The sequence below is a fragment of the Acipenser ruthenus genome, chromosome 6 (genome assembly GCF_902713425.1).
Source record: "Acipenser ruthenus chromosome 6, fAciRut3.2 maternal haplotype, whole genome shotgun sequence".
NCBI lineage: Eukaryota > Metazoa > Chordata > Actinopteri > Acipenseriformes > Acipenseridae > Acipenser > Acipenser ruthenus.
This window is the reverse complement of record NC_081194.1, coordinates 76906725-76978813: the sequence shown is the minus strand read 5'-3', so window position 1 is coordinate 76978813 and position 72089 is coordinate 76906725. Positions and strand designations below refer to the sequence as shown.

Sequence of the window (72089 nt, the reverse complement as noted above, 5' to 3'; positions counted from 1 at the left end):
ATTAAGCCCAGACTTCAGGTTTTAAGATTCATTGGTAGTAACTATACATTGCAGAACACAGCTACTGTAATGCAACAGGGTAGAGGCTGGATGAGAACCTGAAACTTCATGTTCTGTAAGCAAGCACTTTAACCACTGTAAACAAGAGCCAGGTTTTAAAGCTTGTAACCTTTTAACCTGCAGAAGTCTGTATCGGTAATGGCAGTACTGGACACAACACTGCCCATTACACTCGTCCACCCTAAACCTCAACGATCAGCCACAGCTATGAGAATCCAAGATCCTGCACAACGAGCTAGTGACCACACACTCCGTGAGCGATCATCTTAAGTACTGTTCAAAAGAGCCAGGCATGTTGGCATGAGCAGTTGTGGAGCTTTTTAATGCACCTTCATGGGTCAGAATCCATAACTGCAGAGCATCATCATGCAACACTGCCCATTAGATTGCTGTAATGTGCAACATTACACCAAACTGGAAAAGTGCTCTGCACCAAAGATCACCTTTCTTCCCTTCAGTCAGTCTATGACATTGATGCATTATGTTTGACGTCAAGATAATACTACAATTACAAAGCTAATTGTATTGAACTTCATGTTTTTGTGATGTTATTCTCTACACTCCGACCCCGTTGACAGGCAGCATGTTCCTCTTAACATCTTGTGTTTAATGTTGTGGAACGGGGCTAGGTCATGGCCAACAGATTCGCTTGGCCTCCAGCTGTTTAAGCAATGAAAACCACACTGTAGAAAGCTTCAGTAAGAACTTGAGGTAAAGTGATACCCTGGGAGCATGTGGTAATTAATTTGTGACTGTTTTAATCAATTAAGTGCCCAAGACGTGGGGAACAATAGCCTGCGAACAGTGCCAAGGCCTCCTTGCTTTGTCAGGGTGTGACGGGGTTGGCCATGTGGTGACATCAGGCCAGATGCAGGAAGAAAACAAACACAAAATACTGCGGTGCAAAAGGCACAGCGTGCGCCATTTATTTAAATCACAAAAATAAAATAAATATTTAAACAAAAACACTGCTCACAGAGCAAAAATAAAGGTTTAACAAAAACAAAAATCACAAACACAAAACACAAAACAAATGATCTAGGTCAGGCTGGGCAAATCGCCTTCATTGTTCCTAGATTATTTTTACTTTATTTTACTTTCTGTTTCATTTCCTTTCTCATTTCCTTTCTCATTTCTTTCTCCTCTCTTTCTCCTCCCTCTTTCTCTTTCTCTCGCTCCATTCTCTCCTCTGAACAACCCACCCAGAGTGCAGAGAGTTGCAGGCTTATATGCAGGTGACCATCTACTGATTAGCAACAATTAATTAACTCTGGAGATGGTCACCTTTTGCACAAGGTTTTTAACTAACTGGCAGAGGACGAGCTGCCGACCTCACCTCTACAAGAACACATTTAAAATAAAAATAACAAAACAAACACACAGCAATGCCGTCATATTTATAAATACATATAAATAAATCACAACAATAATAATAATAATACAGCAAAACAAATACAAAATAATAAATTGCACAGGGGCGGAGAGGTACCCTGTTCTAAAATAAACAAATAACCATGTACGGAAAAGAATTGGACACTCCAAATTGGGGAGAAAATCGGGGGTAAAATAATTGGGCACACTAAAAAATAACAAAAAACTTTTAACACTATAGAAGAAAAACAAGCTTTAGCAAACATAAAAGTGAATAATACATGGACACGTGTATATTTATGGGCCTTCCATTTAACAATTTGTTTTAAATCACATTTTTTGCTAGTGCAATTAAGGTTTCTTGCGCCAAAATGTGTCTCGGTATTTTAATTCTCTGCAATGAAAAGGCCTTTGCTGAATCGTTTATGTAATGCTACATATTGTACTGCTGCATATGGTGAACTTCAAGCCCTCAGGCTGAATTTGGGGAAGTTTAAGGTACCTGAGTCCTGTACAGGCCTTTAAAAAAAACTGCACACAAGTACTCATGCACAAAGACTGTAAACTAAATGGCAGGAATGATTTAAACTTGTATGCTTGTTTAATTAAGTGGCTTCTCATAAAACCGTGTTTAATGGTAATGCCTGTCCAGAGGCTTGGGTGTTATAATCACAAACAGCTGTGGATTAGTTAATTGCGCTCTAACACAAGGGGCTGGGGTTTGCAGGGTTTGAGAGTTACAACTTAAATACATCCCAGTATACATGTAAAAGGTAGAGGTCTGCATATTTAATTAAAGCAAAGAGCTGAACACTGAACTGACAACTCTATTCATACTAATGAGAAAAGTGTCACCGAACAACGTACATTTAAGAGTGATTGAACTAATCATCAGTAAGTATGAGATCTTTATTTCTTATTAAATGAGCTGGTACTACAATAAGTAACTAAATGCCATTTCATGTGAATAGTTAATTAAAATCAAGTAAGAAAATAAAAATATTTATAATAATATATTATTTGTACCATTTGTAAATAATAATATAAGACACAAGAATGCCAATTTAAAAAATATTTTGTTATTTTTTTTATATATATAATTCAATTCATGAAACAAATACATAGAGGGTCATGTATCAAGCGCTTGTGATACCATTAATGCCATAGTGCAGAGTATATGCCGCCCATAAAATTGCCACGTATGTATCATGACACTTTTGGCAAGTTAAGACCGTGTTAGCACAGCCAGCTATTTCATTATGTACAATTGTTTGTATTCGTTGTATAATAAACTTGGTTCATTAAGTTATCCTTTTCATTATGTATATTTAGTTGTATCCATCGTATAATAATAATATAATATAAAGTCAAGACACTTAGTCAACACGGGTCATTTCTGCCTCTCCAGATGAGCTGCCCAGGCTTTAGTGGGTTATAACCTGTACATTTTATTTAAAACACAGGTCAGCCCATTTTGAACTGTCATTTCTTCCTCTCCAAAGACCTACCTTTTGTTCAATTGAGGTAGCCCATTTGGAGGGGAGGCGCTATTTTTCAGATTAGTCTGTTAATCTGTGCTACCTGTAGCCCATTTTGAGCACCAGTGCAGCACATTTAAGTATTTAAAGTATTCATACATTTTCATTCATTTTGGGCCAGTTAATACATTCAGGATGGGGTAAAATGTGTGGATTGGCAGAGCTCTGCTTTACACTCCCACAATTTAGCGCTGCGTCGGTCGATCTTGATACATGTCCCCCATACATTTTATGAAAACAAATTCATACATTTCAAGGACCATTACACTTTTGCATGGACCATAAATCATTATAAACCATCTGTGAATTATACACAAAATATAATATTATTCAGGTTTTCAGCAGGTTGAGTTTCATATAAACTTTATGCCTCAGTGAGAGCGTCTCTTGCGTCTTTTGAGGTATCAAAGCAAGAATGGATTCCTCCTCTCTCTATCAAATTGAATCCATCAGCTCCAATGCTTTGAACCGTGAGAATGTTACACAACCTTGAATGATAGTTGTTCAATTCCAGTTTGTTAAAATGAATAGGTGTTTTGCATTTCAAAAGGAGTTCATTAAATAAATGAGGAAACACTCAAGACAAGATAACAATAACCTTAATAATGCCACCAAAGTAAGTGCTCCTGTTATTACACTCTGCCCCTTGTAGAAGTAAGAAATACCACACTTGTTCTCCGGGTATTTTTTTTTTTTACTCCACTAGGGGCAGAGTGTTGCTGGTTAATGGTTACACTTTGGTGTACCAGCTGTACTTGTACCCTATTCAATCTACATAAATAATACACAACCAATACACAAGCAATCACATTTTCATTATGTTTTTTAGTTAATGTGTAGGGTAGTAGATAAAGACATGTTTAAATGTGAAGAAGAATACAGAACATTAGTTAATAAAACGGATACCTCTTACCCATCCCAAATCATTTTTAAGCGCCCTCTATGATTTCATTAGGGAAGTCATTTGAAAGTTTTCAGATTGTTGTCACCAGGCTAGGGCCAGATCCCTTACAGTAGTGGCAAGCAGGAAGCAGGAAAAGGGCCAGTTAAAATCAATTTCTAAACCTCAACTTTCAAGAAATGTTTGCTGGAGTAGAAAGGAGAGTACATTAACATGAAAAAAACAGAAATACATATTTAATTCATATTTCAGTAAAAAAATAAAATGAGGATGGTTCACTTTAATATCAAGTGTAGATTACTCTGATTTGCTTGATCTCCTTTGGGACTATTTTAAGGATCTCAACAGCAGCATATCTTAAAAGCTATGTGACTAAACCCACTCTAAGGTGAGCCTACACTATAGTTGTTTATTGTATTACGTGGCTCAATGAATCACCCCTGGGGTGGAACACCAGCTGGGTTAATATGGGCTGCAGTATTTATATCTGGTTTTCATTTCAGTTAAATAATACAAAACCGCCGGTGTGTGCCTGGAATAACGGTTCTCCAGCAATAGCCACTATAAATCACAGAAAATCTCGTCTGCCACCTTTACCAATAAAACATATTTATTACAGCATTGAAAGAAATCATTGATACAAGGCAAAATATTTAGAAGTCTCGTGATTTGCAGGTAGAATCATAAACCCCTAATTGTTAGTTCTTGCTGGTATCACTATTTTGGTAGAAAGCCTTCAATGTGTTTTATTGGTCAATGTGGCAGGCAACATTTATCATGATCGCAAAGCCTGTCTATTGCACATTTTCATGGAAATAACGAATGTGTACTCAATGACCTTTCAGAAGCACAGTGCTTAAAAATAATCAACACCACATTTTCAGACTGTCCAACAGCATGTTAAGAGTTCCTTAATTTACTGCCTAGAAATTTCAAAACCAAATCACATTTTTTTGTTTTCAGGGGATTATATTGTCAGTTTTAAACTGGAACACTAAAGTGTTTTCACATTTTTTGTTTAGATTTAATCCAACATTTTATGACTTGAAGCTCTTATAAGAATGTTATAAACAGGAAAATCATACTAAGCTTTTCATTCTAGGCTCCTACTCACACGCCACAGAGATGTTGCTGTTTTCCCTATGGCTGGCAGGTATAGTTTACAGTGAGCTTGGCAGATATGATGATGGCCAACCTCTTGCTATTTGCCCTAAAGAGAAAACTTAGTGAAGAGCCATTGGTGTACAATCATAAAAATAAACGTTAGTTTTACCGTTAGCATGCCACATGTTGTTAACTAACAAATTGGTAGCACTAATATGGTACCATGACACTGCAATGGATTACCAATGTGTAAAGGTTCATACTAGTGTGATGCCATGGATACCAGTCTACCTATAGCTGGTAGTATTGTAGCAGCCCTTGTGTTTACTTTTTAGTACAGACCATTTTGTTTTGTTGTGACACTGAATTATCACATTCATTTTTGTAAGGGAAATTTTCTGCACTGCACATCAGAATCTGCTTATGATTAGTTTACTCCTCCAAAAAATACACACACATACAGTATAATGTTAATGTTAGCAGTGTAAAATGTAGCATAGGATTGTGTTGTGAAACGGTTTACTTTTAATGATCTGTTTGTTAATGTAAGTTAATGAACACAGAGCAACTAGACAGCTAAAAGTCTGCCTATACTGTATATACTGTATATGAAAAAAGGCTTAGTTTTCTTTTTTTCCTGCTAGTTTGGTCCCTAGGGGGTGTGACCTGAAAGTAGGAGTTACTGTAACTCACAACTAAATACACATGAGTGGCCTCACAGGTCACAAAGTCCAAGCCAAAAGGGAATGAATCAGCCACATAATATTATAGTTTATACAGTATTATTATTATTCCTGTTGCAGATGGAGGAAAGTACCAAAATAAATAAAGGGATGCATAAAGTAAGTTTTCTTTCACCTCATTAGCACAAGCAATATCATCACTGATCTTCTATCGTACTTCTGTTGAAGAGCTTCATCCTTTCCTTCTGTGTATTACTTCAAATTGAAGTATAAAACAGATCTCTCAAAGACAACTCTATAAATGAAAGGTTGCTGCTACTTCCTGGTATCTAACCATGTGTTGTATTCAAAAGTACTCTAATGGTCTAGCTGCAATTAAACCATTTGACCTACAGGAAAGGTTACAGGATGCAACAGTTTATCAATATTGTATATCAAAATACAGTTTATAGTGAGGACTAATGTTAATACATCACATAAGAGGCAAGAAAACAGCAATATATTTACAAGCCTCCTACAGTAGGTAGTACTTTCATGGTGCTGACTTTTACCAGGGACCTGGAAAATGTACTCACCATGAACGGCAGGTCTTTATACGTCTTACAAATATATTATTGTTGCAATTTCTTAAGGGGAATACAAGTTGCATTGCATCTGCTGCAAATTAATTAGGACCATTGTCATTTGTAAATAAATTCTAACAGAGGAAATGAAATACTGCATCTGTTTCAAAATGATACAGCTTTGAATTGTTGAATCTCTTTAAAAAAGTAATTACTGAGACAGTAAAAACATGCAAATGTTCACCTTGCTAATGATTCAAAATCAAATTATCTTTTTTCATTTACTGCAGGTTCTGCAGACACTGCTGTTCTTGGGATCTTTATTTGTCTGCCAAGATTTTACTCACATCTTATTAATTATTTTATGAGTTTTAGGCTTAATTATTTTCTGTTACATATCACAGGATTTTAAGTTAAAAAAATAATATATTGACCCACCATTGGCATGCTGCACTCATTTGACAGGAAAGGAGGTTTAAGGGAAATTAAGTTATGTTAAATGCTTGCAGATAACGCAATAAACAGTCTTGTCCAAGAGAAGAGAACATAAATCTATTCTCCTGGCAACCACTTCCCTGCAACATTCCAAAACCCTCTCTGCAACAGGATATGTAAGAGGAGAAGCATCCAGGCAGCACTGGAGTTGTGTGCATTTATTTAAAAATACATTGAGGTGCAGTGGGAAGTCAGATGGTGGTTAAAGCCTGTTGAAGAACATTCACTTCACTTGAGGCCCCCTGCTGCTCTGGAAGCTTGTAGCCCTTCCAGTGGCTTGTGAATTTAGGCTACTGAAGTGGTGACAGTTTTGACACCTGCTTACCTGCCTCTGCTTTCAGTAACCTGGTGTTTTGTAGAAATGTTGCTTGTCATCACCCTCATTATTCTGGATCTGAAAATAAATCATTGCTTACTCTGGGGTGCCGATGCTATTATCAAACCTATGTACTTCACTTCCGTGTCAGCAAGACAGATTAAGCTGCTTATTTAATTATTGTATATCAAATGGCTTAAATGTACATTATAGTTGGCTAAGGACATTCTTTATCATAGGTTATAGATCTGGGTGAATTGTTTATCTTCCTGTATGTATTTCACATGTATATTTATAAATATATAAATCTTATTATATACAATTTGTCCAGTTGTATTGAAACTTACTCAGGACATTATATATCACAAGCTATTGAGTGTAACAGGATCTGGAGGTGAATGCATCTGTCATCTGACACTTACATTTACAGTGCAAAGAGTGGATGTTGGTCTTGGAGATCTAGTATTTGCTGGTTACCGATAGCTCTATGTGTATTTACAGCTGTGGTGAAAGGATGTGTGTCTACATGAAACCACTGATAACATGATAACATTGTCTGGGGTGTGAATAAAGATTTATATCAGCATTTAAAAGGAATCATTTTGTTATTTTTGAAAAGCATTTGAATGTGTTTCTTTAGTCTTAGATTATTAGTAAAACAACAAGTTTGTCGAGTTGTTTATATTTTGTGTTTGAAGTTAGTGAGTACTAGTATGTAAACAGGTATATGTACATACAAAACTGTAAAAATGAAAGTCACTTGGTGGAGCACAGAATCCAGGTTGAGCTGCTGCAGCCTGCTGCTTTGCAGTTTTCTGATCGAAATGTTTCTGCCGAAGCGCTGTGGCTAGCTAGCTTCACCCAGCGACCGAGGGAGAGCCGCAGCAGTCTCCAGCGACCGAGGGAGAGTCGCATCAGTCTCCAGTGACCAAGAGAGAGCTGCACCAGTCTCCAGAGAGGAGACCACCTGCTGTTCTCGCCTCCACCGCTAGAGGGAGACTATTTACTGCTCCCGCCACCACCACCAGAGGGAGACTACGTGTTGCTCCCGCCTCCACCACCAGAGGGAGACTACGTGTTGCTCCCGCCTCCACCACCAGAGGGAGACTAAGTGTTGGTCCCGCCTCCACCACCAGAGGGAGACTACGTGTTGCTCCCTCCTCCACCACCAGAGGGAGACTACGTGTTGCTCCCGCCTCCATCTCCAGAGGAAGATTACCCGCTGCTTCTGTCTCCACTACCAGAGGAGCTGGAGCTACCTCCCCAGAGTCTGCTGCTGCCATCGCCTCATGATGGTCCGCTGCTGCCATTGCCTTCCAAGGAACCGCTCCTGCCCTGTCCTGCAACACCTGCACCACCTAGGGCTGCAAAGCCTGCATCGGCCAGGGAGGCCAGTTCATCACCGCCCAGGGGTGTCCGCACTTCACCACCTGGGGGTGTCCGCACATCACCGCCCGGGGATGCTCCTAGACACCCGTCGTTCGTGTCTGGACCTATGGTCGCTGGGCCTGGTCACAGCACCACTAGGCACAATTGGTCACCTGGTCTCCTGCTTCGCTCCCCCTGGTAGCCCAGACGTCTCTGTATGGTCGCCTGGGCTCGCACCTTTGCCTGGGGCTGCAGCCGACTGGTCCCCTGCCTGTGCTCCCGACGTCTCATCCACTGGGCCCGGGTCCCTGGTGGCTGGGTCTCGGTCCTGACATGAAGGGGCCGGACTGTTGGCCAACCCTCCCTCAAGGATGGGAGAAGGACAGTAGGGGACTTGAGGGAGAGTGGTTTTGTGTTTTAGGGGAGGTTGCTGTTGGGGTCATGTGTGCTGCACACAAGGAGGGGGATATGTGGCAGGGCAGGGCACTACTTGTAAATAGTGTTTTATTGTGTTTTGGTGGTGGTTGGCAAGGATGGGGTTAATTCCTATCTCTGCCAAGTACATGTGAGAATGTGGGTGTTCTCAAATGACATAATTGGTGCTAACTGGGAAAAGTGAAGACCTAGACGAGGCTGTTTTGAAATGTTGAATGCGGTTACTTATGTTGTATTTTTTATATAATTATGACTTCAGTAAAAAGTCAGGAGTCATATACAATATTGTTTCCACCTTTCTTGATTTATATTTAGTATATATTAATCTGTATGGTAATAGACACTGGTGAAATGTGTTCAGTATACACATGCTCCAATACTCTATGTATAGGCCCCAGAGGAATCTAACCACTGTAAACTGAAAAAGTACGTATGGCATATTATTTTGTTGGATTAAGCCTAATGATAATATACATTTGTTATCATTTTGGAATTTGCTTCGACTACATATCTCAGTGTGCACAATCTGTGATAACCACTGCACGCAACGTCATGCAGAGTGCAGAAAACTGAAAATAAAAAGTGTAAATCCTTCTATTTTACAGAAGTGTTCAATAAATGTGTTGGGCCTGAAATGGACTATGTCTCAGTTAGAAGTGCAACACTTATTGCTGTGAGTAACCTTGAACATAAACTGTTTGAAGATGCCAGAGCAGTTATTTCATCCCTGGTCCTATAGTCCCCCCAAACAGTCCAGTGCTTTTTTGTTTTTGTTTTTGTTTTTTTCAAACAGTTGGTTTCAAGACAGACAGGCAGCAGTAATAGCAACCTGCAAGACTTAAACTCAGAAGATGTAGTTAAGTGCTGGGGAATGCACTCAAAATAAATAAATGCAGTCCCTTTTAAGCCAGGTCAGGCATTTGTGATATTCACCCAAGCCGATAGCTATCACAGTGACCAGGACTGAAAGCAGGATCCTACTCTCCCTGAGTCCACTGCGGAACTGTTTTTTTGTTTTGTTTTGTTTCAGTCCTGACAATCTGGATTGTGGCTGGCATTTGAGTACCACAAAACCACTGAGTCAGGGCATGTGCTGTAAATAAGGATTACAGAGTAGCACAGCAAAAGCACTTTTCACAAGGGCGGCAGCTTGTCACTACAGCTATAAAACTGCCTTCAAATTCTAAACAAACTAGTACAAAAAATACATGTCTGTTTTCTGAAAAAAAAATGTGAATGGATATATGGCTACATGATGGAGAACAGCTACTAAGGTACCAAGGAATGACATTACATGTTTTAACATGAGTCTGGGACACTGCAACGTTAATTACAGTTAGCTTATTGATTACATTCACAGATGGTTTGTTATTGCAAATCGTGCGCAAGCTAACAGAATTCTCTGTTTTTCTTTGTCCAATCTATAAGCTTGGATTGTAAGTGGAAGCAAGGTACTATAAGAAGTTAAGATTGCTTCCAGTCAGCCTGCCTTATGGTCTGATGGATTTCTTACAACAAAGGCCCTGTGGAAATAATAGCACAAACTGGTGATGCATGCTGCCATCTAGAGTGTCTACCAAGCAACTACATGGCATGAAAATATGGGGCAAACCTGCAGTGTCTCAAAATACAGGTCCAGTAGTGTGTTATATCTCTCTATAAAATGCATGTACAGTACCATGTTACAAATCAGTGTTGGTAAAATAGCTCTACAGTATATCTTTCATCTGGTTAAAGTACATTTAAAATAAAAAAGATGACATTTTGTAAATACATTGGCCTATATTTTCCCATATGGTCAAATTGCATGCAAATTGTATTACATGGTCTGGCCAAAGTAGAAAAAGGCTGTATTTGTTCCTATACATTTTTGAAAGAAAGCAGACTGTGAAAATAAAATTGCAATTAAACTCCTTGCAGTGATCCCAAAATCTCTTCTGTTGTTTCCTTCAACTTTACAGTGCAGAGACATTCAACCTCCCATTTGGTCAAGTTGTGGGAGAGTGTTGTTATCACCCTCTGAAGTAAATGTAGTATATCACTTTGCTAAGGTAGGACTCGATAGAGTAATGATGCATTGATGAGTAGGTTAAACAATGTCCTTGTATTTCTTTCACAATTATGCAAAAGCGTTTTTCTGAAAAATCAATACAAAGTACTATTTCGTTTCCTGCAGTGAATCCCACACCTTAGATGTAGTGTTGTTTTCTATGATGCCATCTTTGTAAGGTGATAACGTTTATTACCTTACAAAGACTTTCATCTAGCACAAACATATCACCCTATCCATAATTGCTGGTTGTGTTACCCAAAAGATGCAGATGTGATTCTTAGTGGAAATGTTTCTTTAATATTTACAAATGAAAAAAAAAAAACTTTTTGAAAAGAACAATTCGTTTTTTAGGTCAAGACTAAAGTAAAATGTTGTTTCTAAAATCAGACAACCACAAACCAATTAAATGTGTTAATTTGGGTTAGAACAGCAAAACATGGGAGTGGCCAGTACTGCACAAACAGAAAATGTTGTTTGGTGTCTTGAATCAGTTTGTCAACAGTAGTGATATCACCTGTGTAAGATACTGAACCAGTTGTATTAAAGGCTGCTCCCGAAACAGGAAATCACCCAGAGGTTAATTTGATTTTACATGACTCTGGGGTGAGCCCACAATGCTGCACACACCCATATCGTACTGTGTGAGTCAGACTGGCTACCACTAAAAAGAAAACTAACAAAGTACAGCAAAACATGATTTCCTCTGCTGCCAGCACAGATGGCTAGAACTGACACCTGCTGGATACACTTAAGAGGGATGCCATTATAAGAACATAAGAACATAAGAAAGTTTACAAACGAGAGGAGGCCATTCAGCCCATCTTGCTCGTTTGGTTGTTAGTGGCTTATTGATCCCAGAATCTCATCAAGCAGCTTTTGAAGGATCCCAGGGTGTCAGCTTCAACAACATTACTGGGGAGTTGGTTCCATACCCTCACAATTCTCTGTGTAAAAAAGTGCCTCCTATTTTCTGTTCTGAATGCCCCTTTATCTAATCTCCATTTGTGACCCCTGGTCCTTGTTTATTTTTTCAGGTCAAAAAAGTCCCCTGGGTCAACATTGTCTATACCTTTTAGGATTTTGAGTGCTTGAATCAGATCACCGCGTAGTCTTCTTTGTTCAAGACTGAATAGATTCAATTCTTTTAGCCTGTCTGCATATGACATGCCTTTTAAACCCGGGATAATTCTGGATGCTCTTCTTTGCACTCTTTCTAGAGCAGCAATATCCTTTTTGTAATGAGGTGACCAGAACTGAACACAATATTCTAGGTGAGGTCTTACTAATGCATTGTAAAGTTTTTACATTACTTCCCTTGATTTAAATTCAACACAATATATCCGAGCATCTTGTTAGCCTTTTTTATAGCTTCCCCACATTGTCTAGATGAAGACATTTCAGTCAACATAAACTCCTAGGTCTTTTTCATAGACTCCTTCTTCAATTTCAGTATCTCCCATATGATAGTTATAATGCACATTTTATTGCCTGCGTGCAGTACTTTACACTTTTCTCTATTAAATGTCATTTGCCATGTGTCTGCCTAGTTCTGAATGCTGTCTAGATCATTCTTATTACATGTAGCAACTGTACTTTGCTCCACAGCGTTACATGCAACACATACATATTGTATTTGATCATTTAAAAATGAAAATTGCATGCAAGTAGCTATTTAATGAGTAATCCTCTTAATGTGATTTCTTTCTATTATGCATTGCACAGGGATATAGATGTTCTCTTAATAGTTCTATTTTAGGGATCTTGTTTTCATTGTGAGGAATACAAACAACAGGCAGTCAGGGTCTTTAATGAACAAGCAGTAAAGGCGGCCTCAGTTGGAACACCACAGGGATCTAGAGCCTGTAAGCTATGAAAGGGTTCCAGTTATAGCCTATCCTAACCTACCGAGACTTGTTATTCAAGCTCACATCATTAAGAGATTCACACAAATTAAAACAATATTGGATGGGATACCACTTTGAAATGAAATACCGCACTTTGAATGAACGCTGCAGAGTTTATTTTAAATTAGCAACTACAGATGCAGCACTTCTTCTCTTCAACCAGCAGCTAAACACTCACAGTCTCCTGGTCCAGACAGGGCTTCGTGAAGAACTATCCCCTAAACAGCAACGCTACAGCGAGAGCTACACTAGCTTCTGCTTCCCCATTGACACTCCAAAACACAACACCCCCCACTCTCTGAACTTGTCAGGATCAGGATTCTGCAGCATCTCTTATTAGCTAAAATACTGTGCATACAACCAAAAAAGAAACTCAAATACTGCTCATAGAGCTCCTACATTACAACTAAAATGTCATACATTTATTGCTAATTCCTAAATATATATATTTATTTTAGCGGTGTTGTATTTACTCCTAACACCAGTATCAGTACATAGTGCTGTATACCTGCGGTATTCTTTTTTGTTTGGGTTCCATAAACTGTACAGTACAATTTGGTTTGCCAAATTTAATCTCGCTTAGGTATTATATAGGTACAAATATTAAAAAGTAATTTTTGTTTCAATCGAAATATGATTGTAATACTACAGTACATTAATGCATTGTAATGAACTACCTTTATAAAATGATGTAAAAACACTAGCAGCACTCCAGATAAGGTTTTGGGTCATTGAGTAATTTACTCTCCTATTTAGACACTACAGTATGTGAGTAAAATGCTACATTGCCTTGAAGTAATGAATGCTTTCAATAAATACTGTACATACATTAATGCTAACTTATGGGGTCTGCAGTAACTACAGCCTTACATTTTAACTCAAATGTTACTTTGAACTAGTGTACAAAAACCTGGTCTGGTCTGTGAAGCAACTACACAGATATATATATAATTCCAATATATATATCATTCCAAAGCTGCAGATGGAATATACTTAACAAAAGGCTTGTATGCACATACTATATATTGTATTCCTTATTGATCGCCTTGCTATAGCAATAGAAAGCATCTTGACTCTCATAACACAGAATTTATTATATAGATTTACCTTCCAAAAATGTGTTTGGCAGACTGAAAAAGGGGATTGAAAGCCTTGATTTATTGGTCACATGTTTCTGGCAATTCCCAACCCGGCTACAAATTTGCCGTCCCAGCATTCTATGACACATTCATAGAGACGCCGGGAACCAACAAAGTACAAGAAGCTTGATAACATGCAAACTCAACCGATGCAGCAAAATTGCTATGCATAAATTTTAATTACAATTTCTTTCAATGCGTAAAACACCCTTTACACAGCTTATCTGTAGTGCTAATCACCAGTGTATCTATCGTTGTCAGTTCAGCTAAATAATTAGTATAGCAAAAAAGAGTAAAAGGGCCTAAAATGGAGATTAACTGGGATACCAATAGATGCAACAATAAAACAATAAATATATCAAGTAAAACAGAAAGTAGCTTTCATTTATAGTAACAAAAAGCTCCTGCAGTGAAGACACTGTATGCAATGTATTTCACATTTTTTTTAAATTGCTTAATGCTTTTGTAAACAGATTTCTCTGTTTCCATTTCCAAATGAAAACAACTGTAATATAAATTAGATCAAGATCCAACATGCCAACCAACCTTGCTGGGTAACTGCTGCTGATCATACCTATAAATAGAAAGAGGGCTGACCTGTAAGGATTTCCTTGTGTGTAGCCTACCATCTAATAGTCCTGGTAAGGTAGTGTAGATAGCATAGTGTGTGACTGAAACATAAAATCGGAATAAAATTATATGAATAAACTGCCTTTTTCAATGTGTGAGTATGAGAATATATATATATACATACATACATATATACATATATATATATACACACACACACACACACACACACACACACACACACACGAGCTTTCAAGAACAAAAAAGTATTTTTAAGGCAAAAAAATCCACTCATGAATTTATTAAATACCAGCACAGCTATCCATATGTCAGTGTGAAAGTAAAAATGTACATGGTCTGCGATGGGCAGGGGGTTTGCAGACCCCTCTCTTTGCCCAGGTGTTAATGGTTGAGACTGTACAGTATTCCCTTATTGAGCTGATCGCAAATCCATTGTGCAGAGATCACTTCCGGCTGGAATTAGTGTAGGGGCTCAACCAAGCGAGAGGGAAGAAAAGAGCTCGGGGCACTGGTACCAGAAATGAAAGACTTAACTAATTAAATGGCAGATTGGAGCTGTTAAAGTAGCAATGCGTCTGATCTCTATCTAGCCCTCCTCCAGTATCACTGATTTGCTCAGGAAACCTTTAGCTCAGTCAAAGTAAGCAACTTTCTCATGGTGAAAACATATTGAGAACAACAAAGACAGGAATGAAATGTAGCTGAGTAAACACTGTATCCTCTTCTAACACGGGATCAGTATTGAAAATCAGTAAAGAAAATAGTACTGTTACCTACAAGAACAGGAATCTAACAAGTTTAACAATAATATTAACATAACACTAGAGATGAATGGAGTATTCTAATATTGATTGTCATGGTTTTATTTTTTGTGAGTCTCAATTAAACGTTTATTAATTGACTAATCACCCTGGACCCTATGTTGAGTCTCACGTAGCTAGCTGCCCAGAAAATGCATTTTCCTTGTGCGTCTCCAGATGTATTTGTTTTGAAAAAAACAGAAGAAGTGCAATCTGTCATTTGCCGCACAGCACTTTGTCTCAGTCAAGTCTGACGGATTCAGTTTATTGACTTGAATGAACAGACAGGCAGTGCAGCTGGAAAGAGACCAGACTATATTAAGAAGGAAGCAAAGCGAACCAAGTTCATTTCTGTGAAAAACAGCCGAGGTAAATCAAAACTGTTAGGTCCAGTGACAGGCTGTTCTTTAGATTACGTCTTATCATCTCTGTTCAGGTATCACAATATACTCATCTCTTCATTAGAGCACTGCTCTACAACTATCATGTTAAGGTCTAAATGTTGTCTGTGGAAAAGTGACTTAAGTGACTTAATCACTCATCATCTCACACTATTACTGTGTTATTTTGAGCAACAGCACAGTAGAGTGGCAGCTTTGAGATTTGTGACTTTTATTTAACATATTCTGAAGGTCACACGTTCATTCCATGTAATCATTTGCATGCTTTAGCTCACGGTCAACTGCAGATTCTAAATCAGTAATAAAGATTCCCCATAACTCCAAGTGATTCGGAACAGATTACAGAGGATGCTTGTAAAGAACTCCCAGAAAGGTGTCCTAAGCTGTACACTATACCAAAAGAGGAGTCAATATTACTGGCGAGAGTTCATTACAGGCCATCCTAGTCCAGAATATCAAAACTGACACAGCAGTAATGGACCAGTAGTGTCCACACCATCTTGAATAGTCCTGTAAAGTAATTGTATAAGGTGGTTACATATCTTACAGTATCCCCAAAGCTATTTTATTACAGAGCTATGATCATTCAGAAATAGAATGCTGGTTAATAAGCAACCATCCTTTATACTGTACCTCTAAAATGCTCAATCAAAGATGCAAAGAAATATTATAAAGCAAGTTGCTTTGTTGTGCAATGCTGGGTGAATTACAGCCTCAAAAAGATCAATTGCAAGACTGAGTGGTACAGAGTGCAGTGTAATTTTAAAACACTAGGGGTCTCCTTTGTAACTTTAACATTTTTTATAACACGGCTTCAAAAAAATAACAACCTCTGATTGGTTAAACAGCATCAAAGAAACACAGCTTTTTTTAAAAAAAATGTCAGGTCCATGGTAACATAAAATATTCTTAAAATAGACTGTGAACATACTGTATAATGTGTTACTGCAAGTTCCCAGATGTCTTCATGTCTTACTCAAGTGTGGCTAATTAAGATACAGCCCTGTTTGAAATATTTCAAAAGGTCTTACTGTAAACTGAAACATTTAGGTCCAGACATTAAAAGACTGCCATAGTATACGGTATCATATACATTATTTTTTACATATATATTTTTGGATTTGTTCAAGTGATTAACATTCTATGAAGCTATGCAGAATGTCCACGGTCAAGCCATACTTCCTTCCTCCAGTCATCCATTATTTAAATGATTACAGTAAAATGTTATGCAGCCACCAGGTCTTATACTATCCACAACATCCTTGCATTACATGCTGTAGATGCTGCACAAGCCAGCACGGACTGTCCGTTGACGTAATGCAGATGTTTGTTTTGGTGGATATGGAAACCAAAGAAACACCTGCTTATAAAGTGAACACGTGGTTTCTGTTGAGTCCAGGTGCCACACACTGTAAAGTTGAGGCAGCATTATTGCATGTCCTGAATTGTCGAAAAAAGACGATTCAATTGATAAATATTTAAGTACACAATCAGACACTACAATAAAATATACATACAGAAATGATAAAAAGTGCTACCAAACCTAGTGCATCATGACGTGCTGTGGTCAGTATAGCTATTCAGTCAGTTAGGTGTCCCATTGATGTAATCCATCATGCTATAAACACTATCACAAACTACTCCAGGCAATTCTGTTTAATGTGTTTTTAGGCATTCAATCATGTTAAGTAGAAGTACCTCCCTGGACAGGCTTTAATCTCAAGCTTACACCCTTAATTAAATAATATTTAAGGCCATGGTCAGAACAAATAAACACGAGCAATGTCACTTATTTGGTCTCAGGCTCAGCCGAGGAGTACAGATCCTTTTTTCTACTGTTTTCCATGGAATCAATGGCAGCAGTCACAGCAAGAGGATCCGACACGTTTCATGTCAATATGCACATACCTGTTACAGACCCTGAGGTTTTCCCAGGACAGGGAATGCTTATCTCAACTATGGATCTGTTCTAATTTAGGTGTGCACCCAAAGGGATTTTCCTCTATCGTTAAATTAAATTATAATCCTAGAAGCAGCTGCAAAAATATTATTAATATTTTCACTGGTGTATATCCCAGGCTCCAGTGCCATAAATCTTTGGGATGACATTCTAATCAGTGAAACAGAAATATATGTTGCGCATTTATAAAATAGTGTTTTGTTTTGTTCTTTTGGCAAAGTGTTTTTGCATAAAGGCTTTTAGAAAAGTATACAGCAGCAATCAAAAATAAAAATGGCTAGCTGTAGTACAATGTAATGTTAAACACACACCAACTGTTGCTTTTACTTCATGAACAACGCAGAACAGTGCTGACCAACTACCAAGCACAGTGTCAGCTGCTCAATTTAAAACAGGCAATGTGCTTGTCTGTTTGTCTTTTTTTCTTCTATAAAACCAACCATGAGACACTAGGCAAAGCACCTGAATTAACTGTGTGTCTTACAGTTTTACTTTTAACACCAGGTGGTGCTTTAAAAGGAAGTGTGCACTGTTTACGTTTTAGCAGAGGTACAGTAGGCGTCATTTTGTTGAGTTTTTGGAACTCCAAACTGCACAAATAACTCAATAATCGTTCATGGGGTATTCTGTTTATATAACAAGTATAATGTATGTTTTAACCTAAGTTAAACAGCTGACTTTGGAGAACTACTTCCATTTGGAAAAGTGCAATCTGCCTGGTCATTTTATGGTTGGATTTGAATTAATTCAAATTACATTCCAAAATAACATCGAATACAAAATAAAGAAATCACTAAGCAGCATTGAAGTTATCAAAGCCTTGTTGTATAATACTGTAAATCTATGAAAATAGTAAATAAACCACTAATAGACACCAATAGACCTTCAAAATGGCCATAAGAATAACAACATCTTAAATATGTAAAAAAAAAATTAAATTGTATCACATTTACTCTTACAAACAGTATGAACTCTTCAAATCACATTGTTGCATTGATTAACAATAGTGCAAATATCTGGAAATAGGGTTAATTTAGACACTTTTGTGAGCAGCGCAGTCTATTTTTATTGAGCAGGATAGTTTCATTGTGCATTGAAGACGTGAATGAGTTTTGTTTGTTGCTGCTTTCTGTTGGTAAAGTTAATGCAGACATGTAAAGGCATTATTCCTAGTCATATGTAAAATAGTTATAGTAATGGGCTAAAATAAACCAACATACTAAATGAGAATGTGTTTTTTTACAGTTTACAGCAAAACCGCATGAAAATATCTATAAACTTAATCAAAAATAAGGCATTGGGACCAGCTTGTTTGTTTTTTTTTTATTTGTTTTTCTTTTAGTTGATGGCAGGCCTGTAAAGTACTGTAATAGAACTAGTAACGAATTTGAAGTTGCTGTAAACAGCGACAGAGGCAAAATGGCTGCAAAGGAATCATGAAAATGATTCTCACAAAACTCTATACACACTATATAACAAGGCTCTGTTACCACGTTCAGAAAAATGTCAACAGGAATAAAACATGTAAATATGCCAGTTGTAAGGTACTGTAGCTCCACTTAAAAGAGAAAGTTGATAAGATTTTGTATATGTTCAGATAACTGGCTTGTGTAAAAGCTGTCAATGGTGATAAAGAGATTCAAGCTTGCTATATACTTGTGACATAATCAGGACTCTGCCTAGGTATAGGTATCAGGTTCCTAATGAACTGAAGGAATGAGTTCTGAAGGAAGCAGAATCTTACATCTTCCCCAGTCCTTAAAAAGGCTCTCCCTCATCTGGTTTTAATCAAATGTATCTATATCCTTCAGTAGGCCTCATATTGTGTTGTACGTATATTCTTTAGGTAGGAATTTATCTTTGTCTTTATCTGTGCTGATTATTAAACCAGCACTAGAAGAAACAATGTGATAAAGGGTATACAGTACTCACACTGACATGTCTGACTACCTGACTAAAACAAAAAAACAGAAATATAAATCAAGTGGGGTGAGATTTATTACAAGCTGTCAGGTTTTACCTTTTTAAAGCTGAACAAACAAAAGCACTCACACCAGTCTTTTTTAAAGTTCCACATTACTGTGTAACATGTTGTAAAATGAGAATCAAAAGATCTTAGACAACTTGATATACAGTGCTGCCTCCCTTGTTTTTCTCTATCTGTCTAGACTAGACCGTTGACATGGTTTGAGTTTTTCTCTCTCTCTTGTTTTTTTTTTAAAGCAGGGAAAGTTGATCAGACAGTGATCAATATGGCTATCGCCATATCTAATGATGTGCACACGACAGATGCTGCCTGAATTAGGCACCTGGAAGCTCCTTGTATTGTGATCAGAGGGATGAAGCTTGTACTGAACCACACCTCTGTAGAGTAGGCTTTACTGGGAATACCTAAAAGTAGCACATTTAAGTCTATTGGGGTCTATTCAATTGATCTAAGTGGTGGCAGATCTAATTTAAATTGTTATAAGAAGGGGATTTTGTGAAAACCAACCATCAGTGTGTGTGAGTATTGAATTGATTATATTATTATTATTATTATTATTATTATTATTATTATTATTATTATTATTATTATTATTATTATTTATTTCTTAGCAGACGCCCTTATCCAGGGCGACTTACAATCGTAAGCAAATGCATTTCAAGTGTTACAATACAAGTAATACAATAAGAGCAAGAAATACGATAACTTTTGTTCAAGTGTGACAAACCACAATTCAATAATATAGCAGATAATAGTGATGGTTACATCAGGATATGATTAAATACAAAATACTACAGGTTAAACTTGGCAGATTACAGTATTCTGAAGTACAGGATTAAATGCAGTAAAATAGGGGGCAGGTAAGAGCAAAATAAAGCACATTTAAATGAAGGGTGATAGTGTCCCAGGATACAAACAGAGGAGCTCTACAGGTGCTGTTTGAAGAGGTGAGTCTTAAGGAGGCGCCGGAATGTGGTCAGGGACTGGGCAGTCCTGACATCTGTAGGAAGGTCATTCCACCACTGCGGAGCAAGGGTGGAGAAGGAGCGGGCTCTGGAGGCAGGGGAGCGTAGCGGAGGTAGAGCCAGTCTTCTAGTGCAGGCGGAGCACTAGATCACTGTCTAGATCAGTTGAGTAGACCCCTATATATATAATGTTCAATACCAACCATGTTATAATGTACAGTGTACATACATTAAGAAAATTGCATTGCCAAAAATAACAAAAACTAACTAAATAATCCCCAAACATATGGGCCACATACATTTATAAGATTATAATAAATGTACAATGAACAATAACACATTTGGTCTATTATTAATAATAATAAAACCACACACCGTAAATCCCAACTCTAACCATTAACTCAGACTAAATGATAGACTAAAAGCCTTCTTATTTACACTATATTCCAGAGCCCACAAGTGTATATATTGTTTGTCAAGCTTATTACCTGTGTCTTGGTAATGAAACATGCTATTGCAGGGAAAGTGGACCCTTAGACAGAGTGCTCTGAGGTACTGTGCTTTGTCCAGTAATTGATTGCTTCTCTTATGATACAGTGCAGTTCCTGCTGATAATGATGATCCTGTGGGTAGCATTACAGGAAATGTAGTTCTTTGGTGCCAGAAGGAGAGTCGTCAAATAGCCCTAACACCTCATAGGAATTATTGTTCTGGTGGATAGTTTTAAAACAGATACACTAGGCATTAAAAAACAAACTGTGAATCAATCAATCAATCAGTATTTATTTTATATAGCGCCTGTCATAGTTACTCCAGGCTGCGCACTCAGGGTGACAGGGCTTTTTCTGTTTATGCACCCAGACTTTGGAACTCCTTGCCAAATTATATTAAAAGTTCAGACTCTCTGGAGTTTTTTAAAACTTCTTTAAACATTTATTTAAAATAGGCTTTTAATTGTATCCAGCTGTACTTTTAACTGGCTTTTAACTGTATTTAATTGTACTTTTTTTTTTTTGCTATGAAAGGCGCTATATAAATAAAATGTTGTTGTATCTGTCCCGAGGTCACAGCTGCACTCTGAGTTATGAAAAGTCAGTCACTCCCTACAAGGCCAGGTCAATACATAGGCAAAAATCCTTACAACATGAGCGTGGTGTTATAGACCTCTTTGTATTCAGATTACAAATATTAAACATATGTACAGATCAGTTCACTTTTAGCATCTAAGCTTGCAAAGTGAAACATGGAACATGTGTGTACAAGTGTGACCAACATAGCGAATGGAAGTGTATGACAGGCAAGACTTCCGGAATGATTTTGTTATCCAGAACCCTTTTGCAAATGTCACTGCAGCAAATGCAGCACTAAGAAAACAGGGACATTCGAGACACATGAGCCAAGCTTTTTTAGGAAATAAGTGGAACATTCTTTCCCAGAGGCAATGTGTGACATGGCAGTCCTCAAAAAAAGGTTTTTACCCAACAGACCATTTCATGTATTAAGATTAATATCTTGTAACAATTAAATTGGCTCAAAATAGAACATCATCTACTCGACATTTGTATAGACAGAGAGAGTTGAAATGTCACAGTCACATGATTTAAATGTATTCATCAGACAAGCTTAAAAGCAAGTTCAAAGCCAGACAAAGATAAATTTAAAGAAAAATCTGAATAATTAGAACCATTCCAAATTGCAAACACCATAAAACAGTAAGGGAAATGTAAAACAAGATTACAAATACAATTGGAAACTACTTACTCTAAATGTTAGTTTGTGCAATAAACCCAGGTTACTATTGCAATCACACAATTAGTGCAGACTATATATATATATATATATATATATATATATATATATATATATATTGTAACACAGCCTCCCGGCTCAGGTTCGTTTGCCCCTTTTAATCAGCAGACACAGACACAGAACGGTATTTTTTTAAAGCACTTATGTGCACTTTTATTATTTACATAAATAAAAAATAAACAAACAAAAACCTTACTCCCACATGGAGTGCTAAACTAAACTTTTCTTTAAATCCCTAAACTATAAACCAGAGTGCTAAGCCGTTTATCAGTTGCAACAAATACTATTAAGAAGTATGGTTCACACAGGTCTTTGGTCCTTAAGCACAGACCTCAGCTTCACACAAACAGCCCAGACCAAACTGTTTAACCCGTTTATATACCTGCTGGTAATTACAGGTAGGTGTTGCTAATTAAACTATAAAACAATTAAACAAGTAATTAACCAACTAAACCTGTGGCTAGGCAAACACAGACACGTTTTCACATTAATTTGGCAAGGACAGAAATTAACCCCATCCCTGCCAACCACCACCAACACATTACCCAACACTTTATTTACGACAGGCCTCTGCCCTGCCACAATATATATATAACATATCGAAATGTTGGGCAGCTGGCTCTTTGAGCTAACAATTTGTGGAGGGGGAAGACAAGTTTTCTATTCTCTAGTTGTGTTCTTTTTAAAGATATTTGATAGATGAAATGGGCGGTGTATCAGTCCAGAAATGTAGAAAAAGAGAAGGAGATGTCATACCTTTTATTGGACTAACTTAACAATAATTAATCACATGCTTTCAAGGTCTCTTCTTCTCCTTCTCATTGTCTTTTTATAGATCAAAATGATAAAAACAGACTACTGGTTTAATACACAGTCTTAGGTTTAAAATTAGAAAGAAGTACCTGACTACTTCAAATAAATGTCAGAGAACTGAAACAACACTGATGGACTACATGCAAATTATAAACAAATAAAAAGGTTGGGCCTTTATGCTAACAACATACCCTTTGTACTCACTTGACTGTGACCCTTTTGACATATTTAGTGCTTTAGGCCTCTAACACGGTTTTAATAAATTTGGCACCTTCTTTGAAATAATGGTTCTTACAAAAACAAGGGGAGGAGGTTGGCTGGACAGTTTGCTCTGATAAGTTGAAGCCAGGCCTTCGTTCTTGGATAACAGACTGAAAGTGGGAGGGATATGCTTTACTCTTAAGGTGAAGGGGTGTTGTGAACATGGGAAAGAAGTTAGACACTTAATATAGACTCAATCTGTATCCTGAGGAAGAGGTGATGAGGTAGGTAGCCAGGGATACAAGCAGAGCCTTTCTACTATCCCATCCCTCTTTGACACTCTCAGTCTCTCAACCCCTCCGTCTCAAAGGACTGCCCATCTGTATGCTATTTTATAGGAGGTTCCAGAGGAAAAACAAGTCTGCCGGCAGGGAAGGAAGTGTTTGAATTTTTTTAATAAAGATTTCAGATTGGCGTAAGCAGCACCACATCTGGAAACCAAAGACAGGAAAAGTCCAAACAATTGAAGCACCCAACCTGGGAGTATACGAACAAAGAAGGGGTTACAATAACCAGAGCTAGACAAGAAGTTTGGATGAAGAAGAGGAAATGGCTTTGATTTGTTTCTCCTTACTGTGCTTCTTATCCGTATTCTTGAGACTCTTTTCTCCAGCGATTGCCGCAGGGGAAAGGGGACAGCAATCTACAGTGGTCAACGTAAGTTCTTTTTCCTTTCTAACATTTTTTTTTTACAGTGGTAACGCATAAGGAAACAAATATAAAATACTATAGTGTAAAGAAAAGAAATGTACTACAGTCTTATTCCTTACCTCTGGGTACTTAAATAAAGTTTAGTTTATGTGCAAAAAGGTTATTTTGTAGATATGATTCAAAGAGATTCTATGCTAAAATAATCAAGAAACCTTTTTGACATGTGACATGTAAGGTTATTAATCTACGATTCAATAAAAGTTATGATAGATTTTTTTTCATAAATTTCAGTATAGCTTGATACCCAAACGGGCACAAGTTTGAGAAACGGCTTTATGTTTTTTGGGGGTTGCTCTGCAGATGTTCTGTGAGTTCAAAGTCATAATGAAAACCATCTGTGGTGAAACTAATTGCACTTGTGTAAGACAAACAGAGAGGAAGTGTTGTGAACTAACATCACAGAGAGCATGTGCAGCATAGAAAATTGTGAACCGTGGTGCATTTATATTGTGCTAAGAAAAACATTATACTGCCTGAATATTAACTAGTGAACTCTTCAAAGGGCTAAAGAACACCATACAGTAGCTAGCTCATCGCATAACACTTGATTGCAAGTAAAACAAAATACCTAGCAATCAATGTATAACTTTAATGGCTTTTGTACAGATTGTTAGTTAAGGACACATGCTGTTAGGAGTTTCAGACAGACTAAATGATGATGTGAGACATGTGATAGGGACAATAACTGACTTCAGATGAAAAATGTGCTGGAGTCAATAAAAGGTTAGTTTCCCCCCACCACCCAATACACCCAAGTATGTGATCAGGACTTTCAATGTCCATTAGTGTTGTTATGCACATCATTTAGGTGCGTTCTACAAAGGGTGTGTCTTTCAGAAAATACTTTATGACCCAGGCTGTCTCCCTGTTCTATGGTGTTATTAATTCAGAATTCCAGTTAAGGAGGACACGCCCCAAATACTTCAATATAGTTGCAACATTTTAAAACAAGTATATCACAATAAGGATTGATGGCTCTCAAACCATATTTCGTAATCAACAGGCCCATTGTCCTTCCAATGAAGGAATGGAATTGCTGGATGTGCAGTTTCCACAAGTATTCTGCAGTAACTTATCAACCAATACAAATTAATTGCTAGCAGTCACATTGGAATGTATTTTTGTAGATTAATAAGAAATACTACACATAAATGTAATGAAATAACAAGACAGAGATTTCAATATGAAGTATATATTGCTCTAGATTTACTTCAAACTATTTCAAAGTTGTTACATTAAACACCTGAGTTGTTTAGTTCAGGTTGAGTATCTTTATTTGCTGGGCTCGTTAAAAATCCACTAATGACAGTTTGGAGTAAATAGCTCTAAGAATCTAGAACTAAACATCTTTTGCAGTTATTATCCTAGTAGGAAATATATTTACCCCGTTCTAAAACACAACCAGATGATTTGAGGAAACTAGATTCAGGTTTGGTTCTTGTACTACAAAGATATCTTGTTAAGGTATCATTGAATTGTTCGCTTGTGAATTTCTTGACCATCCAGATTTTGCAGAAATCTTTCTTGGTCTTTGTAACAGGGCGAGTAGCCCTGTACGTATTTATTTATTTATTTTTAGAACGGGGTTTCCCCCTCCGCCCCTGTGCAGATTATTGTTTTGTGTTTGTTTTTTTGTTTGTTGTATGATTTATTTGTATTTGTGACGGCGAGGCGCCGTGTGTTTATTTGTATTTATTTAAAAATGTATTTACGGTGTAGCCGTGTTTTGTTTTAAAAACAACTCGTGGGAATGCATGACTATCAGCTAGTTATTATTGAATTAGCTGGCAGTCACGCATAATAAACTCGTGCAGATTGTGGCCGAGGGGTAATAGAATAATTACTAACCAGTTAAACCCCTCGGCCACAATATAAAAGCCTGCAGCTCGCTGCACTCGAGTGGGGGGTGTACGAGAAGAGCGTAGAGAGCGAAAACGAAACTGAATACAAATAAACATAGGAACAGTGAAGGCAATCTGCCCAGCCTGACCTGTGTTGTTTCATTTATTTGGTGTTCGTGACTTGTTTTTGTTTAAAATATTTTTTTTCGCTCTGTGAGTAAAGTGTGTTTTTTGTTTAAACCTTTTATTTATTTTTGTGATTTGTAAATAAAACGGCGGCCAGCCGCGTCTTTCTTTTGAAACTGCAGTGCCTGGTGTCAGTGCTTTAGTTCCTGCTTCTGCCGTAACGTCAGACGACTCAGCCACCCTGTCACAGTCTTCCATATCTGGAGCAAGTTGCAGTAGTTCCTGTTCTCCTGTGTTTGTCAAAATTAGCAGTGCTTTGTGGTCCATCAACAGTTTCCATCCATCAACAGTCCAAAGCACCTTTGACCATTGTTCCATAGTCCAATTTCTGTGTTCTTGTTCATATTTTAGCCTTTTAGTCTTGTTCCCCTTTCTTAACAGAGATATTCTTTCTGCAACACATCCTTTAAGTCCTGATTTCAAGAGTGACCTTCATACTGTTGATATGATGGACAATGACGCCTGTGCCTTCTGCCAGTTCTGTTGTCAATTCAATGCTTGTCTTTTTTCTATTCCTTAAGGATATTATTTTCAAGTATTGCTCATCCTTGTTAGACAGCTTTTTGGGTCTTCCAGAAATAAGCATTTTTATGAGGTAGTTTTTTCACTGACTAAACTTACATAGATTCAATGTCATATAAAAAGATAAGAAACTGGTTCATATTGTCTGAACTTTATTTATGAACACATTTTTATCCGAATAGTAGCCTGTCATGTTGTGTGCAACGCTTGTCTTCCAACATTGTCATTGCAGTCAGCCATCATATGATATGATGCGGTGTGCGCGGTCGACGGTTTGTGCCCAGCCTTCGCCCTGTTACATGTGCACCACTTTGTTTATATTGATATTGAAAACAATACTAAAATCTGCACTTAAAATCAAGAAACAGGTTTTGGTTTCTTTTAGTTTGTAAAGAGATTCTTCTGTAGTGTCATATGATGGCTGACTACAATAACAAAAGCATCTCTGTATGCCAAACTAAAAACATAATCTTCAGCCAGCTGTGACCAATAAGGGCTTCAAAAGTTGGCAGCTGCCTCGTTCCCACTGTAAATGGAAAAAATGACTGGGCACTTTCATGACCCCATGACCTGCTGTATATGTTTGTTTTGGTCACTGCACCCTGAAATCAGGGCTTGTTATTGTATGTAACCCTTGCTGTTTTTTTTTTTTTTAAGAATACAGAGGAGGGTTTTTAAGGCTTGATTCTCCAACTATTTGCAAACTACGGGATATTTCTTACTGAAATATGAAAAAACACAGTAATCTGCTGCTAGCAGCCCCAATGACTATCTCAAAGAGATTTCTAAAGACAGGTGCATTATCCTTCTTTACAAGTTTCCTCTAATGTTTGAGAGAATTAGAAAAACAAATGGTGTGTATTCAGGGACTCTCCAGCAATTACCATTCTTTACGGAGTATGTGCTGCACCTATATAGTTTCCTCTGTTAAATAATAAAGTAGTTTACATTAAAGGAGTGGCATCAGGAATTAGTCCTGAACCAGAAGAAATTGTTAGGCCTGGTAGTGTTTAGGGGGGGCTGCTCAAAGAGGATTCTGGGGAATGTCAGCAGCAGTAGCAGCAGCAGCAGCAGGACCTGGCTATAAAAGCTTTACTGTTCACAAGCTGTTTCCCATTAGTTCACAGAAGAAGCATATCTTTGTGTTTCAGTCTGTGGGAAACAAAATCAAGGAAAAATATGTTGTGGAACTAGGCACATATTTTAGGAATGTGCAAATGCCTCCTGCCTCGCAAGTCAAGAAATAAGTGGCCAATTGATACTGAGAGACTAAAGGCCAAGTCATTAGATTCTAACAGCTGTCTATGAACAACTCGGCATTGCTGAAATCTTTATTTAAATGGAAAATATTTCCTGTTTTTTGACTTACAAATTAACAATATTCCTTAACAATGCCTAGTTATTTTGATGTTTGTATGCTACTTTAGAAAAGTCCCATCATATCAATAAGTTAGAAATAATCTATCTGAATAATCTAGAAATTTTCTTAATAGAAAAGCATCTGGTTTCAGAGACTCCAATTAAACTTTACACACCCATGGTGTTCAGTAATTGTAACCATCATTTCATTCAGATCTTCAAGGTTGTTTTAATGTTTTTTTTAGGGTTTGGTTTGAGTTACACCGCGGGACAGCTAGCTATAAAACTAATGCATTTTTCAAAATGCCAGCCATCATTTAACATTATGTCAGTCCTGCTGTGCGTACTGAATTGGAGTCCATTGAACATATTATATGCCCATCAAAAAATCCTGTGTGAATCTATGAAATACAGAAGATAGAAGTATAAGATATTTTTTAAATGGAGAACAGAAGAACATAAGAAAGTTTACGAACGAGAGGAGGCCATTCAGCCCATCTAAGGAAATAAAAATGGTACTTAATCACTAAAAGAAATTTGGCAGATGAGCCAAAATCTCCCCTTGTTGTCAGATATCCTGTTGGTACGCTTTAAATAAACAGATAGCAACATGGTTTTAAACTATGTAGTAAACCTTCATGAAGAGTTTCCACTCGAAACATCAATCTACATAACTTCCTGGGTGTTATTTAAAAATACAAATGGGGTGTATGACAAAAATCTGGGTTTACAAAAGGGCTGGGACCTTTGCTCTGTCTCCTCGACATAAATGACCTAAACCATGGGATACAAATCAACCATTCAAATTCTTACATTTGAAAACCACACCAAGGTGCGGGTGTAGCCCACAGATACACAGAGGCTCAAATTCAATATAAAATGAAAAGTGTTGCATTCTGCCAGAAGAATACAGGATATAATTCCAAATGGGATGTATGGAACTAAAAGAGACTCTATGAAAAACACCAGGCACTTTGGAGAGGCAATTTAAAAGGCTAGCAAAATGCATGGCTATATAGTCGTGAGAAAATACTTGAAATATTATGTTCTCTCATTCCTAACTGCTGTTATGTTTTTGTGGATGTGAAGTTGAATAGGCTCCTCCTGATGAAATATTTATCAATCAGTTGCAGGCAAATCAAATGACAGGCTTTGCATGCAAAATTATAATATGGAGGAGGCCTGTCCAACTTGGAAAATAAACACAGTTGTTAGACTCATTGAAAAAGTTATTTTTCTATTACTTAAAACATTTACTCTCCTATATATATATATATATATATATATATATATATATATATATATATATATATATATATATATTGTATATATATTGTATTTTGAAACCAGTTCCTGGCATCTTTCCGGAGATATTTTTGCCCATTCTTCAACACAAACAGCTTTGAGTTCTGCAATCGGCTTTTGTTTCCTTTTTGCAACAACAGCCTTCAAGTCAATCCACAACATCTCTTTTCTTTAAATTATTCTCCTCTCTTCCTCCAAACCTATTGTTGTTTTCTTGGTGAGTATAGTTATCTTGTTAAGGTATCGTTGAATTGTTCGCTCGGGAATTTATTGACCATTTTCTCTCAATTCTTGGTAAAATCTTTTGCGCGAACGATTCTTCTTCCAGATTTGGCAGAAATCTTTCTTGGTTTTGTAACAGGGCGAGGAGCCCTGTACATGGATTTCTTTATTTTTAGAATGGGGTCTCCCCCTCCGCCCCTGTGCAAGTTTTTGTTTCAGCGACGTCTGTATTGATTTTGTATTTATTTATTGCATTGTTTAGTAGCGTGGATGGGTAGCCCCATCTACAGTAATTAAAAAAACTTGTGCAGATTGTGGCCGAGGGGTAATAGAATAATTGCCAGCTAGTTAAACCCCTCGGCAATGGTAATAAAAGCCTGCAGCTCTCCATGTTCCGGTTGGGTGGTACAGAGGAGCGTACGGGAGAGCAACTTATACGTTTTAATAAAACGTATAAGTTGAGTGCAGGCAATCGCCCAGCCTGAATTGTATTGTTTGTTATTTGTGTTCGTGACTGTTTTGTTTAACCTTTTGTTTTGCTCTGTGAGCGTAGTTTATTTTTGTTAAAATATTTATTTTATTTTTATATTATTTAAATAAACGGCGCATGCTGCGTCTCTTTTTCACTGCAGTACTGCCTCAGTGTGTTTGTTCCTGCTGCTGGCCTGACATCACCACTTAGCCACCCTGCCACAGTCTTCCACACCTGGAGCAAGTTGCAGTAGTTCCTGTTCTCCTGTGTTTGTCAAAATTAGCCTACACAGTTCTTTTCAGTTCATCAACAGTTTCCATCCATCAACAGTCCAAAGCACCTTTGACCATTGTTCCATAGTCCAATTTCTGCATTCTTGTGCATATTTTAGCCTTTTAGTCTTGTTCCCCTTTCTTAACAGAGATATTCTTACTGCGACACATCCTTTAAGTCCTGATTTCAAGAGTGACCGTCATACTATTGATTTGATGGATAATGACACCTGTGCCTTCTGCCAGTTCTGTTTTCAATTCAACGCTTGTCTTCTTTCTATTCCTTAAGGATATTATTTTCAAGTATTGCTCATCCTTGTTAGACAGCTTTTGGGTCTTCCAGTCCTGGGTTTGTCAATTGCAGTTGGTTTTTCTCTGTACTTGTTGATTATGCTTCAGAAACCACATCTTGACAATCAAGCGATGCGAGCTATTTCACTCAATGTTTTTCCTTCTTTATGCAAGTCGAGTTTATCATAATAGTAGAAAACACTAGTGAAGGCTTTGAGTAAATTATTGATGCTCATAATGCATCAGAGTAGAAAAATGCAACAATATCTTACACATCCGTTTAAGATATTACAAATAAAGAGAGAATCTGATCTATATTTACTTGACAAATGGTCAGCAACTCACAATTTTGGACCAGGTGAATTCATTATTTTTTAATTATTATTATTTATTTTTTTGTATCAATGAGTTCACTAGAGCCAGACAAATAAAGCTATTTTAACACAATCAGTCAGATGACATTTGAACCTTCATGATAAATGTCAGCTATTGTAAAGATGAGAACTTCAGCAATATAATTAAGAGAACATTTTTGAAATGTTCTGCACTTTGTACTCCTCTCTGCCCCGTTGAGAAGGCCTTGCTAACATATTTTCCAGATTGGAGATGATCCGTCTCACATGCTGGAGCCTAGCGAGGGTTTTTATTCAATGCAAAACTCCATTTGATTAAATATCAGTGATAATTCTGAATGACACCGTTAGCCCTGTGAGTTTCATTTCAAGCTTTCCTTGACTTCAAGTTTTAATGGATCACAAGTACATACTGTACACTGCTGTATTTGGTGTAAACATTCCAATGCATCATTTTAATGCATCATTAAGCCAACTAGCCTTCTGGTGGTGCTGCTCAGAACACCAGAAGGCTACATTTTAACCTAGTTGAATAATACTTTTATTTTCTATGTCATTGTTCTGAAATGCACATATAGAGAAGGGTGTTCCCTGCATCACAGCATCTATGGTGTTTTGCTTCTTTTTTTAGGTTTGTGGAAAAGGATATTTTCTTTATGAACTGGAAACATGTTTACCATGTAGCTGTAATGGTCACTCCAACAGCTGTCAAGATGTAACAGGTATCTGCAATGTAAGTGGCTATATTATTATTATTATTATTATTATTATTATTATTATTATTATTATTATTATTATTATTATTAACTGATCAATTAATATTCTTACTGCCACAATACATTTCTTTCTGCCACATGATACTGAACTTCCCCAGAATTAGGTCATTGTCACATTTAAAAACTTGATCTTACTACATAATGAATATATTTTACAAATGTGCAACATAATCTATCAAATATTTTAATATATTAAGTAAACATTAACACTTTGTTCAGCTGTTTAGAACCATCGATCTGACTGCTAGAATATGAAAACACATGTTTTCAGTTTGATTGGTAGATCTCTAAGTACTAACATGTATATTTGAATTCAAGCAATATAATATAAATAAATTACCTGTTTACAGTTCCCTGTATCTAAAGTCTATCATTCCATTTCTATCACCCTTTCTTCCACTGTCAGGTGCTGTATTCACAAAGAAATAAATAAACAAAAGTACAAATAGGAATGTAGAGTCAATTGAAACACCATGCATAGGATTTTGTGTCCTACTTATTAGTGCTTTCTTGTTCATTGTATTTTGTAGTTACAATAATGGCTAAAATGTTCACTGTTATTAGTGGATTTTCCTCAATTTACAGTTCAAATGGACTTTTATATATATATTAAAAAAAAAACATTTTGGTATGTTAGTGTTTGCATAACTTGAATAATATACAGTACATTGTTTAAGGCAAGACTTGAATTTCCCACAGACTTTCTGATGAGAAAGTGGCAAGTTGCCAGATCCTGACTTTGCTTGTGGTGGTCCAAGGAGATACCATGGAAACAACTGAAGTAAAGCCAATACAAGCCAAAGGAACATGGAAAAGTAAAATTAAAGTAGCAAGATGATGTTTCATACAAATGTTGTAACATCGACAGTCAGTTGTTATTTTCTGTTTCAACAGTAATGCATATTTTGCATGTAAATGTGTCCCAGCATATGCTCTAATATTCCCTTTGACTTGATTTGTAGAATTGTCAAAACAGCACAGCTGGAGATTATTGTGAAGAGTGTCTTGATGGATACGTTCGTGATACAGCTGAGGAGGGTCAGCTGATCTGCAAGCCTTGCTCATGTCCTTTTCCAGTCAGGTCCAATAAGTATGTTCTAAGCCATTTGCCTTTTTGAAAACTGACACCTCCAGTGAGAATCTACCTGTGAATGAAAATAAAGAACCAGTAGACACACATTTCAGAACCGTTTTACCTTTTATAAAATGAAACCTAACATTAACCTAACATAAAACTTACAGTCCTTAGTATTTAATGTTCTTGATTGTGTGTTTGAAGTTATGGGGAATCTGTCTGACACTATTATACACAGTGTTGCACTTTATTTTACAAATCTTTTTTAATTACACATTGGGTATAACATGACCAACCCACTTTGTGCTCTTTTACAAAATGGATACTAAACTGTAATAACTAGTCTTCGTGTTAGACATCTGTAAATGTCTATTAATTCCTTGTATATATATTTTTTTCTCTCTGTCAGCTTTGCAGTTTCATGTGAAAAGAAGGGCAGCGCAGTTCGGTGTATGTGTAAGGAAGGTTATGCTGGACCCATCTGTGAAAGGTCAGTACTTCTGTTGATACAAAGCTCTTCACTGTACCAGTGTTATCCAGCAGTGGTTTCACACGGACGTCAGGGGGAAAGAATATACAGTAAATGAAATGGAATAGAAAGGGTACGTATAGGACCAATGATAAGAGACCAACTTTAAAAAGCAACAGCAATATTGCGGTATTGTACCTTGTGTGAAAAAATAATTAAAGGTGAGAATCAGTCAGTGTCCTGTCAAGGACTTTTACAAGGACTTTTAAAAAGGTCAGTTTTTGACCAGGGCAAAAACTATTACTATATGTCTTCCAAAGGATATGCTACCATGACAGACTACATTGAGCCAGAAAAAAGTGAAGAAAAGTCAGGTTTTAGCAGTTGGGGTTTGCCAATTTTAATATTCCTCAGATGTATTATGGTTCATAAAATACTAATTGTTGTGTTGCATATGACCTTGAATCTCATTTCTTAAAGAGTATTCTACATTTTTATTTCTACTGTCCAGTGGTGTAAAAACACAAGGCAGAAACTTAAATGCATTTTTAAATAACAATTGCTGAAGAAATATAAACTGTATTAACTCAACTGCAACTTTTGTTTATTACTGACTAGATGTGCCCCGGGTTACTATGGCAACCCTTTGTTGATCGGAGGCACCTGTAAGAAATGTAACTGCAATGGGAACTCTGATCCTAACCTGATCTTCAGTGATTGTCACAATACGACTGGCCACTGTCAGAACTGCTGGCACAAGACTACAGGAGTCAACTGTGAGCGCTGTGCTCCTGGTTACTATGGGGATGCCATCAGCGCTAAGAGCTGCAGAGGTAAAAAAAAAAAAAAAAAAACCACAAATAAACACTATGATGTTTCTTCATTTATGAGCTTATATTATATTCAACAGTCCAGGATCATGAAGGGTTAGGACTACCACTTTCACATCGGCCCAAAACGTAGCAAGATAGATAGTGGTTCCACTGTAGTATACATTACATACATTTTTGCATATCTATATATAGTGGGGGAAATGCATGGACATGAAGTATGCTAGTATTTTAGCAATACAAAAATATAATCATTGTACACCAGAATTAGTGCAAGACATATTGGATTTGGTTGTGTTGACCATTAGCCATATGGGGTCATCTAAAAAATATGACTTTTCTTTTTTTTTTTTAATTAATAGTTTGTTAATTAAACAGTGCTCTCAGAATTATGAGATGATTAGGAATGTTTGCCAATCGATTGATTCACTCGATTTCTAATATAAAATGATGCCAGTTCATGTTGGTCACAATCCAGTTCTAGTGTGTGTTTTTCTGCATTATCTGTAGAATGCAGTTGTGATACGTGTGGCGCAGCCTCCTGTGATGACAGGACCGGAAGGTGTTATTGCAAGCCAGGAGTCACAGGCCCTTACTGTGACCGCTGTGAGGTAAGAAAAGGAATATAAAACAGCTGGGCATCTTAGGCATCTTCAGTTTGCAGTGAATATTAACAATTGTCTGAGAGACATTACTTTTATAAATATATCAGCTGAATTATTTTAGAGTAGTAAGAGAATGGTATGTGGATGGAAGATACTGGATATACATTTTATTATGTTTGTGTAAACAGGATAACACTTTACATTGTGTATCTTATTACTGTGTATTTAACATAGTAAATATATGTGTATTATTTACACATAATTACAATGCTGTTATGCATAGTTATAATGTACTTGACATGTAAATCTTTTTCTGAGAAAAGGTTTAGAGGGGTTAGAGTTAGGTTTAGGGTTATATTTATGGTTAGGAATAGGGATAGGGTTAGGTTTAGGGTTTATCATGCACAAAAATGTACACATTAACATAAGTTAATGTGTTGTAACTATGTATAATAACATTGCACTTATGTGTAAATACATATGTATTTACTAAGTAACTACTAGGTAAATACACAATAATTAGAGACACTTCATGTAAAGGGTTACCATAAACAGATAACCCTCATGAGTATTTCCTCCGGTATGAGTAGGTCGGTCACTATGGATTCAGCAGTTGCCATGGATGCAGGAGGTGCATGTGCGGCGTGGCCACTGTGAACGATATCTGTAATCCTGTGACACAAGCCTGTGTATGTCAGCCTGGTGCTGCTGGCCTGCGCTGTGAGCGCTGTAAGAATGGCTACTGGAACTATGGGCCTTCTGGCTGCCAAAGTAAGTGCACTGTATCTGGTGGTTATTCTCATACTATAGCTATCACTATCACCATAGTATAGCTGACTAGAGACAGCTTGATAACTGTTTCACTGAGGTATACTATGTTCTTTTGTTTATTATATTCACAATAGGATCTGTTTGTTAAACTTCAAGATTAAGTTTACACTGTAGATAATAATATTGGCAAGTACAACAGGTGACTTAGGAGGCTCAGTCCAATTTTAAATGACCTGCTGGGACCTTTGTTAAGGCTGCTCCCTATTGCAGAGAACCACCCACAACTTGGCTTCGTGTTTCTGGTCCTCACTGTTTGAACCGTGCCTAAACATGAAGCCCATATATTTTCAGGAGACTTTTCAAGCAAGTTTCACTAAGCAGCTAAAATCAAGATTATTTATATTGTATGCTGTGGCTTGAACTATTCACACGGTGAAAATAACTTAAAATATCTCAGAAAACAGTTGCTTCCAAAGATTCCCAAAAGTGTCCTTGTTTACATAGGCTTAACTGTTAATATTTTGATTTCTAGAATGTGATTGTGCAGGAGGATCATGCAACAGTGAAACTGGGCAATGTCTTTCAGTTCCTGTTATACCACCAGCTACCAATGCCTGTGATATAAGTAAGTTGAGTGAATGTGGAAATTAGACTGCATTAGATAACATTACATGCTGGTGCATCGTACTAATTTACAGATAGCACTCAGGGTATTTAAGGTTGCTGTTATTCTCTGTATAACACAGCATGGGCCAGTGGGTTCGAGTTATTTGTCGATTCACGTTATCCAGGAAGTGTTTCATTAGGACATACAGTAACTGCAAGCAGGCAGGTATTGATTAAAGTAGACTGAAATCTCTGGGTAAATGTCAATTGAAAAATATTGCATTAACAATTCAATGTGTTGACCTACTTAACTGTGTGTACCTGCTGCTGATATAGTGTAAAATCAAGTAAACCATTTCTGGGCAAATATGATTAGTGCGTGAATGTCATTGTCACTCTGCCTACCTCATTGCTTTTTTCATTATTCAGTGTGCACAGGTCAGGCTTTTACTGTCTGCACTGGACTCAGCACAATGCTTTTTCCTGAGTAGTAAATGGCATATCATTAAAAAAAACGACATCACTGGACCAACGCGAGGGCATTTTAGGAATCTGAATGTTGTAAAACGCTGCATTAGAGAAAGACCAGTATTATGCCTAGTATTGTTGAGTATAATGATTGCGTTCTGGCTGTATCCACATTCTGGTATAGAACCGTCTTGAGGGAAATTACTGTAGGTCCTCATTGTGACTGGGTAGGTCAGAATCCTTACTTGTTTTATATAGCCCCTGCAAACCACTAACGTAGTCATGGAACGCATAGATTCTGAACAAAAAACAGGGGATATACATGACTGAGTGCATTCATTTACCGAACCCTAACCCTAACCCTAACCTTTCATGGCTTTATCCATTCATGTATGCATGACCTTTGATGATAGTTCCCATTCTGGTGTGCACATAGCAGACCTTAACCTTATGTACTATGTGGAAATAGGTCAATTATTGTAATGTACTGTTAGTCACATATGCTGAGAGAGAAATGTAGGATTTAGTTAGAAAAAACATGGAAATCATATAGAAAGAGAAAACTGCAAGTGGATATAAGTAGAAAGTTGAAGGAGAACTGTATAGAAAAAAAATGTAGTGTTTGTTAAATAATTAAATCTGTTTCTTTTAGTATTAGTACATGATGTACAGTATGCAGAAGAAGGTAACTGAAACCAGCTTACTGCCATGAATTTTATGTTCCACAGAGAGAAATAAACCAAATGTCTGTGCTTTTAAATCTGAATAATCACTGACTCATGTTCTGTTTTGCCAACCAGCCTGTGATAAATGTATCTGGGATTTAATTGAGGACCTGAGGTTTTCCAATGAATCTATGAAAGAAATCAAAGCAAACATGGTAAACATTTCCAGTGGAGCTGCTGCCAACAACCACTTGAATCACCTCAACACCACAACCCAGAACCTCAAGGTACTGAAAATTACAGGAACAACAGCATTATTATTATTAGACTTCTATTAGATATTGTATCCCTTTGTCCAAGATCTTGTGGGGTAAACCACTTTTCTAGCTTACACAACCTACAAACTTGAATATAACTTACAAAAAAGCCAAGACCATAAGCTGTGAGTCTAGTTCTTCTATGTATGCTTGCTAATCACCAACTTTATAGAGCTCTTGCAAACTGTGGGACTTCATGATCACTTACAAGGAAACGGGTAATATACAGCACACTCACACACAGTTAGGTCATTCATAAAAGGGCATGGCCATATATAATTGGTTCCGCTACAGCAGGTAACAGCAAGAGATGTTTATAACAAATATCACCCTCCCCTTTAAGGTTGTTATTGGTTTATAATGATTTCATAGAGTTTTTACTTGTGTTAATCAGATCTATTATTGAGAAAACTGAAAAGAATGGACATTGAATGCACAACTAATCACTAACTATGGAGTATATTAATGGTTGTCATCTGTAAATATACAGTAGATTTGATTGTTATTTTTATTTGTATTTATTTCATTAAACAAGATTTTCAAAGGACAACTCATTTTCCAACTTTTCAATCACAGAGCCAATTATCCGGGTGGAGCAGCCAGTCTGAGCACAGATTACTCCAAACAGATGATGTTGAGGATGCCGTCTCAAATCTCCAGTCAGATTTGAACACTTTGGCTGAAAAGGTATGTCAATTCTGTCCAAACTGTGATACAAAATATGTTGCTGTAATAAATGAAACTAGGATAATTCATTTTTAAAATGCATTTAAAAACATGTATGCATTACAGGTGACCATGTTAAAAAAAAAAGAAAATGCTTTATTGCAATACATATATCCATGTATTCTACACACAAAAATGTATGAACAAACCAAGAAAAATAAAAAAGAAATGACTGGAAGATTCATACCAAAAGAATGATGAAAAAACATCACAATAATATATGTCTCTTGATGGTTTTGGACAGTACATATTATTGTGTGATAATACAGTCTGACCCATGCAATATAGCAAGATGGGCCAAATGACCTCCTCTCATTTGTAAACTTTCTTATGTTCTTAATATTATATTTGTTATTGTACAGTTATTCAAAACAATGAACTTTTATGCAGCTTCCATAAAACCAAGCATCAGTTTTTCCAGGTTGGGGCTTCACTAATGCTGTGCTGTAGAATATGCAGATTGTGGTCAAATGTAAAGTAGTGATTAATAATGCTGTGGTTTCTGTTTGTTAGGAAAATACAACAATCTCTGAAGGACTTGAAGTGGAGAAGGAGACACAAGACACCTACCGCCGTGCAGATCACCTTGAAAAACAGCTCATCGTAGTGAGCAATAGCATTCAAGGTACACACTGGATTTAGTAGTTATGCGATTATATGAACGCTAGAAATAAAACCTTTGTGGCAGCAAACAGATCAGATATGGTTTCAGTGGGGATTATGTTAACCCCAGTTAAGATTGCAGGCTGGCAGATATCATTGTCATATCACTTTGATGAAGGTTATGACACAATTAACATCCAGTGACTCATTGGGTTCTTATTACATGATCTTAACTGCAGTCTCGTTCTTCTGTTGTTTCTTTTATCGCCGGCAGACATTATTGGCAAGCTGATCTACTACAGTCTACAACATAATCTATCTATTGAAGAAAGCACCAGGAGGAAGGAGGAGGCAGAGGGCATGGTGAACACTATGAGAAAACTGAATGTGTCTCTAAATGAACCCATCGCTACTGAGGAATCCATGAAAGCGAATCAAAGTAAGTTCTACAAAAAAACCCGAAATATATCATTTCAAAGGCCATTTCTGTTCTACTGTATCACCTTGCCTTTGGTTAATGGTTTTGCTGCATGTAAAAAAGGTTTCTATTTCATTATACCCACATATTGTAACACTTATTGTGTGGACAGCCTTGATGTGTATAAACCGTATGTACAGAATAAGAAATGTGTTTAATGAAAATTGGATAAGTGGTATTTAAGATGTCTTTAGGTAAGCAAATTGTGTTAGTATCATGGTAAAGTATATTAAAATCACTGATATAGTGTACCAGTGTAACATACAGACAGACGGATGTAAAGACAGAGAAAGACACCTCCATAGATCCCCTCACGCCCCATACACAAATAATGTTGATACTAAGTTTCATCATGACTGCATAAGCGTTTTTTTTGTTCAGGGGTCAACAGGGGTCACCCCTCACAGGTGATAATAAAGGGCAGATTACCGGTGGCTGTGTTATACATTAACAGTATATGTGGTTTAGTTTTAAGGCGTGTTCTTCAGCTGGAGAAGAAGCTGAACAGCACCACAGGCCTGGTTTCTCCAATCCAGCACAAGCTCTCAGAGCTCAGCAGCAGGCTGTCTGACACCAGGGAGCTCCTTGAGGGGGCAGTGAGAACCACTCAGCAGGCTGAGGAGAAACACAAAGAAAACCTTGTCAGATTCCAGGAGAATGAGGTAACTCTCGACAGCAGTGTCCGGCCCTCAGACCGAGCTCTGTGAGACCCCCACATTGTAATGACATGATGGGTGAAGAAGGCATGTGGAATTTTGGCATCATTGCTTAATTAATGTAGAGCGCAAAATTTCAGTTGTTGTCTGAAACTAAACACAATATCAGTCCTCTCAGGGATATGTACATTTAGGTTGACTGATAGTCAGTCGCTATCTATAAAAATGTGTTTTAAATTATCATTGTATCCCTATTAGTTCAATGTTCCAGAGGCTGCAGTCTGTCAGAGTGGGAGCATCCCATATGCACAAAATCTTTATGCATGTGATGCACAAAATCAGCAAGATGGTGAATTAGCTAAAAAAAAAAAAAGAAAAAAACTTTTCTGTTTGACGTTGAAATCTAATTTATCTCTAACTTTAAACACTAAATCATAAACATATAAAATGAAGACTCAAAAAAGATATATATTTATATAAACAGAGCCAAGAAGATGAGCAGTGTTCTGGATTGGCCTTTACAAATCATGCTGCAGAATTCTTATTCACTTGCTTTTGAGTTGGTAATAAAATGTATAGTTGACTTGAACTAAAGTCTGTCAAAACACATAAAATCACATTCTTTTAAAAAGTGAATGGATCCATTTTGAAACTGCTTTAGGATGTTCTCTAAAAATCAAGTTATTAATAATACATTTACTTTTTGGCAACAGTGTTGAAAATCTGCTTTCCTCCCTTAAATTGCAATTTCCGAACCTCTGATGGGATTCTGTGTTGGCCATTGTTTTGTTATTATCAATTGACAATAGTGCTGTTGTGCCTTTTAGCCATGGGCTAATGTCAAGCCTCAGTCAATTCCTTAAAGTGGAACGCCCTTTAAAAGATCACATTTCTAATAAAAAGTTTTTGTATTCTTGTTGACATTTTTCATAGTTATTTATTGTTTTAATGAGTTATAATAAGAAAAAAAAACAAAGTGATGGTGGATTCGCCAATGAAAAATTAACAGTCTACTGTCTTTCATGATGAGGATTTTCTATATTAACATAATTCAATTATTATTTTTCTATTATAATTTTTTTTTAAAAGGCTTCCACTTTTTATGTACCTCAAATGTGAACATAAAATGCTCCAGCAGGAATACAGACACGGGTAAATGACTTATTCAACATTCCCAATTAAATATTTAGTGATCGCTGCAATGACTTATTGCTATAATTAATCATTCTTGTTTCAGTACTTTTCAAGGGGTGACAATGCAGATAAAATGTTAGCTTATAAACAAGGAAATGTAAAACTATAGCAAAGTCGTGCAATAAAGCTTTAGTATGTTTTCCTACCTTATCTCTGGCTTCCTATAAGCACCTACTATTCATTGCAAATGTAAGTTATTTGACTAAACGTAGTAAATCTTCTTATTTGTACTTGAATGACAGCACTTACAGGTAATATTAAGGGAACACAACAGCATAACAACCGCAGTTATGTTAATTGTGTTAGAGCGGTAATGATTGGCTGTAAAAACATCCTGAAAAGGATAATGGTGATATGTTTTATGTATTTTGCTAAAGGCTATAATAAACCTATACTGTAAGTTCGGTTGCTATAGGTGTCTGCAGTTTTCTAGTTCTGTTGAGGTTATCATCAGATTTTGAGTTTAAACTCAGAACCTGCGGAAAGCATCACGAGAAAGCACCTGAGTGTTTGATTGGCTGATTACAACACCTTTCTTAAGTGAAAGTGGGTAAATCAGTTTAAATTAAGTAATGTCCTTGTATGATCTGAGTTTTCATAGTTTTAACCTATGGCGCGTGATTCGCTTTTTACAGAACTTGCAGCAAAAGCTGAGGGAAGACTATGGAGAGGCTAACGAGACACTACAGCTTGCAGGAGGCATTATAATTGACACAGGCCTTGACGTTGGCGAACTGGAAATTATGATAAAGGTACAGTAATGCTGAGCAATATTATCAGTGTGGCCTTAAAAATCTGACCATACTTGTTTCCTGTTGAATTTTCTTTTAACTAAATAATTTTTATATCACAGAAGATAAAATGTTAGCGAGGATATTAGAGGATGAGCTCCTTCATTTTATATGTAAAACATAATGCAGAACAAAAGCCTCTCCCCTTTTTAATTGTGTTTGCTTCCAGGGGTGTAACTAGTTGACTTCTAGAATGACAAAATGTAGCAAACTGGGTCTTTGTCTTTGAGCTCTCTTTATAGCCCATGATCCATTGTGCGCCACATGATGGAAGTAAAGGCGGAGTGGAGTATCTTGGTAATATAGAACTAGTGCGCCTCAGAGCGTTCCGCTACCATATGTAGGTCTGACAAATGTCGTGACAAAGGGATGCATCTTGAAACCAGGGTACATCTGTAACATGCTGAGGTACCAAACGATAGCTTTGTCTAAACCAGGGTGCACTTCAATATACTGACATGCACGCAGGGTACATTTCGACAGTACCCCGGTCGACAAAGACCCAATCTGCCATACCGACATATACCCGGGGTACATTTTGACAGACCCCAGTCGACAAAGACCCAATCTGCCATACCGACATATACCCAGGGTACATTTCGACAGACCCTGGTCGACAAAGACCCAATCTGCCATACCGACATATACCCAGGGTACATTTCGACAGACCCTGGTCGACAAAGACCCAATCTGCCATACCGACATATACCCAGGGTACATTTCGACAGTACCCCGGTCAACAAAGACCCAATCTGCCAAAATGTAGATGGGCAATCAGTAACCAATTTCCTAATCACAGATTAGACGGGATAATCAGCAATAAGTGATGCATTGAGAGCACATGTATTGACACAACTTGTGGGTTCAAAACAAATGTATCAGTTAAAAAATACAACTGAAAGCATGCATCAAGGATTATATATGCATTGTGAAAACATTATCATTAAAAAAGCAGGATGTCCATTTTTTTCATTAGGTTGTGACATTTCTCGTTGTGTAACGGGCAGTGTTGTGGTTGTGGATTCTGTCCCTTGTCGCTCTGCTCGTACCTAGCCTCCGCCCTGTTACATTAGTGCCGTGACCCGGATCTCATAGTGGCGGCAGCCGATTGTTGAGGTTAAAAGGGGGAAGAGTGTAACGGGCAGTGTTGTGTGATACACTGCCATCACGGATTCTGTCCTGTCCCCTGTGGCTGAGATGAGAGGTTAATTAATTGCTGCATCTCTATCAAAATAGCAAGCAGGTTTCAAGGATCGAGGAAACTATTTTGAGGAAATTATTTTGAGGAATGTAAACTACAGTACCTGTTGAAAAATAGTGTACCTAAGAATATAGCAAAGACACCAATAACATATATTTTAATATGGGGGTACTGCAGCTTGAAATAGATCTGTCCAATAATTCCATTAATTAATTTACTGTTTAATCTAGAACGTGTCAGAGTTCCATGCAGCGATCGATGGGGCCAACAAACTCTTGAGGGAAAGGGAAGCTAATTTGTCGAGATATGACAAAGACTTGGTTCTTCGAGCCACAGACTATGCCAAAGAACTTCAGAAACTTGCCGCCGAGTTGGAAAAGTAAGTTGTTTCTTTACAGAACGTATACCTTTTTGAGGGAGTTTGATTAAGAAAGGCACAGCAGTCAAATTTCAACTGATATTGCAATTTTAATGCTATTATTCTATGTGATATAAAATGGGTAATGAAAAATAATTTATAGTAGCAGCTTCAAGTTTTAAGATATACTGTAGAGACTTAATTAAAAAATATTTAGCATGCGCTTTAGCTTTGACTAAGTCTGTTTCTGTTTTCACAGTTATTTGAAAAATATTGATGCCAACGGGTTTGTACAGAAAGCAATAAACGCTTCCAATGTGTACGAAAACATTGCAAAGTATGTTGAAGAGGCAAATGAGACTGCGGTAATTACATTCAACTACACAGAGAGAGCTGAGGATGTAAGTATGAAAACGCTGTTTAGATTGTTGCACCCCTCTCAAAAATAAACACTTAGCAGAATGGAAAATGTCTGTTGATAAAAAAGGGGCATTCAGTCTTCAGCCATCAATCCGGCACATTTCACAAGCGCTAGAATATGTATTAAAATGTAAGGAATAAAGGTGAGAGAGTGAGGTAGTGAATACAGTATACTCCTCAGTCATTAAGTTGACAGTTAAAAGCAGAATAATAAGTTCACGGTAGTTCATTTTATTGTCAACATCATGTCTCGGTCTATGTTTAGAAGCTGAACTTCTGTCCCTTCAATCATACTAAGGGATAGAGAGTTTCATCACAATACTAATGGTAAACTTGCAAATGCATTTCAGAAAATGGTGTTTCTTCAAACGCACATACATTGAATATACTTCAGCTATAATAAACAAATGAAAGCCCTCTAGTGGCAGTACGTACATGAACACATGAAGAGTGCCTATAAGAATATTATCAAAGGTCCATAATGTAAGCATGTTTTTCAACCTCATTGCTGTGCACTAATTGCCACAATTACAGCTTATAAAAGGTAATTTAAACATATTGATCACTACATTGAAAAATACCATTTTCAAGTAAGAGAATACAGTATTTTTATTTATTTTTTTTACTGTTACATGCTTTTCCCACAGCCAGAATGCAACGGTTGGCAATATAGGGTTCAATCTAGTAGCTGTTATACTCCATTGCATTTTTAGTTCCTGAGAATAAGTAAACTGATAAACTGAAAGGTACAGATTGGTCATACATACATACATATTTTTTTATTTGAAAAATGGTGCAATGATTATTAATAGGGAGGGACAATAGTATGATATTTCCTTCAATCCTAACCTGAAACAGCCCCTGTCAGTCCCCATCATTTCTCAAGCAGATACTGCAAATTGTGCCTACTGGTATTGTCATTTAGTCATGTTGACTAAACTGAGAACACAATACACATTTCACCAAGACTGATCAAAAGCATCCATGGCTAATAAGTTACAGGCAGCACTACAGATGTTCATGTCCTACATGTGTTGTTTGTGTCATTATATTTTAGGCTGTCTTTGGTGTAAACACTCAGATTGGATTTCTTAAAGAACGAAGTGAAATTCTTTTGATTGAAGCCACCAAATTACTGCAGTCAGAAGAAGAAACCGGTAAGCACCATGTTACTGTTGCTTTGTAGTGCAGTACAGTGTGGGCACTGGAGGCACTGGTGAAACAATCAACATGGTTGTACATTTAAATGTGTAAAAAAATGCAGCTTGCAGTCAGGTCAGCCAATATGAATATAAACCCATAGAATATTAAACAGAATTATGTATGGGCATGATTCAGAAAACTTATAGTGCAAAATGCAGGTTTGCTTAATTAGACTAGAGAAACACTCAGTTACAGTATAACATTCGTAGAACTTTAGTCCAGTAAGTAAATATTATAGTAGATGTATAGACATAATTAGTGTACAGTATTTTGATATGTAACAGAGCAGAGGCTGGGCGCGGCCTCTCACACAGCAGGCAAGTGTCTTAACCTCATCTCATCTCTTAACCTCACCTCATTCCCCCCCAATGCAAAAGAGCCAAAAGGAGATCCCCAGTGTTGATCACACAACACTGCCCGTTACAGATACACATGCATTAACTCTAAACCCTCGACCACAGCCAGTATTGCAGTGCCTAGCACCCCCACCTATTGGCCATTTAATATATTGCAAGGCTTCACTTTCCTCCACATTGAACAGCAAGCCCTTATGAATTATACTGGAGATTCATGAATTTTAAATCAGAGAACCAGGATACAAAATATATTAGATTAGCAGTCCTAACAGCAGAATTCTGAAGTAAATGCTGACATTTGTTTAGTGAGTGTGATACAATAATACATTTAGTTAACTTTGAGTGAACTGTTTCTTTTTGTATTACTGCTTTCCAAAGACAATGAGTCTGCCGTCCGTGCTGCCAAAAGAAATACTAATGGAGCGATCGCTAAAGTGGATTCTGTCAAGAAACAACTTTCAGAATCCTCAAGTCAGCTGAAGACCATTGAACGTGGTAAGATTTGTGGCCTGTCTATACCTGCAGCCATGCGTTGCATGGATAAGCATCACTTGAAGTTGTGTTAAGGGTGCCATCCAATATATATGAAACCCCTGAAGCCAAATGCACCTTTACTCTGTCCATATCAAACCATTTGAAATACAGAGCTCATGTTTGTAATGCTATACAAACATTGACATACTGTAGATGCTTTAAATTCAGTTCACTGTATTTTCACCTCATATTTTAGACAGCAAAATGTATTATTCACATTTGATTGTTTTCATTCAAAATTTGAAAGTTCCTGAAATGTAATGTATTGGCCCAGTATTTTGTCCAGTTATCAGTATTGGAAAGTTCTTGTGAAAAGTATAACTATGTACTTATTCAATAATTGCCCTTTTGGTTACATGGTACTGTAACCTTTAGCACATGTCAATACGCTACATGTGACAATGTGACATGTTAGTCTAGCCATAAACTAAGTGACATAATGAATGTGTGAAGCCTTTGACCTTAACATCAAGGTCATAGACTAACAGACCAAATTGTTTCCAACATATTTTTACTATAGAAGCAGAACCAGTGATCCAATGTCCATATAGTTTTTATTATTATTATTATTTTTTTTTTTTACTGTGAGCTACAAACCTTACAAGACATAGATGTTATGATTATGTTGCCTGTGTAAGGTAATGGCTGCTGATACCTGATTCTACTTTCAGTTTATTTTTACAGAGACTGTCAGAAGTGATCGTTTTGACATGCTTTGTGGTAAATAAGAATGAACTTAAGCTTGATAACGCTGCACTACACTTTTTGTACCACTCATGTTAAAAATATAGTCGATGATTCCTTTCAAGCAGTCTGCTTGGAATAACATTAATGTAAACAGTGAAGAGTTTATTGGTGAAAAATACAAGGACATTGAAAATAAATTGGTTTTCCTTAAATTTCAGATAGACTTTAGACTCCTACCCCACCCCCTACCAAATCAAGTTAAAAAATAGTTCCCCTGGGGGACAAAGGTATTCAAACTGTCTTTGTGTTGATGTGAGACTCCCTGCCATGCACACACTGTCATGATCATGAGAGCAGGAGGAACAAATTAATGGCAATATTATATCAGAAGGCTGTATTCAAATAAAAAAAGATGTGCTATTAAATATGATTGGCAAGCAAAAAATAAAATGCGAGATGTTAACCAAAAATGTACAAACATATTTTTTATTTTAGTGAAATAAAAAAATATAACAAAATAATAATAACATGTTTTATTGAACAACAACAACTAACAATAATATTAATTATATGTATATAGACAGATAGATAGATAGATAGATAGATAGATAGATAGATAGATAGATAGATAGATAGATAGATATACTAATATCAGGGTTTATGTAGTCATAAAAATCTATACAAATAATGTATGTACTGTTTTAGTAGCAGAAGTAGTAGTTTTTTATTTTTTTTATTTTACTACAATTTTTTTTTATTTGAGGGATGGAGTAGCTGCAGTGGGATTTATTTTATTTCTAATACACTTAAGAAAAAAAAGCTAAAAAAAAGAGAAATGGAGGATTTTAAAACAATCAGAATACTGTTATGAAATAATAATAATAATAATAATAATAATAATAATAATAATAATAATAATAATAATAATAATAATGTTTTTCTACTTAGATAACAGTATTAACTGCTTTTTTAACAAATTAGAAATTTGTGTTAAAGGGGCTAATAGTAGTATTTGGGAGTTCATGATAAATGATAAATAATAAATATTTGGGAGTTAATGATAAATGATAAATAATAAATTATAAAACGTAAGTAAGGTTTCACCTCTTCCACTGTGTCGTTTCCTTGTGTTGAGGGAGTGAAGGGGTAATGGATTTGAGATAATAACTAAATAAATTAATATCAGGGGGTTGATGGTTTTTTTCAGGTGCAGTACTTTGTTCTTTTCTGTATATACAACTCCACAATTATTCCACACAATAGAACTCTTACAAAGGTTGTTTTTACAAATCACTCGACTCTCACACAGCGTACAGTCACCGCCGCAGGAGAGAAAGACCAACAGCGCACCTGATTTCTCGTTATCTAATGGCCAAATACGTATACAAAAACGTTTCATACAAGCGTCATCGCTGGGCTTTGGGTAGTGTAGTTTTCAAAGCAATCCATTATTTTTAACAGTGTTAAAGACAGTGTGTGGAGTTGGGCCGATTAGATTGGCCTGAGCACTCTAAAAGCAACACCTCAACAAGTTTTCTAAATGTGTGTTCGGCAGAGAGGGGCCCATCAACCTTCATTTTTGGGGCCAGTGGGGCCGGTCACACACCCTGCCCCTCAACGCTGGCTACGCTACTGGCACCCACATTTCATTTGTAAATTGATGTTTCCTTCCAGGTATCAGCCCCTGCTGCATGTGCCTGGCTGATAGAATGTTATTGTGACTGAATTCCAAGCATTCTTTTCTGCACCAGGTAACACAGCGCAGCGTCTGGAGTACTCAAAGAGGATTGCTGAAAACACACTGAACAATACTGCGACAGTCCTTCAAACAGTCACTCCCATTAATGAGACAGTCCAAGGCTGGGCCAGGAATCTGGACAACTCTGAGTACGACACGTCTGCATACAACAGGGCAGTGAGCGCTGCAGAGGAAGCAGGTAACCTGCCAACATTTTATAAACCAACAAATCAGTATACATGTCTGTATAGGAGACCATGCCCAGACAGTCTCACAATATTTAACTACACTAAAAAAGTGCAATGGGTTATATTTACATATTTCATACTGTATATTTAATAACAGTATTTCAAAATTAAATATCAGCTTTGAATGCTTTTTGGTTTTCACCTCAGTATCCAATTCTAAAATCTTTTCTACATAATGTATACAACTCTTGTTGAATCATCTGCACTTTTCCTAATGCACGTGTATGACCGTTATAACCCATTCCACTCTGAATTTGCACAGGTGCTTACTTTTTTTCTTTAGTGGAGTAAGCTTTATAGGGTACTCCTTCCTCTACCGACGTATCACTATCAGTGTCACTTCAACTTTTAGAGTCAGCCATTTCACATAAACAAAGAAAACACTGAAATTAAAATATTCTACAAATTGTATTTTGTTTGTTGTCGCCGAAGCAGATCAGTATCAGGCTGTTGGGGAGCATGTGATGTGACTGTAAAAAGTCACATGATAGTGGGATTATATCGTTTTATGTCTTAGATTGGCTATTCATTGTGTCAATCATTCTGGACCTGTGTAAGGCATTGCAAAATGATGCAGCAGGGGCGGGGCTTTGCTCCAAACAGATATGCTATGGTTTGACTGTAGCGCTAAACTGTAAGATTGAACTGTGATAAATTCCGTCCCTGAAAGATTTAGTCCAGGACCGGGACTTGATCTTTACATTTAGGGACTGTCCCATCCAATTAGAGATTGGTGGTCACCCCACCTGAGAGTGTGGCTGGTTTACTTGTGCTGTTCATTCTCTTCAAGTTTCATGAGAATTCTGCGCCCTGTTTTAAAGCAAGTGGAAATCTCAGAGAATAATATATTTTTTATTGGAATGAAACAAGCAATACAATCCTCAGATAATAATGTCATTTGTTGTTCTTTTACGTTTACACTTTTTTGTATTCCTCTCAGAAAATGTGACTTTGCTTTTGCATTTGCTTCAAAATAGAGTCTTAAAGTAAAGTAGACAATGGGGTTTGAATATATAGTTAGAGATTCTAGCTTCAGGCTGTTGACTTTGATTTAAAAATAAATAAAAGTAAGTTCTTATTAGATAAGTAGTTGGCTTTCATTTTATTGTGGGTTTTCTTGTATTTCTAAACTAATTATGGTTTAAGATGACACCACTGATGACATCTCTGCTCCTTCGCAGTGGAAAACATGACAGAAATGATCCCTGAGCTGCTGGATAAACTGCGAGTGGTGGAGCAGAAGAAGCCCATGAGTAACATTTCATCCAGCATCCTGCGAATCAGGCAGCTCATTGCACAGACCAAGAGTCTGGCCAGCAAGGTAATCTGCAGCCCCCTAGTATCAAAGGGGAAAACAAAAAGCACACAAAATGCGCTTGTTTTCCTGATCTCAATACACAAAGACTGTGGTATATATAGTAGATCCACCGGCACTTAGATCAACTGAATCGACCCCACTGTGGTAATGAAAGACATCTGGAAATATTTATTTTACTGTAAGGTGACACAAATAACAAGGTACTGTATGTGATGGGGGGGGGGGGGGGGTGTGTGATGGAATAAAACTCACAAGTCTCAGAGGTTTGGTGCAACTCACAGTGTATTTTCTGTGGTTTTCACGTTCTATTCCCGGTCAGGTCCTGCCGCTGACGAGTGGCAGTGCATCCGCTCACTGCTTCTTTCGTTGTTTCTCGCCTCCTTGGTGACTCCCAAGCCCCCAGCAAGCCTCTTCCAACCAGGGACCCCCCGCTAGTTCTCACATCCCCTGCTAGTTCTCCCCTTATGTATCCTTGGCCACGCCTCTGTCAATCCGTCATAGCCAACCGCTACTCAGTCGTGCTTGTGACCTAACTCAGATTTGATATTAACGTAACCCGAAACACCTGTGTGACCCAACTTCCCAAGATGGCCGCCACAACCGGACTCTGTGTTTAAGGCACACTCCATCTTGATGAGGTCGCACAAGATTCTCCATCTAGCGCCTCCATCTGTCGGTAGGCCAAATTTCACTCCTTTTACCATCCTTTACCCTGCCACACAGTAATATTAGGTGTGTTACAGACCTTTATTCTCAGTTTTTACAGTGTTTTAAATGTCATTGTTTTATAAAAGCTATAGGTTGATATTTACACCCAAAATTTGGCACAAAGTGGGGCTGTCTGTTTATCCTACTGAACTTAAGTACTGATACAGGTTAACTTCACCAGCTTTACACAGTTTGCATTCACAAAGAATAGAAGCAGGTGAGCTACTTTTTTAACCTACCCAGAATATTACTCCAATATATGTTTTGGGGTCACAAACTTGTCTTAAACTACCCGCCTTCCGCTTTCAGAGCTTCCTCAATATGAGACACATTGGCTTGCAGGTGTCTTTTAAATTGGAATTCAGTGCAGGATGAGATTAAGGAGTTTCCCCTCTTGTCTGTCAACAGGTTCAAGTTTCCATGCGGTTTGATGGCCAGTCAGCAGTTGAGGTTCATCCAAAGACTAAACTGGAGGAGCTGAAAGCCTTCACCTCGATGAGTTTGTTCATGAAGGTGGATTCAGAAAAGCACAAGGGGCAGGACAGATTCATCATGTACCTGGGAAACAAAAATGTAAGAGTCTGGATGCTGCAGAACTGTAAGGCCCTGCCATTGCCACTAGTGTACTAGATAAAAAAAAAAAACCTTAACCCATATCTATGAGACCATTTAACACAGAGACTTCATATTTACAGGGTTGTACAAACACTACATGTTAAATGACCTTGACCCTGTGTCTTTGTATTTGGTACACAGCTATAATCTATGATTCCCTCAGTCAAGTTCCATTGCAGATATTATCTACTAAAATATTCAATGCCAATGCCAACAATAACATGATCCTAAAAACTAAAAACGTTGATTGTCCCAAAACCTAAAACCTAACAACATCCATTGTCCCAAAACCTAAAACCTAACAACATTCATTGTTAGTAATAGAAGTATTACTAACCCTTAGCTGAATGTATGCTTTCTGATTGTTTTAGGGAAGGAAAGATTATATGGGCCTTGCTATCAAGAATGACAACCTGGTGTATGTTTACAATCTGGGAGGTGGAGATGTTGAGATACCTTTGAGCTCCAAGCCTATCAGCACCTGGCCACCCCAGTTCAACCTCATCAAAACTGAAAGGTAATGTCAATTAAATACTTAGCATTAATGTCAGACGCAGCGGTCATTACTTGCTAGATAGTTAGGTGTCCCGATCCATAAGTGAGATGACTGCTGCAGAGGATATTAATGCTAGTTTAAACCAAACACATGTTTTTGTGCATGGGCTGGATCGCATATGCTGCTTGGAAATTGCCTTGCTGTTTAAAGAGATAATGATGTGATTAGCTGAGAAGATCTTTGTGGTTTATAATTTACAGATTTATGAGAAAAAACATAATAAATGCCCTTTAAAAGTGAATTAATTCGTATATGTTTCTTTGCAGGCTTGGCAGACATGGTAAAGTATTCCTAACCGTTCCAAGTCCTGGTAGCACAGCGGAACAGAAATTCATTCAGAAAGGGGAGGCCCCGGGCACTGAATCGCTGTTTGACCTAGACCCTGATAACACTGTCTTCTTTGTTGGCGGTGTGCCTCCAGACTTCAGGGTATGTGAGAGGATAGGGTGTTGCCTGGTTGTATATTTATGTCAGGCCTTCAAGGCCAGCGCAACAGTAATAGAAAATTGGGTCAATTAGGTGAATCTAAGTACAGTAATCTGTCGCGTATCCGCCCGTCACGTATCCGCCCGTCACGTATCCGCCCGTCACGTATCCACCCGTCACGTATCTGCCCTAAACGTTTATCCGCCATGATCAACCTCTTCAGCAACGTTAGTTTATTATTGAACAGAGAAGATTAGTTCAGATATTGTAGACCCTACCAAAGTTTTGGCACACTGTATTGTATGTGCTCGGTGCGCTTCCATTGCTAGTAGTGTCACATGTGTTGACACTGGCGACTCATGGCTTGAAAAACTGGTGGGGCACAGCCCCCCCCCCCCCCCCCCCCCCCCCCAAAAAAAAAAAAAAAACGTGCTCAAACCCGATGCCCGATTTTAACCATTTTTATGTAAACATTAAGCTAGCTTTCTAACATTACCAGATATTTCATCACAAACAGTTCTACGCCAGATTGTCACAATCAAGAGAGCTGCAAACAACACTACAGGCAAGAGTCTCTTATCGACAGACAGCTTACACCTGCACTAACCTGAGCGTTTGAAATGGAAGTATCGTCACACTCTTGTGCTGTTCATAACATTCTGAACTACAGAAGAGTCAGAACAAATATAACGGTGAAGGGTCTTAGACACTCTTTGTTATGTTATTATGTTTTGAAAGTTTGAAATAAACTGCGCATTTTTAAATAATAAACCCTTGCAACAGTGGCGTAGCCAGGATTTTTTTTCGGGAGAGGGTGGCAATGGTAACTTTTTTAAGGTGAATAGTCACAGTGGTGAAATTGGCAACCTGATTTCTTATTAGTGCATTGACGTTTTATTTTCGAAAAATAAAGAACTTTTTTTTTTTTAACAGAAGATCCAATAACCAAATACACTGTTGTGCAAAATAGTTAAAAAGAGAGATTCAGTTCAGAAAACAAAAAAGGAAATACGAAGCAAAGGACTTGAACTTTTAACATGCGCATCAGATTTCAATTTCACATTATGATAATAAATAACTATATATAATTTCATTCGTACTTATGGTTGTTCATTTCACATTTGGTGTTCAAAGCAAAGCAAACCATTTTATTTAATTTCACAAATCCTGACTAATGTAATTACTCTTCGACTGACGCAGGACTGCCGATGGTACCTAATCTTCTGGAGGTTCGGGGGAGGAGGGACTTGTGCACACAGTTGCATTAACTACATTGTATAACTACAGCGCCTTTAAAAACAAAAAAAAATGTACAAACAGCTGATCCAACAAAAAACTTGGGTTGATTGACAGCAAATCCAACCACTCATTTTTTTTGGTATCACACTGCACTGACATTCGCTAGTTGAGCTGACGGACACGCTGTAGCCTAAACAAATAATCAGAATGAAAACAAGTAGGTAACCGAACTCAGGAATTGAAACAGTTTTGCCGGTTTTCTCTCAGCAGCGTCTAGAACTGTTTTCATTCTGATTTATTTATTTAGTTATTCAATTAATAACAGGTTGTACATTTACCACTCCATCTCCAAGACCTGGATGGACTTGGTTACCGTCCCTTGATGAAGCTGGCTGCACAATCCGTGAAAAATGATAATCTTATTAGTAGGCTGGCTGCTGGAGAGGTCAGCTGGCAATAAGATATGTCATGAGGCGAGTGCATTCTATGTAAATACATAGGCTACTCATTACATAGTAGATGTCCTCTACCACATCTATGTGTGTAGTAGCTAGGCTACATAGCATATACAGTAATCATAGCCTATATGTTTCATGCATCTGTGTTTGGGGTTGAGCAAGTACAGCTTGCTTATGTATTCTCATTGGTTGATAGCAACGCAGTAAATAAAAAGTTCTTTCCGTGAGCGAAAAGAAAAATCAGCGCCGCCCATGCCACGTCCGCCCCGCTATAATGGTAAGCGAAAAATATAACAATATTGCAATTTCTTACACATGTTTCAGTGTGAACGATCCGAACACATGTGTGTTGATATGTAAATAAATCCTGTTTGCCTGCAAGGCTTATCAACTTAAACCTCCGTCTTGACCTAAAAGCTGAATCTCAAAACAATAATTGTGTGAATATAGTAATTGTTATAGCTGTGTATAATGGTATTTAAAACAGGATTCATTCATCCGACTTTTTACATATCCGCCCTTACTCTGGTCAGATACGTGACGGACTGCTGTACTGCCACTGTTGTCTACGTCATGCATAAATGCCTCTCCAAAGGTACAATACTGGAATGTATTTGAACTTTTCAAGATACGTTTCACCAAGTTGTTTACAATAAAATGACATTAAAATCTAAATGGATCCTTAGTTACACTTACTTCATTACAATGAAGCTGCAATTTGAAATGTGGAGTTTCCCCAGTAAATAAACACCCTATAGTTTCCTCATCTGAGACTGTGCTGTGTCCAGGGTGTCAGGAATAACCCTATTAATGAGTTTCATCTGTATTAAACATGTATTTGTTCTTTTTTTTTATTTTGTACTAATGAAAAGAAATATGCTTTGTAATTGGAAGTGAATTCAGTATTTTGTTAAGAACAGCACTCACCGGAATCTAAAGGAAATGTCTGAAACCATATTCACAGGTATCTTCTGCTACTTAGTGATGATGGCACCAAGGGAAGCTACTAATAATGTAAATTTAAAAGGATGAATTACTAGCAGTGTATCAACAAGAGTCAGACTACAGAAAATGAATGGAACCCTATATTTGAAGTGAGTGATACACTACAGTTTTAACAGCAGTATTATTATCCAAGCAAATGACACGGTTGTCATGCACTGTAGCTCGAGAAGCATGCATTGATTATTGCAGTGGCAAAATGAATGAGTGGACATGCGCTGATGACACCATGTAGTTAACTGCGGCTTTTAGTCTGTCTGACCTTTCAAAAGGATGAAACGCCCCCTCGCATCACCTCTGCAACTCTGTGCATTATACAATGAAACTGATTTGCCTCTCCTTTCTGTTCCCCAGATCCCAGCCAGCCTGAACTTGTCCCCCTTTATAGGTTGCATCGAACTGGCAACTCTGAACAAAGATGTGATGAGCCTGTACAACTTCAAGAACAAGTACAAGATCGACACCACAGCATCGCCCCCCTGTCCCAGGTAGTGCATACTGTATTTATTAAATAGATCAACACCACAGCATCGTCCCCCTGTCCCAGGTACTGCATACTGTATTTATTAAATAGATCAACACCACAGCATCGCCCCCCTGTCCCAGGTACTGCATACTGTATTTATTAAATAGATCAACACCACAGCATCACCCCCCTGTCCCAGGTACTGCATACTGTATTTATTAAATAGATCAACACCACAGCATCGCCCCCCTGTCCCAGGTACTGCATATTGTATTTATTAAATAGATCAACACCACAGCATCGTCCCCCTGTCCCAGGTACTGCATACTGTATTTATTATATAGATCAATAATAATAGATTATTATTATTAGTAGTATTATTATTACTACATTACATTTGTATGTTCACAATATTATAGTATTTCATTTTCCAAACTCTTTTTGTAGGTACAAGCTGGCTTTCACCCAGAGTCGGGCAGCAAACTACTTCTTTGATGGCACAGGCTATGCTCTTGTGCGTAACATTGAGAAGAGAGAAAAGTTTGGCAAGATTTTGACACGATTCGACTTAGGAGTGCGGAGTGTGATGGACGATGCGCTTCTCCTACTGATGGTCAATGGTGTAAGTACCACTGCAACTGGATATACAATCTCCTTTTTAAATCCATTACATACATTAAGATATGTATCTTCCCTGCTGGATTTAAAAGTATAATAAACAGGTGTTTGAGTCTTTAAATCAGAGAGTTTGCAAGTCTTATTCTCCAAACCTACACTGCTACTGTAAATAAAATAAACCAGACATGCTCTGAACTGCAGCTTTCCCTAGTCTTTCCCTGGACTCTCATAAGTATCTGCTTATATATCTTTTGGTAGAGTTCACTAGAGGTTCTGGAAGGTCAGTTATACTTCAGTTCAGTAACTTTCCAATAGGGAATAATAACAATAGCACGCAGGTAATTCAGTGCATTACATTCTGTAATATTCCAAAACTGATATGAAAATAACATTATTTTATACTCAAATCAAGCAAGATTAATGGAGCAAAATAATAATGTTGTTCTTGTTATTCTTTGTAGGGTATGTATAACAAATTGTAAACAATTATCAAACTCACAAAATACGATATTTTTTTTTTACTTCCTTATGGCTAATTCTTTCCATTGCTTCGTGTTTGTTCAAATGTTTAATTCACGTACAGTAACCCTACAAACAAAGTGGTTCTTCTTCCTCTTACCCTCACTGTAAAAGAGTACTGTCCTAATTGATTGTGGTTTTTGCAGAGCAATTTCTTCACACTGGAAATGCAGAAGGGCCTCCTGCGCATAGTGTATGACTTTGGATTCAGCAATGGCCCTGTTGTTCTTGAAGACAATTTAAAGAAAATCCAGATTAATGATGCCAGATACCATGAGGTACAGTAAATATATATATATATATATATATATATATATATATATATATATATATATATATATATATATATATATATCGTTATGAGCGTATATTCTGTACATAATGGGGTTCAGTGATAACAAAAGACTGTCAGGTTCTTCACTCACAATGTAAGGAAAGTCTGTCCCATACTGTATGGAAGGTATTTATGCACCAAGCTGCTTGATGGTTTAATGTTTAAGGTTTTAAGAAACTAACTACTATAAGAGGACAATCTTTCTTAATTAGTTTGTTGTTGTTTAGATATAGAAGCTTACCAGGTGCCTGCCAATGGAATCATGTACAGTATATATTTTTTGTTCTGTGAGCACAAATAGGACATGTTCCTGTGCATTTCAGATTTCAGTCATTTATCATAACTCAAAGAAGATTATCCTGGTGGTGGACAGGGGCCATGTGAAGTCTGTGGAAAATGAGAAAAAGCCCATGCCCTTCTCTGACATCTATATTGGAGGAGCACCTTCTGAAATCTTGCACTCCAGGTATGACTTCACAATATACACCATGAGGATATAGTGGAGCTAGCCATTCGTAGAGCAGTGTTTCCCAACTGGTGTGCCATCAAGCACGAACAGGTGTGCCGCAGTATTTTTTGAAAAACTAAATGTGAGAAATAAATAAATAAATAAATAAATAAATAAATAAATAAATAAATAAATATATAACCCTTCGGTTGTATATGAATTAGTGTCGGAACCGGATGGCATTTGGTATTGTTGCTCTCCGGATGAACATAACAGACGCAACATTACACTACACTCGTGAACTTGCCGTTACGAGAGTGGGGTTTTGAAACCTTACAAATCTCAGTGCTGAATTTCAAAATTATGACCCAAAAATGTACACATATTTGAAGAAAAGAGATTTTGGCGCTTCCACATCTACTTGTGATGAAGCTGAACATGAAACTAAGAAATTGAAAGTGGTGAACCGACACTTCTGTGAGAGCTATCTGCAATATGGATTGATGATAGACTGTTTCTGACAAAGCGCTGGAAGCAAGCTACGTGGTCACTGAGCTTGTAGCAAAGGCAAAAAAGCCACTTACAATTGCAGAGAAATACATTTTACCAGCATGTAAAGAAATCGTAAGAGTGCACATGCAGTCCAGGAAATTGAAAAAGTTCCCCTTTCAGAGAACACGATAAGTCGCTGCATTGATGACATGTCAGGTGATGTTGAGATGGTGCTCCGAGAACAATTTAAATCAAGTGGAAAATTTGCATTGCAGCTTGATGAAGATGTGAGAGGAATGGCAAGGGTGGTAAACAGTTTAAACCGAGGTGATTAGAGGGCAGGTTCATTTGGAGACAATATGGTGGAGTGCCTGAAAAAATAATTAAAGGTGTCAAGGTGTGCCGCGGCAGAGAAAAGGTTGGGAACCACTGATCTAGAGCTCCACTTCAATTGCAAAGTATCAGAATCTGGAGGTATACACTATGAAGGCATGTGTCAATCTGTCATCACAAAGTGGATGAAGGTCACAATAATTTCCGTTATACTGATAGCACTCATTTTGTATTTGCAGTATGGGCAGGGAATGTATGTCACTGACATACTTGTTATAACCCTTGGTCATTATTTTCCATATTAAAAAATGATATTATAATCACTCTTTCTGTGATTACGCCTGTTTCATACAGTCCTTATGCATGCTCCTTAAACAGGACGTTTAACATAAATGAAGGGGCCTTTTGAACTTCATAGTGGAAAATCCAGGCCAAAGTAAATGCATCTGTTGTTTTTCCAGCCCTGAACTAGCAACCCATGCTGGGCTGAGAGGCTGCCTCAAGGGCTTCCAGTACCAAAAGAAGGACTTCAACTTGCTGGAGGAGGCAGGGACCATTGGAATCAGCTCTGGGTGCCCAGAAGAATCACTTGTAAGTATAGCCAGTGGTCTAAGAAGACCACCTGCTGTGTGGATTCAGGTAGTTACTTGACATACTGTAATTGGGGAAACATTTCTAGTGTAAATAAAGTGCTTTATATAAAGGCGATACAGTATATTGTAAATTATAATATATCATATATATATTTATTAACTAATGCAATCCATCAAGAAGGGTCATGTATCCCTATGAAAATGCTACATTATGAAATTATATCTTTGAGATAAATAGTGCCAATAATTCATAGCTAATGCAAAAACCACAGTACAGCCCAAGTTCCATTGCTCAATGGTGAATGATGTTCCACAGCAGCACTACAAAGTGGCCAACTGACTTCACCCTCCACAGTAATCTTCATATACTGAATACAAAAATGATCTCTATGCTGGCTGTATAGCCTGATATGCCCTGCTAATTACAGGCCTTCAGGACCAGCTCTATAATCTTGTCAGTTAAATATAGCACATTCAAATTAACACTGACGTCTTCTTTTCTTGTGTTTCTGCCCAGGTGTCCCGTGAAGCCTATTTTAACGGCAAAAGTTTTGTCGCTTCAAGCCAGAAAATCTCTCCCTTCCAGATGTTTGAAGGAGGCTTCGATTTCCGAACAATGCAATCTGCCGGGTTGCTTTTCTACTACACTGAGGGGGTACGCCTGCCTTTCAGAGAATGTGTTTTACAGCATATCATACAGTACATATCCATAGCAAGAGGCACAAATACTTTACTGCTCAAAGGACTATTCTGCTTTTTGGTTTAAGAACCTTCTAGCAAATAAATCCTTAAAGATTAACTTTGGTTCTGGTCTGAGATTTCAGTTTCAGACATCACATCATGGTGACTTTTTCAGACTCAGAAATGTAAAGCATTCCTGTGGCCTCGATGTACAGCTGATACACCAGATTGTAACCAGGGTTGGGGTCAATTCCTTTATTACAATTCCAATTCCATTTCCAATTCCTTTTTAATCAATTCCAATTCAAAGGCATTCAAAGGAATTGCAATTGAAATCAAAATTGATTAAAAGGAAATTGGAATTGCAATTGAAAAAAAGGAATTGAGTCCAACCCTGTTTATACCCATTAACCTGTCCTCCTGCAACACTCAGTATGTAACAACTGAAACAGAAAATGCTGTGCAAAGTGACTATAAACAAGAATGATACATTAGTTATTAGATCTGTGATATTTCATACCCCTTCATGGTCTATACAAAACTATAACAGCTAACCATGGATTTTCTATTAGTCTGATGAACTTGCCATCTCTCTGGAAAATGGAACAGTCGTCCTCAATACTAAGGGAACCAAAGTTCGGTCAGAAAAGAACCATTATAACGATGGACAAACTCATTTCCTCGTTGCATCGGTCACTCCACAGAGGTAAAGCATGCTGTATTTTGACCCTTCATTGCTGCATATTATATTGCCATTATTTGAACTAAGGGAATACACAGTTGTAGATTTCTTATTGGCCGAAGTGTTCCCTTTTTTTTAAACAACCCAGAAGACGTTATCTAATGCGATTACTGGCATCAGCTTTAATAATGCGTTCTAGTGAACTTTAATAGTAATATCATGCATGTACTGTAAATTAAAAAAAGAAAAAGATCATTCACAGTTCTGGTTTTGTACGTCTTGTCCTATCTACACATGTCATCCTGTGCACAGAAGGATTTTTTTTTTTTTAATAGCATCTTGCACAGATTTCAGTGTAATCAGCAAGAACTGCATCGATTTATTTTGCATCTCTCCCTCTCTCTTTCTCAAACTGCACAAGGTGACTCTGATTGTACACCGAGAGACTCTACGTATACACAATGTAGTAACGTAGGTAGTATTTTGACAAATATTTGAGTTGCTTAAACATTGTGTTAATTTGTGGGTCTGTGGGATATTGACCTTTAGGTATCAGCTGATTGTCGATGATAAAGACAGGCAAAGCAAAAGCCGCCAAGGTAACACTCAGCAACAAGCTTCTGCACCCAGCAAGTTCTACTTTGGAGGGTCACCTAGTGGCCAGTACTTGAACTTCACAGGATGCATCAGCAATGCATTCTTAAGCAGGTACGTGATCTTTCAAGGGCAAAACCTTTTCCTATAGAGGTCCAGGTCTTATATGAGGCTATTTCCTACTTTTCCACAGCCACAGTATAGTTTCTGTTGTGTGTGCCACAGGCCTGACAGAGACATGGAGGTGGAAGATTTTCAGAGGTACACTGAGAAGGTCCAGGCTTTGCTGCATGGCTGCCCCATGGAGAAACCTCCTGCTGCGTTGTATGCTAAACCTGACAGAAACTCCTCGAAACCCAAGAGAGGACGCGCCAGAAAGGTCAGAACCCCCCCAAAAAAACCTACTCATTAAGTGCTGTACAATTGTAGCACCAGGTAAACAATGTCCCCTTTCAAATGAATGAAAGACAGAGTTGCAGTGAAGTTCAAAGCACAATAAAAGGGCTACATTTATTATATCCTGGTAACTTTTTTAATTCAGGAGTTAAGCAACTTAGTTGCCTAAAAATATCTCTCAAAATCATCCTCTAAGCACAGCTTGCACACCAGAGTGATTCCATTAACCTGTCCCACTGCAACACTTTGCCCTTATTGTTTATAAGAAATACCACATCTGTTCTATTTGGTGTTTCTCACTAATGCATTTATTACAACCCCTAGAAGCTGAATTATACAATGAATTTAAACAAGAAAACAACATTGTATAAATAAGATATTTCACAAGCCATGCCAAGTTGTTCTTAAAGTTTGTCTGGCATATTAAGTTTAGAATGATTGCATATCATTGGACTGAGGTGTTTATAGACCATTGCTTTGTTATATTGTGGTATAGGTTGAGGATATTTTCATAGGTACAAACTTTACACTGTTTTATGTGAATATGTGGCAGAGTGTCCCGCATCTATATGTATTTGTATTATTATTTGTATTTTTGTTTGTGGCGCAGGTCAAAGCCCCGCTTATTGGTTATTGTATTTATATTTTAAAAACTTCGTGAGGATGCGTGGCTGATCAGCTACTGATTATTTAACTATCTGACAGTCACGCATCCTTATTAAACTCGTGCAGACTGTGGCCGAGGGGTAATAAGATAATTAACAGTTAGTTAAACCCTCGGCCAGAATATAAGAACCGGCAGCTGTCCGTGCTCAGAGGAGAGTGTACAGCGGAGAATACGGGGAGCGGAGAGAGTGAGGAGAGAGAAACTACATTTAAAAACAACTGCTAAGTATCGTGCTGGTGCTAAAACCAGCACGCTTATTTGTTTGTTTATTTGTTTGGCCAACGTGCCCTTTTGTTTTGTTGTTTGTTTAAATCTTTTGTTTTGTTTTATTATTTAATAAATACGCTGAGCGCAGTAGCGTTCAGCTTCACCCGCCCATCCATTGTTTTGTTTCTGGTACTTCCTGGTCCGTGGCGTCACCACACACGCCACTCAACAGCTGCTCGGTCACAGAATACCATTTCATTTTTGCAAAGATGGGCAGAGATAAATTAAGGACCCCAGAGGTTCTTGACTCTCTAAAGGATAACCCTGAGGAGCTGAGAGGAAAGGAAGAGGCACACTGCTATCTGTCAGCCAGACCCAGAGCTACACAGCATGCACATCAGTTTGGAGGGACAGCAAACAGCCGGCTGGAGTACGGCAGCATTCCTGACTTTTTCAAGGAAAGGTTAGTTTACTGTATTTAAATGATGTTTTATCAGTTAATTATTTATTGTTTGAAATAGCGTTTTCTGTCTTCTAAATGTTTCATGCTGTTGTATATGTGCTTGTTTATTGTAGTGTGCCAAAACTGTGACATACCGTTGACACTTCATCATAAGTGAAATACATTTTTGTTTTCTGATTTTATTTCTGCTTATTGCATTGCACTGTAGGTCCCACTTCTCCCTCAGTTTGAGGACTCAGTCCTCCCATGGCCTCATCTTCTATGTGTCAAATGAAGAGGAAGACAATTTCATGGCACTATTCCTTGCTCATGGCAGACTAGTTTACATGTTCAATGTTGGGAACCATAAGCTAAAAATCAAAAGCCAGGAGAAATATAATGATGGATCATGGCACAATGTAAGTAAACAAAAAAACTGTTGTACTTTAGACTACAAGCTATAACTACAGTAACTGCATTGTAATTGCCAATGTAACTATCATATGGCCTTGTGAAAATACATTTTGCAACATGATGTAATTACATGGTACCAGCCTGGTGTACCAGGGCAGAGGCTTGGCACGAACCGACGACTCCACACATCACAAGCAAACATCGTAACCACTATGCAGCCAGGCTCGTCTCCATTCGTGGATATAGACCTTTTAGCCCCATCTCACCTCACCGTCAGGGGACAGAATCCGTAACACCAATACATCACACAACACTGCCTGTAACAATGGCCCAAGCCAGTTTCATGTGTTGCACAATTATTCCAGCAGTGATTACTATGTAAAACCAGCAAAAAACATGATAATTGCCCAGGTATTACCACGTTATTACATGTTTATAATTGCACTGAAGCACGGTATATGAATACGTTTCCTGATATGCCTCAACAGCCTCCACACATTGATAAATCGTTGACAAGTCCTTCCATTACAGCTGAGTTTGAAAAATACCACTGGGGAACCACAGTATAATACCAATATTCTAGCATCAAGAAACCTTAACAGAACACCTGTATAAACAAACTTGGATTTTAAACAAATATGGTACTGATATGGTAACATGCTTCTGCAATGGGTTTGGCATGATTCCGAGAGCTGTATTGAGGCCGTAGGGGTTTTAAAACAGGGTGTTAAAAACAAGAAAACATTAGTTAAGATATCTTTTATCTTAAGAATAACATTTATATTCCCTTACAATATCAAAACCCCAGGTGGCAGTGATATCAGAATCAAAGGTAATCAATAACCCCTTACCTCGGCTTTGTTTGCAGGTTGTATTTACCCGTGAAAAGAATGAGGGGCGTTTAATAATTGATGGGCTTCGAGTGCTGGAGGACACTGTCCTGGAGGCTGGTGCTCCTTGGCATGTTAGTGGTGTATTCTATGTGGGAGGTGTGCCACCTGGGAAAGCTCATAAAAACATACAGGTAACATCAGAAACGTGCATCCATAGATTAGTGTGAACGCTTTCTCAATAGCGGGTGGGTGAATATAGAAGATAATTAATATAAGGAAGGTTTTAATAAAAAAAAAGTTATTTTCTATACTACTGTAGCATTATGGATCAGTATAAGTAAACAAATGTTACATCCAAGTGCAGAGATAAAACAGTAAGACAGTTTAGGACAGTTCAGGCTTTTCAACTTGCATCGCAATGCACTCTAGTATGTTTTACCTGTCTCTGGGTACCTTTCACAGCAGGACTACACGTACCAGCATGCATTGGGGTGTGAGTTGAAAAACCTGAACTGTCCCAAACTCTCCTAGTGTACATGGAGTCATATGGTAACCCTAATCATATACACTAAGTTGTGAAAAGTCGGGATTGGGTTGATAATCCGAATAAAATGTACTAAATATACTAAATAAATAAATACATGAATTAATTAATGATGATGATGATGATGATAAAGTAACACAGGTAAGGTGTATAAAATGGGAAATAGGTGGATTAAGTATCAAGAAAAGCTTATAGTTTTACCTCTGAATTTACCAGTACTCCACCCCCTTCTGTTCAGCACTGTCTAACAATGTTCCGTATTTCTGCTTTCAGGTCAATTCCGTACACAGTTTTACCGGCTGTGTAAAGAGCTTTCAGCTGAACGGCCAGTGGCTCTCTTCAGTCTCCCATACGTTTGGGGTCACACCCTGCTTCAATGGGCCCACAGAGTCTGGAACATACTTCTCAGCTGAGGGAGGATATGTAGTTCTAGGTAATGTAGAGTTCAGCAATATGTAAACAGCACAGATATCTGCTTAAAGGTTTTCAGCAGTTTGGTGAAGTGTATAATCTCAAGCCTGAAGAAACGCAATCGCAAGTGTGTACAGTATCTTCAACATAACTGTTCTTTGTATACATTAGATTGTAGCAGCCCTAAGGCTCAGCTCATACAAATAAATACAAGTTTTGAACAAATAAATGTACAGTATGTATGGATTTATAAAAATAAAATAATATTAAACATGCTTCATGTATAGGGCCCATGATTCGCATTTTAGCACATTGTTGTTTTGTAATAGAATAATTCTAATCAAATTTAAAAATGATGGCATCTCTAATTTTTTGCAGACGATTCCTTTAACTTGGGCTTGAAATTTGAGTTGGTGTTTGAGGTTCGCCCCCGTGCCAGCTCAGGAATTCTGCTGCACGTTTACACCTCAGGTGGTGAATACCTGAACATGCACATAAACCACGGGCAGGTACATATTTACCAGTCAGTGAATACCTGAACATGCACATAAACCACAGGCAGGTACATATTTACCACAGTCATGAATACCTGAACATGCACATAAACCACAGGCAGGTACATATTTACCACAGTCATGAATACCTGAACATGCACATAAACCACAGGCAGGTACATATTTACCAGTCAGTGAATACCTGAACATGCACATAAACCACAGGCAGGTACATATTTACCACAGTCATGAATACCTGAACATGCACATAAACCACAGGCAGGTACATATTTACCACAGTCATGAATACCTGAACATGCACATAAACCACAGGCAGGTACATATTTACCACAGTCATTTCGCAGTTTGCTATGTTTATACCACTTATGCCATTTGCTTTACCAAATGGTTAAGAATGCTTTACCATACGTACCTGTGATTTACTATGCTCACCTGTGCCTCAACATTATTTTACACTGGGGTTTACTACCCTTTTAACCAGGACGAAAAGTATGTTTACAGCTAATACAGAAAGTGAGCTCAGTTTAATAAATGCATTTGACAATCTTTTCTTATTTCTTATCAAATCCTGTTAATCATTTTGTGTTAATTTCTATATCTCATCTTTTTAAATTGTTTATTATTGTGCTATCTGCTGTTAATGCCACACATTATCACCTGGTCTATATTGTCAGGCTATACATTTTTATTTTGCAAAAAGAAAATAATATATAAAACAGAGCCTATGCACTCTGTATTACCATATCTTGCAGTTTGTATCCCCTTGAAAGTGAAACCTATTGCACTTGTGTTGTAAAGACAGCATTGTAAATGTATTGTTTTTGTATCCTTTCTCCACTGCAGGTGATTGTTCAAGTTCATAATGGAATTAGAGAATTTGCCACTTCAGTCACTCCAAAACAGGGTCTATGTGATGGCAGATGGCACAGAATTGCAGGTATTGAACACTTGTTTCCCACTATAACCCACAACAAAACCCATGAGAAAGTAAGCGAATACAAGCGTAGACCTTCTGTGCTTGATAGGTGCTGGTAACAGCAGGATGAAGATCAGTTAAAGACCTAGACATCTGCTTTGCCCCAGTAGCTGTGTCTCTGCAGACCTGAACACACAGAGAACCTGGGTCGTCATGTGTAGTATGTCCTCAAAGGCAGTCATTTAGGCTGGTTTTCATGCTACTGTCGAGGCAGAAGGTTTTTGACAAAAAGACACATAGTTTTCCAGACAGCCCTGGTCATGCTAGTTGAACAATGAACGGCAAAGATATAGCCAGTATGTAGAAATGCATTTCCTGCCAAATATGTTGAGCTGTTATAGTTGCAGTACAAGAGAGCAGTTAATGAAGGGTTGAGATCATATATTTAAAAAAATAATAATTATATTTATTTTCCTGAGAAAAATGTCCACCTCTATAGGAGTTATAGTCATTGTGGTTTGCTCCAAAGTATAAATGATAAATAATATTACAATAGTTCCTATATTCATTTTCTCTGTTTCTCCTACAATTGTGTTAATTTGTCTTTTTTGTTTTTTCCTCATCTCCAGTTATCAGGGATGCCAATGTAGTGCAGCTGGATGTTGATTCAGAGGTTACCCATGTGGTGGGACCACTGAACACCAGAGCAATGGACAGCAAGGCTCCTGTTTTTATTGGGGGTGTGCCAGGTAAGCTGAATTAACTGTAGTCTGTTGCACTGTGGAAACACATTAGCAACACATGATGTGAAAAAAGAAAAATGAAAACTCAGAACTCTGACCTTAATTTGTGCCACAAGCTTCTTTTTCACTGATCCGGAACAACCTGAATCTGACAATAAATAACCACGTTGTACACAAGTGGAAAGTAATATATATTTAGGTTATTTAAAAAACAAATTCAGTATACAGTCCATAATCCCTAATACTCATTTATATACCAAGTAGCTTCCTTCATGTGGGGGCTTTGTACCTACAGTAACACAATAACAATGCTTTAGTCTGAATTAAAAAATATCTACCTGTTGCCACTCCAAGTAAAACTCAGTTTGATCTGGCACCATATAGCTTCTTTTTTTCATCAGATTCATACCAAAATACCATTAGCTGATCTCAAACTTTGGGCCAGAACATATTCTAGTAGGCAGGACTCAAATAGGACTCAGATCATGGTCAGCATCATAAGTGAGGAGTAAAGTTTTAAAATGAGAGGTAGTAAAAGCCTGTATAATGACCTCAGAATTGGATTCATTGGTTTGATTTGCAATGTTGTATTATTTTTCTGTTCCAGAATCTCTTCTCCCCCAGAACATGCTCATCAGAACAGCCTACACTGGCTGTATGAGAAACCTCATGATCAATGAGACACCGGTGAGCTTCAGTAAAGCAGCACTGGTCAGTGGGGCTGTCAGCGTCAACTCCTGCCCAGCAGCTTAGCAGCCTGCCACATCCACAAAGCAAAGAGCTGCAGCATCAAAGCAGAACACAAGAGAGAAGCAACATGTATCTGATTGTATATCCACTGTCTTCTGTAGTAAAAGCATGAAATTGTATTGCCACTATGCTTTGTGTGAGAATGTTTCCTACATGTTTCCTTGTAAGTTATTAAGGGTTAACTACTACACCTGCCAGTACCTCTATCTGAATAACAGAACCCAAGACTGAGTGTTCTTCATGATCTGGTTAGCTACCACACCAGGTAGATTGTGCTGTCATTGTGAGGAACACTATACAGTACGCCTTCAGGCTCTATTAACAGAAACATGCCAACTGAAAACCTGTGTTTTTATTTATTTTATTCCATCACAAAAGTGCTGATTTGTCATTGTGAACACAAGAGTTCTGGATAAGTCATGTGGCTTTATCATGTATGCTTATTGGAGGCCAAATAGTATTATGCCAAAAACAAGCTAATCCTTTAATTGGAAATAAAGTGACATTTAGATAATGCTTTTGCGTTTTGAATGAATCTTCCAGACACAATCTACTTCTGTATTACACAGAATGCATGTACTGTTTTCAACCAGTTTTCTTGGATTATGAAACAATCCTTGTTTTCTAATGCAGTTTACTAACTGCATTTTCAGCGGTAAAACTGCAAAAAAATTTTTTTAATGTTTCATGAGTTTTATTTTTATTTGAATACATATGGGGCAGTATTAATACAGCACGCCAGGAAATAAATCGCAACTCATACGACTGGTTTCACAGACGCCAATCAGCTTTACTTTACAGTCAGGGTCTGTGAAAACAGCCAGTAATGTCTTTCAGCCTCACAACTGAGTATGGCCCAGGTGCTGGTGTCCCCTACAGCCGTACCTGTATCTCTGGAAAACGAGTGTCCCTTACAGCCATACCTGTATCTCTGGAAAACGAGTGCCCCCTACAGCCGTACCTGTATCTCTGGAAAACGAGTGTCCCTTACAGCCGTACCTGTATCTCTGGAAAACGAGTGTCCCTTACAGCCGTACCTGTATCTCTGGAAAACGAGTGTCCCTTACAGCCGTACCTGTATCTCTGGAAAACGAGTGTCCCTTACAGCCGTACCTGTATCTCTGGAAAACGAGTGTCCCTTACAGCCGTACCTGTATCTCTGGAAAACGAGTGTCCCTTACAGCCGTACCTGTATCTCTGGAAAACGAGTGTCCCTTACAGCCGTACCTGTATCTCTGGAAAACGAGTGCCCCTTACAGCCATACCTGTATCTCTGGAAAACGAGTGCCCCCTACAGCCGTACCTGTATCTCTGGAAAACGAGTGTCCCTTACAGCCGTACCTGTATCTCTGGAAAACGAGTGTCCCTTACAGCCGTACCTGTATCTCTGGAAAACGAGTGTCCCTTACAGCCGTACCTGTATCTCTGGAAAACGAGTGCCCCCTACAGCCGTACCTGTATCTCTGGAAAACGAGTGTCCCTTACAGCCGTACCTGTATCTCTGGAAAACGAGTGTCCCTTACAGCCGTACCTGTATCTCTGGAAAACGAGTGTCCCTTACAGCCGTACCTGTATCTCTGGAAAACGAGTGCCCCCTACAGCCGTACCTGTATCTCTGGAAAACGAGTGTCCCTTACAGCCGTACCTGTATCTCTGGAAAACGAGTGTCCCTTACAGCCGTACCTGTATCTCTGGAAAACGAGTGTCCCTTACAGCCGTACCTGTATCTCTGGAAAACGAGTGTCCCTTACAGCCGTACCTGTATCTCTGGAAAACGAGTGTCCCTTACAGCCGTACCTGTATCTCTGGAAAATGAGTGCCCCTTACAGCCGTACCTGTATCTCTGGAAAACGAGTGCCCCCTACAGCCGTACCTGTATCTCTGGAAAACGAGTGTCCCTTACAGCCGTACCTGTATCTCTGGAAAACGAGTGTCCCTTACAGCCGTACCTGTATCTCTGGAAAACGAGTGTCCCTTACAGCCGTACCTGTATCTCTGGAAAACGAGTGTCCCTTACAGCCGTACCTGTATCTCTGGAAAACGAGTGTCCCTTACAGCCGTACCTGTATCTCTGGAAAACGAGTGTCCCTTACAGCCGTACCTGTATCTCTGGAAAACGAGTGTCCCTTACAGCCGTACCTGTATCTCTGGAAAACGAGTGTCCCTTACAGCCATACCTGTATCTCTGGAAAACGAGTGTCCCTTACAGCCATACCTGTATCTCTGGAAAACGAGTGTCCCTTACAGCCATACCTGTATCTCTGGAAAACGAGTGCCCCCTACAGCCGTACCTGTATCTCTGGAAAACGAGTGTCCCTTACAGCCGTACCTGTATCTCTGGAAAACGAGTGCCCCCTACAGCCGTACCTGTATCTCTGGAAAACGAGTGTCCCTTACAGCCGTACCTGTATCTCTGGAAAACGAGTGCCCCCTACAGCCGTACCTGTATCTCTGGAAAACGAGTGTCCCTTACAGCCGTACCTGTATCTCTGGAAAACGAGTGCCCCCTACAGCCGTACCTGTATCTCTGGAAAACGAGTGTCCCTTACAGCCGTACCTGTATCTTTGGAAAACGAGTGTCCCTTACAGCCGTACCTGTATCTCTGGAAAACGAGTGTCCCTTACAGCCGTACCTGTATCTCTGGAAAACGAGTGTCCCTTACAGCCGTACCTGTATCTCTGGAAATCACCATTTTCAATAACATTCCGCATGCTACATACATGAAAGCATCTTCTATCAAAGGAGATGTTTAAATATATAAAAGGCCCAGTGCCTGACCTTCACAATTCCCCAACCCTTAACATGCAGTCCTAAATAAAGAGTCAATTAATACAGGGCACAGTTAAATAAAGCACATATACCAAACACAGATAAAAAGGCAAAACAAATACTAAGCACTGAGTGAATAAAATATACAACTGATCACTAAAGTATTAGCTGAGAGATGTGTTTGAATGCCTTACTGACACTGTTGAGGTGTAACAGACCACAGGGGTTAAAGGAATGATAAACCAATGCTTTAAAATCAATCCTATTTTTATCACTGATCACATTAATATTGTGATACTTCAAGCGGGGACATGCAAGTTAAATGTACCACGCTGTAGCTTTACAAAATGTACACTTCCTGCTTTCAGTACTGCTATCACTTCATGTGATACGAGATTCCATACATCAGTGTTGTAGACTTCCAGTTTTATACTGCATCTAGTCTCACATGTGCAGTTTTGAAGGAAACACATATCAAACATATATTTCTTTTTTTTTTTAAATGGAAGTCTCTTATTTTCAGGCAATCTTCCACTTCCTTGGTAAAACTCCCCACCCCTTCATTGCCCTTATTGCCCAGGCAATAACCAACCAGCTGCTACATCTATTGCAGCCTCTAACATTCAGACCTGGAAGAAACTGACTGGGTGAAATGACCTAGGAACTGAAGCATACTGCTTGAGATAAGGCAAGGGTATATAGCAGGTATACTGGTACCGTATTGTAAATGAAAGGGCACGTTTGCTAAATGATGTGTTTTACATTGAAGACCTATACAGGGAATGGAAGTGCAAAGCAGCCTGCTATCCTACCTAGAACCACAGCTTCATCTTATCATTTTACTGGTGAACTCAATAGTTACAGTACCAACAGTGTGTGTGTGTGTGTGTGTGTGTGTGTGTGTGTGTGTGTGTGTGTGTGTGTGTGTGTGTCAGCTTGTTTAAGATGACTATTGATTTATTTAAAAAAAAAAAAAAAAAAAACTACTAGTATGTAAAGGTTTGAGGTGATTAACAGTAGGGTTACCATGAGTCAATTGCAACGAACTAAAAGGAGCATCCTAACTGGGGATGATCCCATGGTTAGTACGGAGGACGGTGCTAAACTAGTAAAAGTTAATAACAATTGCAACAAACTAAGCAGCTCCAGGTAGTCCCCAGCTGCATATTAAAAATGTTTTCAATTACAAAGTAACTGCTGTTACTCTAGAGCAGTGGTTCCCAACCCTGGTCCTGGAGAACCCCTGTGTCTGCTGGTTTTCATTCCAACTGAACTCTCAATTACTTAACTAGACCCTTCATTGAACTGCTAATTTGCTTACTGCTAATTTACTCTAGAACAGGGTTTCCCAATCCTGGTCACCTCTGTGTCTTCTGGGATGACTCCAGGTAACAAGGATAATTTGGGCGTGTTGTTTTATTCACCGTTTTGCTGACCCGGTGACACTCTGTGGTCATTGAACTGTTGTTAAAGTCAATAGATGATGTTCAACAAACTGTTTTTAAACTCACCAATGAGCCACCAGACTCACCGGGCTAGAAAGCTGGTGAGATTCACCAAAATAACATGGATG

General features: G+C 37.9%; 1 protein-coding gene across 1 annotated transcript; it reads left to right on the top strand.

The window, feature by feature from the left end:
• The first annotated feature begins 23666 nt into the window (after nucleotides 1-23666).
• Nucleotides 23667-68260, top strand: LOC117411581 (laminin subunit alpha-4-like). The gene is made up of 40 exons (XM_034019234.3): nucleotides 23667-24174; nucleotides 31683-31784; nucleotides 32790-32917; nucleotides 33312-33392; nucleotides 33990-34204; nucleotides 34712-34812; nucleotides 35397-35577; nucleotides 36110-36202; nucleotides 37452-37603; nucleotides 38210-38320; nucleotides 38873-38984; nucleotides 39237-39401; nucleotides 39909-40102; nucleotides 41926-42042; nucleotides 43513-43661; nucleotides 43900-44041; nucleotides 45118-45217; nucleotides 45998-46114; nucleotides 48592-48777; nucleotides 50008-50147; nucleotides 51261-51425; nucleotides 51839-51984; nucleotides 52290-52452; nucleotides 55503-55636; nucleotides 56062-56236; nucleotides 56898-57029; nucleotides 57409-57551; nucleotides 58820-58949; nucleotides 59469-59606; nucleotides 60205-60338; nucleotides 60864-61022; nucleotides 61134-61287; nucleotides 62448-62641; nucleotides 62850-63039; nucleotides 63903-64058; nucleotides 64685-64844; nucleotides 65201-65331; nucleotides 66181-66274; nucleotides 66883-67002; nucleotides 67604-68260. Exons 1-40 carry the CDS (start codon nucleotides 24067-24069, stop codon nucleotides 67747-67749), a joined length of 5658 nt encoding a protein of 1885 aa, XP_033875125.3. The 5' UTR covers nucleotides 23667-24066; the 3' UTR covers nucleotides 67750-68260.
• The last annotated feature ends 3829 nt before the right edge of the window (nucleotides 68261-72089 follow it).

Excerpts from the sequence above, each read along its gene's own strand:
- LOC117411581 (XM_034019234.3), top strand. The coding sequence starts at position 24,067 with ATGGCTTTGATTTGTTTCTCCTTACTGTGCTTCTTATCCGTATTCTTG. Across the intron at positions 38,321-38,872 it reads TGAACACTTTGGCTGAAAAG|GAAAATACAACAATCTCTGA; the intron begins GTATGTCAATTC and ends TCTGTTTGTTAG. Across the intron at positions 45,218-45,997 it reads GCAGTCAGAAGAAGAAACCG|ACAATGAGTCTGCCGTCCGT; the intron begins GTAAGCACCATG and ends TGCTTTCCAAAG.